Source organism: Camellia sinensis, chromosome 5 (genome assembly GCF_055761805.1).
Source record: "Camellia sinensis isolate YWXY chromosome 5, ASM5576180v1, whole genome shotgun sequence".
Lineage (NCBI taxonomy): Eukaryota > Viridiplantae > Streptophyta > Magnoliopsida > Ericales > Theaceae > Camellia > Camellia sinensis.
Genome location: NC_138965.1, coordinates 199,433,772 through 199,505,860, shown reverse-complemented (window position 1 = coordinate 199,505,860; position 72,089 = coordinate 199,433,772). Strand labels below are relative to the sequence as shown.

The 72,089-nt window shown below is 34.9% G+C and overlaps 4 protein-coding genes and 2 non-coding genes across 7 annotated transcripts in view; 3 read left to right on the top strand and 3 right to left on the bottom strand.

The window, feature by feature from the left end:
• The window catches only part of LOC114306469 (Asparagine synthase family protein), a 12,553-nt gene extending 7,502 nt beyond the window's left edge, over window positions 1-5,051 (bottom strand). Inside the window, exons 1-7 of the mRNA XM_082871112.1 lie at window positions 4,898-5,051; window positions 3,759-4,110; window positions 2,927-3,120; window positions 2,684-2,819; window positions 1,210-1,488; window positions 913-1,010; window positions 190-304 (exon numbers count right to left, since the gene is read on the bottom strand). Coding sequence (XP_082727238.1) covers window positions 190-304; window positions 913-1,010; window positions 1,210-1,488; window positions 2,684-2,819; window positions 2,927-3,120; window positions 3,759-4,110; window positions 4,898-4,993 — 1,270 coding nt within the window. The 5' untranslated portion in view covers window positions 4,994-5,051. The remainder of the gene's footprint in view (window positions 1-189; window positions 305-912; window positions 1,011-1,209; window positions 1,489-2,683; window positions 2,820-2,926; window positions 3,121-3,758; window positions 4,111-4,897) is intronic.
• A 68-nt stretch (window positions 5,052-5,119) lies between these two features.
• On the top strand, window positions 5,120-5,191 carry TRNAT-CGU (transfer RNA threonine (anticodon CGU)). The gene has a single exon. It is a non-coding gene; the product is annotated as a tRNA-Thr (tRNA).
• A 10,982-nt stretch (window positions 5,192-16,173) lies between these two features.
• On the bottom strand, window positions 16,174-18,312 carry LOC114275115 (protein FAR1-RELATED SEQUENCE 5-like). Its single transcript, XM_082872489.1, has one exon. It carries the CDS (start codon window positions 18,310-18,312, stop codon window positions 16,174-16,176), a length of 2,139 nt encoding a protein of 712 aa, XP_082728615.1.
• Window positions 18,313-31,079: 12,767 nt separating this feature from the next.
• On the top strand, window positions 31,080-37,511 carry LOC114273111 (nuclear transport factor 2-like). Of its 2 annotated transcripts, none has more exons than XM_082871111.1 (9): window positions 31,080-31,294; window positions 32,749-32,936; window positions 34,441-34,738; window positions 34,903-35,147; window positions 35,240-35,396; window positions 35,510-35,625; window positions 35,714-35,776; window positions 36,719-36,782; window positions 37,026-37,511. In XM_082871111.1, the coding sequence occupies exons 2-9, from the start codon at window positions 32,751-32,753 to the stop codon at window positions 37,268-37,270; spliced, it is 1,374 nt and encodes a 457-aa protein (XP_082727237.1). In that variant the 5' UTR covers window positions 31,080-31,294; window positions 32,749-32,750; the 3' UTR covers window positions 37,271-37,511. The 2 variants fall into 2 exon arrangements, with proteins under 2 accessions (XP_082727237.1, XP_082727236.1); XM_082871110.1 differs by lacking the exon at window positions 31,080-31,294 and adding an exon at window positions 31,429-32,389.
• Window positions 37,512-44,785: 7,274 nt separating this feature from the next.
• Window positions 44,786-51,856, top strand: LOC114273091 (ninja-family protein AFP3-like). Its single transcript, XM_028214855.2, has 2 exons — window positions 44,786-45,837; window positions 51,203-51,856. The coding sequence occupies exons 1-2, from the start codon at window positions 45,156-45,158 to the stop codon at window positions 51,610-51,612; spliced, it is 1,092 nt and encodes a 363-aa protein (XP_028070656.2). The 5' UTR covers window positions 44,786-45,155; the 3' UTR covers window positions 51,613-51,856.
• Window positions 51,857-52,475: 619 nt separating this feature from the next.
• TRNAC-GCA (transfer RNA cysteine (anticodon GCA)) lies at window positions 52,476-52,547 on the bottom strand. Its single transcript has one exon. It is a non-coding gene; the product is annotated as a tRNA-Cys (tRNA).
• Between the last annotated feature and the right edge of the window lie 19,542 nt (window positions 52,548-72,089).

Sequence of the window (72,089 nt, the reverse complement as noted above, 5' to 3'; positions counted from 1 at the left end):
AAGCCCTTAATAAAATATCAAAAGTGGCTCAGGCCCAATAACCATATTATTTGTCTGTACACAGTTCTGGACTTCAACAAGCAGTAAATCACAGAGAATATAAATGTAAAGGAATCTTTCAGGGCATTATAAAACTTATAATTCTAGAAAGGAAAGAAAACTGAACCAAGCTTACATAGCAATACTTACACTTGGAATCTAGGCACTCATCCAGTAATGCTGAAAGTATCATTGAATCCAATCCCCCAGAAAAAAGCACAGCCACAGGAGCATGTCCCTCTTGTATCTTACCACATTTAGCTGCCTACACAACCCATCCAAGAATATTACAATAAAATACACACACACAAAAAAAAAATACAAAAAAAAAAAATACAAGGAGGATGAGAAGAAGGTAACTTATGTATGGTAAATATGTGACAAAGCATTCCCTAATTTTCTGCCCCAATTGCAATGCATCATAGGATTCATAGCTAAAGACATGACAAGCATTCTATACAGGGGGTGCCACTCATATGCGTAGGGTATGCGAAAAGGGAACAAAACAACTATATTACGGTACCTATACATTAATGTACTCAAAATCTCAACAAAAATTGGTTCAAGGCCTAATGAAAGTCCAAACTAAAATCCAGAAATTTTAAAAATTATCTAGAAATGAAAGAAGATATTACAATGGAAAGATTAAATTAGTCAGCATTCCAATAACAAAATGGAGAATTTCAAATATTCTGATAAAACTTACAAACTTGACTAGAAAATAATATTCAGAAGAATTTTCATAAAAAAGCATAAGATATGCTCATATTACTTTCATCAAAGCAAACAAAATAATTAAGTGACTATTGAGGCTTGTGCTTCCATCAATATAGAAACCACAAGAAGTATGCTTCAAATTAATCATTTTTTTACCTTGAACATTGTACTTATTGCAGTGCGCCGCATCACAGCTTCTCTAAGAGCAAGCAGAACTGTCTCTGATGGCACCACAACTGATGCTTGTATAAGTCCTATAACAATCAAAACAAGCACTGCAGTCAGAGACCCCATCACATCCTTATGACATCCAAATCTGGAATTAAAAACTGCAGCGTATCTATATTCTTCATCTGCCCATGGCCTTGTGCAGTGGATACGGCCTTTTTTTCAACTAGAACTCAGCTTGTAGATATATATATATATATATATACAAAAGGGTATGATGTTAACCTGATTCGTACGGTACTTTAGTTGAATGAACTGAAAGCATGTCATGTTGCCAGCCAGGAAATTTCATTCGGGATACATTTAACTCCTCAGGTTTGGGTTGAACAGAAGTTCTGTCCCACTTGATCAGTTCATTTAGAATGGGATCCGTCCATTCATGTCTTTTAACTTCACCAACCATATTTGCATCCAATTTTGAAGCACCTACTCGCATACTATATACCCCGCATGGAAGCTCTTCCCAAAAATCCATTTCACTCGTTCCATATTCTTCTCCATGATCTGCAGGCAAATACAGAATCATGGACTGAGTACTAGGCAAAGGTTGCACAAGCTTAACAGTTCCAACCTGAAGGCCCTAGTAGCTAACTATAAAGTGAATAAGGAATACATTATACATCAATAGGAGAATATGCAAACAGTGAACAAATATGAAAATATTGGAAGGAAAAAAGGCAGAATATAGCATTGGGTAATGAAACCACTTTACAGAGTACATGCCATCAATATATTGAAATTGCTGTTAAGCATAGCAATTTCCATCTCACATTTGACAAGAATATGAGGAGGACAAAAAAAAGGGCATACAAAATAGAACAAAGCAATTTATTTGCACGTATGTTCAAAACTCAATCAGACAAAACGGATTGCTCTTTTCTAGTTAACAAAGTACAGAATCATTCCACACATAACTAACTAGATCAGTTAACTCCAAAAATGTATTCAATTAAGTCAAGCTCTTTCTAGCCAAAAGCCAAAGTGATGAAGCAATTCTATCAGCTAAAAACCATCATACTAATTCAGCAATAAAACTTCTGTTCCCCCGTCCTTAACTGTAACGGACACCATGGACTCCCAATCATAATAAAAAAGTCAACCAAGATCCAGGCTTGAGCAAAAACTTTGCTGAGACGAGGTATAGCCAGACACTTCTAAGCTTACATTAGCATCAAAATAGCAAAGTACATCATAATTCCCCTGGAAAGTTAGAAGGTCACCTGATTGATTCATAAGCTTGTACCCGTTCTAGATAGTATCACATCACATCCTTTTGGCATTGACAAATGGAAGGTTTTTGCACTATTTTACAGGGAAATTTTATCAAATTAATAGAGCTCATTTTATTATTTTGCACATATAACGAAAATGTCACATCGAGGACTGGTTTTATTTAACATTATTTATATACATATAAATATATATCTGGGTATGTGTATGTATGTGTCTGTTGTCTATCATTGATCTTACTAAAACTATAGACAAATGGACAAATGGACAAAGAAAAATTCTTATATCCAGTAAAACATTCATACACAAATGAGTATAACTCCTGTTCACTTTCAACCAATAATCTACATTTGTGCCAAACATATCAACGATCTTTTGCGCCATGCATTGCACCCTAGCCTATAAAAATAAAAATAACTAAAGAAAATAGAAAAATATAGAAAGGAAGAGATGACCGAGCACCATATACCAGAACTCTTATCAATGGAATGAGGTGGCGATACAGAAGTTAGAAGAAGCCTGGAGTCCTTGGAAGTTGGCCAGTGAACAAGAAGGCTCCGCCTTCCAAAAGCATCTCGACCAAACCATATGGTTCTTGAACTAGCCTATACATGACAATCCAAGTAAAACTTCACAAAACAGACTCGTAGAAAAAAACAAATCATTTGCCAAGTGGAGTCATTACAAATAGAAACTTACCACTTAAAGTTACCTGCCAATAGATTAAAGCCCATGGCCCATTAATTCTTGAAAGAAGATTAGGAACAGAATTTTGCCCCTTCTCGCTACCATGACATGCTTCCATTTGTCCATGAGAACTGCAGGAACAGCAATTTCCAAGAGATTCCATAAGAATTTCACCATCATTGCTATCATTGCTGAGATAAATTCCTCCAAATATTTCACCTAAAAGATACAGGGAAGGAATTAAAATACATTATATTCGGGACAAAAACTAAACAGAAGCAATGAAAAACATAATGTGACTAACCAAAAAAAAAAAAAAGTTAAATAGTTAAAAGAAGAAGAAGATAGGAAGCAAATGTGTCCATTAACTAATCGCATAAACAATTTCATCTAATTGATTAAATTGTATAGTCTTAACTTTCCATAAAATACGATCCAAATACAAACAACTTCCTGGTCATAGCAAGTCAAGGTGCCACCTTGAGACTTGAGAGTAGAGTTAACTCATACAAGCTACTACTGCAAGAATATCAAGAAAATAAATTTTCGAGAAATATCATTTGTGAATTAGTAATTGAGAAGTTGTACACAGATAATAATAAAAAGTCCCAAATCAACAAACAGCCCCAAAATTAACTTGCAAATTCAGTGACCTGAACTAAATTGTCGAAAATGCACATGGTAAAAGTAGTGCAGAGGCCATAGTGTTAACAAGTAACTCAATACATTTACAAGTAACATGAACTAAAAAATGGTGAACAAAGAAATGACATTTTCAGAAAACTGCATATGACATAAGGTCTCTTCTATCACAAACCATAAACCCGATATAACTCGTATAAGCGTCGAAAGCATACCATTATAAACAAGGATATTTCCAGCTGCATCCACCAGCGGCTGAATAATAGGATTTATACCCCTAAGTTGTAATGTGGCACCAAGAAAAAACAGTTCGGCAACACACTTAGGTTTATCAAAATCATTGTCTAGCATACAAGGTTCTTCACTTGCAAAAGTGATGCAATGGCATGAATTAGCGTTATAATGTAAATCACCCTTGATTGCCTCTTCTTCCACTGTAAGAGAGAAAATATCTTGTCCCTCAACAGAAGATGGAATCTTTGAATGAAGAAAAACTTTCTTGCTTCCCAAGCTATCCGGACCTCGTCTCCTTAAAGCTGCTTTGATATCATTTATAGAAAACAACGGCTGGTGTGCCAAAAAAAATTAAAATAAAGTCTCAATACCCAACAGAAATTAAAGCCTCGGAACAAATGACTTTTTAGGAAAGACAATATAAGTCATTTTGCAGATTGAATACAGGTCATTCCAAGTGAATTTGTGACGTGAAAAAGAAAAGTACGTGATCCAATACTAATGCAGTATGCCCATGCAGTTATACATGATGTAGTGGGATCAGAGCATGCTACAACAACTAAATTGAAACAATTTTATATCAACCGTACACAACAACTAAAAATGTGATTCCCATTTTTTGGTCCTTCATATTTTGATATACTCAAATGGGTGTGACGCGCCTAGTTGATGCGTAAATAGTCACCAAGCACGTCTCAATTTCCAACTCCTATTTCGCCGAACTTTGTTCGTCTCATTGACCTCTACATGTTGGTATTTAGTTTTGTATCCTTCCGCATTGCCAAAAATGGCATTTCTTGTCACTGTATGTTGAGTTCTACATTTATTTATTTTTTAAAATGCTCAATACAAGATAACTTTCAACTTCAAAATTAAGTAATAATATCTTAAAAGTTGGAGTTTTTTTTTTTTTTAATTGAAATACCCAATTGCTATAATATAATTCAGTGTTAAAAAAAAAAAAAAATTAGAATCCACAATTTTCAATTTACCAAAAAGTGTTCTCATACTAAGGCTAGATTACATTCAATACACAAATATGGTAGATTGCATTAATCAAGATCGACAAAACAACGAAATTGACAGAGAGAATATCATGAAAAGTTATAAGGTTGCTTACTTGTTCAGCTTGAGGAAGTGAACTAGTACTGAAAATGGGAAGCAAAGCTGATAAATCGATGCGAACACCACAGACAATGAGAGCGATTCCGCACATCTCTCTCTCTCCCTCCTCTCTCAACCCTACCTACGCAGTGGTTTTTAGGGTTTTCGATAATTTGATGAGACGACAGCATTTTGTTATATATATTATAAATTTTGTGTACATTGAACAGACAAGCAAGCCTCCGTAGCATAGTGGTAGTGCGTTCGCTTCGTAAGCGAAAGGTCGCGAGTTCGATCCTCGCCGGGGGCTGTATTTGGTTTTTTATTTTTTTATTTTAAACAAAATTACACAGGACTGATTCATGTTCTGCGATTGTCACTGTTTGTTTGCAAAGAACAAAAACAACTTTTATAAAAAGCTTTGCCCCTCCAATTCAACAGGTTATTAGAGCATTTGAATTATTTTTTTCTTAAAAATTTTGTTTGATATCAAGTTCTTCAACGAAGGGTTTTGGAGTTTCATAAAGTTACTGAACGATCAGCCGATATAATTTTTTTATAAATTTTTGCCTTAAGATGGTCATTCGGGAGAACATTCAAGAGAATATCTGGCAATGGCAATGAACAGTGATCTGATGAAATGCATATTAATCATCAGTTTGATACCTATTTGATTAAACCATTGAAGTAGGAAAATGAGCCATTTTTTATCAAATTCAAATTTGATGAAAAGTTTGAGTAAGCATTGAAGATGGTTTAGAGAAGCCGCTCTATTCCTTGACTTCTTTATTCTTTAGTGTAGTCTCGGTCTATAGTTTAACTGTAGTTTGGGATGTAAATTTTTTTAGTGTTTTGACTAAATTAGTTAAAAAAAATAAAATAAATTAAAAAATCAATAAGAAAAAAAACCACATTCAAATTACAATCATTTTATTTATTTTTCATAAAAATAAAAAAAGCCAACACAGACGAATTTTTTAGTTGCCGTTTGGTAATTGGTTTTTTTAGTTGGCATTTTGACTATTTTAGATTGGACTAAAAGTTGGTTTAGTTTGATTTTTTTGGCCTTTTCTATTTTGGTTAGAAAAAGAAAAAGGAAAAAAAAAAGTTAAATGATTATAGTTTGAATGTGACGTTTTGTCTTATTAACTCATTTAATCTATTTTATCTTTTTTGCTTTTTTAGCCAAAAAGTCAATGTCAAACGATGCCTTATGCCTTTTTTGGAAAGACCAAAAAAAGTCAAAAGTTAGCTTTTAATCTATTTTTGAGTCACATTATTCTTTTTACTTTTTTACATGTTTTTTCAAAAAAATTAAATAAAAAAAAACAACTTCCCAAAACAACACTTAGGCTTGTTTTGAGAATAAAGTTAAAAGCTGTTTTTTTTTTTTTTATATAACTTTTTTAGAAAAAAAAAATGTAAAAAGATAAAAAGATAATGTAACCTAAAAATGTCAAAAAGTCAAAAAAATGACTTTTAACCGAATTGCCAAATTAATTAAAAAGTTAAAAGGTCAATCTATGTTGCCCAACGAAGTTTAAGCATGCGTTTGGTTGTGTTTTGTAAATGTGATTTGAGAGTATGAATTGTATTTTGAGTTTGTGTGTTGTAGAATTGTGATTTGAGTATAGAAAATTTGTTTGGTAAAGAGTTTTGAAAATAGTTTTGGAAAAGAGGTTTGATCTGAGTAGAGAATTATTGATGTGACATTTGATATGTGATACAAAAATTTACAACTCATAACTAAACATACAACTCAAAATTATTTTAAAGCACATAAAAAAGTCTGGTAAGTTTCTGAGATACCTGGTTACCAGAAGAGGCATTGAAGCAAGCCTGGATCAAATCAAGGCCATTATTGACTTGAAAATCCCGACATCGGTAAAACAAGTGCAAATATTGACTAGAAGGGCTACAACCCTGAACAGGTTTATAAACAGAAGTTCAGATAAGTGTAAACCATTTTTTAATTTGTTAAAGAAGGCCATAGATTTTTTGTGGACATAAGTCGCCTTGGCCGACTTGAAAAAGTACCTGACAACAGCTCCAGTTTTTTTAAATCCAGTACTAGGAGAGGAACTGTTCTTATACTTGACTATTTCAAAGCACGCAGTGAGTGCAGTGGTAATCAGAGACGAGAAGAGAGAATAAATGGCAGTATACTATGTAATTAAAACCTTAACAAGCGCAGATGTAGACACCCCATTTTTGATCGTTCTCAAGACTTGAACGTCATCGTTTGAACACTCGATGATCATCCATGATTCGTGTTCGTTTTGAGTTCCCGGAGGTCTCGGCCGCGCGCCTTGCCTCAAGATCTCTCAACTTGTCTGTTTTGTGCTTGGTTGTGGACCAAGCACTTGTGTTTTTGCTTCTGAGGGAAAGGGGCGGCTTGTTTGCCATCCCCTGAACCCATCGGTCAAGGCTTGAAGCCGTCGGCCTTGTTTTCTTGCCATCGGCCAAAAGTTTTGGCCGATCGGCACTCCTTTTGGTCGATCGGCACTTATGTTGGTCGATCGGCCATGTTTTCTGGCCAAACCCTGTTCATCTGCTTTATGCAGATATTTTATGCCAGTTGTCACAGCTGGCATGCACAATTTACCCCCTCCATACACGTGTATGGAGGGATTTGCCCCTTTGCTTAGCTTCCTCAAGAAGCTTTGCTTTTGGTTCTCTATAAGAGAGAACCATCTCCTTCTTCCTCAAGGGTTCAAAAAATTGAGTCTTGAGGGATAGATATACTTTTGTATCTATTCTTCTTTGTTTTGCCTTGTTTGGTACTCAAAAGTGTAGTATTGTCTTACTATTGTACACAAACACACACTAAAACACTATCCTCTTGGAGCTGAGGTCCCTTGAGGTTTATTTCAGAGTTCTTGGGTTGGTTTGAGCTTGGAAAACCTACTGGAGCTTTGTTCTTAAAAGTGTTCTTCAAGGGTGAGCATTCTTGCTTTTAATACACCTTTCTTGCTTAAGCTTTTAGACCTTCTTGCTTATTGTTTTAAGCTTAACTCTAAACTACAATAAGTTCTGATTTTTGATGCTTTAGATCTTTGTTTAAGATCACTTTTTGGTTTGGGGTTGTTTCCCCCTTGTTAGGCCTTGTTTTAGGCCATCCCTTTTGGCCCTTGTTCTTGGCTTTGCATGACCTTCCTACCACTGAAATCTAGAGGATTTTCCGTAGTGGGAAGGTGGTTTTGGAGTCCTAAATAGAAGAGGGTCATCCCCTCTCCTTATTGTCTTGAATGCTGGTATAAATGGCTTATATTGGTAGCATGTTTGTTTGGCTTGTTTTAGCTTCATTTTAGTATGTATTAGGCTTTATTTTGCCATGATATAACACTGTTTTGACTTGGTTTGGACATACTATGTATGCTTTATGTACTTGCCTTGTAATCCTTTCATTTGCCTTAACATGCATCATGCTTTAAGCCATGTTTCTAGCATGATTTTGGCTCGACTCCATGAAGCTTTTAGCCTTGTTGTAACATGCTTAAGCTCTGATTTGAGTTGTTTTGACCATATATGCCATGCTTTGTATAGCCATAGGCATTCTAGCTTGTTAGCCTTAAGTGTCCAAGTCACTAGCATGCTTTACTTGGACCATTTCAATGATTTGGCATCATTTGTTATACTATTTCAGTCCATGTTTTATGCTCAAACACTTACACATGTCACTCATTTAATGCTTTAAAGAGTTGATGTTTTATGCCTCATGAATGGGTCATTGTGTGTGCCATCATGTTTAGGTCTTTGGGATACCATCTAAGTGGGTTTTTGGTCTTGTTTTACCATGCCATAACTCTGTTTTTCATTGCTTAAGTCATGCCATGTTTGGTTTTGATATGTGTAGTGTAACACCTCTTTTGTAGCCTTGCATGCCTCATGCTTTCGGCCCTTTGTTCTAGCTTATTTTGGCTTTGGTCCTTGCATGTTTTAGGCTCATTTTGGCATGATCTAGGACTGTTTTGGATTATACTTGTCATTTGCTTCAGATTTTGCATAGCCTTCATTTGAGTCCCTTGGCTAGTTTCAAGCTTTAAGCCTTTTTGCATGACTTGCTTGCTTTGTTTGGTTGGTTTGGCACCTTTCCTAACATGATTTCAGAGCTTATAATATCTGTCACATGTCCATATTTGTCCCCTTTTAAGTGTTCATGAAAGTTGCTCTCCTATGCTTAGGTGATAGGCCAATTGGCATGCATGTTTGTATGTACCTTTGTTTTCATTTCTATAGCATTTCGGCCACTGATTTGGGCATGTTTAAGAGCTGTCCACTTTAGTTTAAGTCCATCCTTTCGCATGTTGTTACATGTTTACCTCGCATGTTGTCGCATGCTTATTGCATGCTTGGTACATTATATGTTGTTGCATATTAGTTCCTTTGCATGTTGTGGCATGCTAGTCCTATTACATTACGCTTACATGCTTGTTGCATGCTTGCTAATTGACATGTTGTTGCATGCTCATCCATCTTGCATACTTGTTAGATTACATGTTGTTACATGTTTGTTATTGGTATTGTTGTTACATGCCTGTTACATTGCATGCATGCATGTTTACATGCTCAGGTTGCATATCGCTTGCTTGCATGCTCATGTTGCATTAGCTTGCTTGCATACTTATGTTGCATTGCATTGGGTGTGTATTCCCTTGCCTTTTGATCAAGCTTGGGGCCCCTTATGTGTTTTTTTTGTGCATTTTATTTGATATTGAATTGCACACTTGGCTCATTTGGCCATCATGCATTGAAATGCGTGATTAGTGGTCCGAGGGTCAAGAACTGCACACCTTTGAGTCTTAAACATGATAATGGGTGTAGTTGTACAGACATTGTCTCGTAAATGTATTGTCGTGCTCTGTTTGTCCTCTGCTGCAGCAACAGGAGCTTTTCACAGGAAGAGATGGTCGATCGACCATATTCAGTGCCGATCGGCAACAAACATTTGGCCGAGAGCCTTATATTTGGTCAATAACCTTCCTATCTTGGTTGATGGCATCATCTCTTGGTCGATGACCTCCCACAGTGTACACAAGATGGTTCAGAAGTGCCACAGAAGTTGACACAATTTTCAGAGGTACAGAGCAGTGCAAACAGAGGCAACATGAAGCATGGCGATAGATTTTCGAGCAAAGCCATCCGAGCATGCATTCATCCCTCGTCTCGAGGCCATTTCAGTGTTTTAATAACTTAGAATAGTTATTTATTTCGATTTGGTTGTGTAATTAATTAATTAGCTTGTTAGTTAGTTAATTAGATGATTTGTATTATTCTTTTGGTCCCTCCGTCGAGAGGGCACAATTATGTAATAAGCGTGTGTGTGTGTGATGCATGTCTTCTAACTCCCACTTCTTTCTCCCTTTTACTTACCTGCTTTCAGTGGTTAGTTCTAGGGCATATTTCAATTAGCATCCTTATGCTATGCATTCATCTGTATTGCATGCACCGGGCTCGGCGCATCATACTAGCTGCATTGTATTTAAATTCCAAGTTGAATACATGTATTGAATTGGCGCATCTCATATGCCATTTTAGATACTGAACTGAAAAGAAGAGTTCTGCAAGAAGGCCACAATTCGAAATTGTCTATCCATCCGGGGAATACGAAAATGTACCAAGATCTGAAACAGAATTTCTGGTGGCCGGGAATGAAGAAAGAAATTGCTGATTTTGTATCCAAATGTCTTCATTGCCAACAGGTCAAAGCTGAACATCAACGACCTGCCGGACTATTGCAACCCCTATCCATACCAGAGTGGAAATTGGAGCATATCACGATGGATTTTATTGTGGGATTACCTCGCTCCAGAAAAGGTATGGATTCAATTTGGGTTATTGTTGATAGATTAACCAAATCTGCTCACTTCTTACCTGTCAAGACAATCTATAATGCAGACAAATTGGCTGTTATCTATATTGATGAAATTGTGAGACTGCATGGAGTGCCTGTGTCTATTGTTTCTGACAGGGATTCGAAGTTTACATCGAGGTTTTGGCAAAGCCTACAGACTGCATTGGGTACTGAATTGAGGCTGAGTAGTGCCTATCATCCTCAGACAGATGGCCAATCAGAAAGGACCATCCAAACTCTGGAGGATTTACTGAGAATGTGTGTCCTTGATTTTCAGGGAAATTGGGAAAGCCATTTACCTTTGGCTGAATTCGCCTACAACAACAGCTACCATTCGAGTATAGGTATGGCGCCTTTCGAGGCATTGTATGGCAAGAAATGTAGATCTCCGATTTGCTGGGCAGAAGTTGGAGATGGGCCTTTGCTTGGGCCCGAGATTGTGTATGAAACAACTGAAAAAGTGAAACTGATACAGCAAAGACTGAAAACTGCACAGAGTAGACAGAAAAGTTATGCAGATGTCAGAAGACGGGACAGAGAGTATGAAGCGGGTGATCACGTTTTTGTGAAAGTGACACCAATGAAGGGCCAGACTCGTTTTGGAGTCAAAGGCAAGTTAGCACCAAGATACGTCGGACCGTATGAGATTATTGAGAAAATCAATCCGGTGGCGTATCAAGTTGCGCTCCCTCCTGAAATGGAACACATGCATAATGTTTTCCACATTTCTATGTTAAGAGATTATCTCCGGGATCCGTTCCATGTAATAGAGCCTACCCACGTAGTGTTGAGTGATGACTACACTTACGAAGAACGGCCTATACAGATTGTAAACCGACGGATCAAGAAACTGAGGAACAAAGAGATCCCGCTAGTAAAAGTTGACTGGCAGAACCATGGTGGCGTGTATGCCACATGGGAAAGGGAAGATGACATGGCCAAACGATATCCTGAACTGTTTCCACTGAATCCTGTTTTCTTCCAGAATGAAGGTAACTCGAGTTTAGAGGACTAAACTCTTTATAAGGAGGGGAGACTGTAACAACCCTCATACTGTTTACTGATTAATGACCGATTGATTACCGATAATCACCGATTACTGTTAAACGAAACTGATAATGACTGATAACTGACTGATAATTGAACTGATTAAAAGTACTGAACTGACTGACTGAAATTGGAAACCGAATTGATTGAGTATATGTTAGTTAAATTGCATTCTATCTGTTTGACTGTATGATTATCTGTTCATGCTTATATGTTTAAACTGCTAATGGAAGGCCTTATCGGCGGCCGAATCCAAAATTGATTGATGTTTAATGATCAACATAATTTATGTGATTTTATAGTATAATTATCTGAAAACTGATTAGGCATGATTAAATTAGATTAAAATAAGCTAATTAAAGAGTTTGGTTTATTTACCATATTGCCACCCTTAGTGGCACACTACCTAGTGATGCTAGAGCCTTGCATCCTTGACTCAAAACATTTCCATCAGCCATTTCTCCTGAGCTTAGCCGACCATGAGAGGAGAGTTAGAGAGAGAGAGAATTGTTCTTGTTGATTTGGCTTGAATTGCTTGGAATTGAAGTGTAGATTGCTATATTGAACCTCTAGACTTGCATTCGAGGAACCTAGGTATGAATTTCATCTTTTGATTTTGTCTTTAAGTTGATTCATGCATGGTTCATGTTAATTTGTAGAGCTAAGTCATGATTTGGTTCATTAATGGTGGATTGAAGCTCATCTCTTGCATGCATGTTAGTATTGTTGCATTTTGAGGTTGATTATATGGACATTAGTACATGCATGCTCACATTGTTGTTATAGACCATGTTTTCATCTGGTTTTGAAAAGAAATGAGCTCATTTGAGCAAGCTTTGGAGCTTTAATTTGGTTTAAAACTCATCCTTGCATGTTTGAATGTTGTTCTTGAAAATGGGTTTGAATATGGTTTTAATTGACTCACCTTTGGGACTTGAATTCATAAATTGAGCTTTGAAACTTGTTATACATTGAATTTAGTTATGTTTTCCAGAATTTGGGCCCAAGAGGTCGAGTTTGGAGTGGTAGAATGCTTGGTTTGAGCTTGGGAGGCAAATCTGGAAATTCCAGATTTGGCTTCCTTGCTCGAGCGAAGGGTTCCCCGCTCGAGCGAACACCTTTGTCCAGGGCTCCGCTCGAGCGACCATCGAGCGACCATCGCGCGTAAAATCTCAACATCCAGTATTTTTTTACTGTTTTGCAGACCGCTCGAGCGAAGGATTCCTCGCTCGAGCGAAGCCTTTGATTGTGGACTTCCGCTCGAGCGGAGAAAGTCTCGCTCGAGCGAGGTTCCTATTTTCAGCAAACTGTGCAAAATGTTTTCTAAGTGTATTTTTGCATCCTCATCCCATCCGGCATTTTTAGGCCTAGTTTAAGACATTTAGATGAGGATATCGTTGTAGAACACACCAAGGCAAATTAGGGATTAAGTTATGATATTTCCCAACTGTGTAGCTTAGTGTGTGTTCAACCTGTGAACTGTGTAGGGTTGGCAACTGGGGAGACACGCTCTAGCATACTGTAGCCCAGAACTCTGTGAGTAACAATTGTGTAAAGATATGTTCAACTGATATCTTTTGAATACTGAACTGAACTGTTTACTGAACTGGTATTATTTACTGAATGAATGTATGTCCTTTATTTCTGAACTGTACTGTGGCATCCTTAGTACTTACTGTTTACTGTTACTGTTACTGTGACAGAATTCTCTGTCGGTTCCCTCGTGGAACCACTACTGTTTACTGACTGATGGCCATCATTACTGTTCGGTCTTTCAAGACCTACTGTTACTGTTATGCTAATGGATGTACCACATATGACTGTTTACTGTACTGAACAACTGAAGTACTGATTGAATTGAACTGTTTTCATTACCGTAAGGACATTCATTCTAAACCTCTTTACGCATTATGTTATTCACTGGGCTTTAGCTCACTGCTCATATATATATGTAGGTGTACAGGCACCAGACCGCGGCTAGGAGCGTCAGGGTTACTCCAGTTTTGTCAAGCCAGCCTATGTGCCTCACTGCGAGGTTCCGAGCCTATCTGTTAAGGCTTAGGGGTCTTTTACAATTCCCCCTCCTGTACTGTTTTACTGTTCTGTATAGACTGAATGTTTACCGTACTGTTATCAAGGGATTAGGTCCCTGTACTGTGTGACTGTAAATTTTGTATAGACTGTACTGTTTGTGTATGTATGAATGCATGAAAAATCTTTTTGGCATACAGACTGTCACAGCTCAATGGACACTATTTACTTACTGTATTGGCTTCCGCCAGGCCCTGTACTCTGTTTTACTGTATTACTGTTAAGCAGGCCTTCGGTAATCTCGGATTATTGGCCGGTTACGGTGCTAAACCCATAGGGCCGGGTTTGGGTCGTGACAATATTGAAGGCAATGACTTATGTCATTGTATTTTGTGTATTTTTGTACTTTATCATGTAAATGACTCAGTTCTTAGGTTTTGGAGCATGCTATGAATGTAATCTACTTTTGTACTTGTTTTGTAATTTTTTTTTGGTGTTTAAAAATCTGAAGGTTTGCAAAAACAAGTGTGTAATAGCTTTGTTTGAGATGAAATGTTGAATGAACAGTTTATGAAATCTATTGAATTATGTTGGTTGCTTAACAATGTGTATTATATGTGATGGTTTGAAAATGTTGAATGTTGTATACCAGGTTTTTGAAATGTTGAATAATGTTGAATGTTGTATACCAGGTTTCTGAAATATTGAATAATGTTGAATGTTGAAATGTTGAAAATGTTGAATGTTGTATAATAGGTTTCTGAAATGTTGAATAATATTGAATGTTGAAATGTTGAAATGTTGAAAATGTTGAATGTTGTATAACAGGTTTCTGAAATCTATTGAAAATGTTTAAATGTTGAATGTTGTATAACAGGTTGCTGTATTATATGAAATGTTCAATGTTCTATAACAGGTTTCTGAAATTCAAGTTGTTCATTGAAGTACCTTTCTCACATTCAACATTTTCAATAGATTTCAGAAACATGTTATACAACATTCTTTAACTTCCTTTCCAAAGCACAATTTTAAAATCTGCAACAGTTATAAAAGCTTATTCTAAGTCTTGCCTTGCATCATCCAGACAAAATTTAAGCAAGAATTTAAGCATTATAAAAGCATAATTTAAATACAGACAGTTTAACTCTATTTCATTAAGCAACATCTAGACAGAATTTAAGCATCATCCAGACAAAATTTAAGCAACATTTGAGCTTATTCAAGCAAAAAATCTGCAACAGTTTAACTCTATTTCAGCAACATTTCAACTCTATTTCAGCAAATTTTGAGCAACAAATCCAGCAACATTTTAACTCCATTTCAGCAAATTTTCAGTAACATTTCATCAACTCTATTTCAGTAACATTTGAGCATTATTGAAGCAAAAAATCTGCAACAGTTTAACTCTATTTCCACAACATTTGAACTCTATTTCAGCAAATTTTCAGCAACAAATTCAGCAACATTTTAACTCAATTTCAGCAAATTTTCAGCAACAATTTCAGCAACATTTCATCAACTCTATTTCAACAGCATTTGAGCATTATTTAAGCAAAAAATCTGCAACATTTTAACTCTAGTTCAGCAACATTTGAACTCTATGTCAGTAAATTTTCAGCAACAAATTCAGCAACATTTTAGCTCCATTTCAGCAAATTTTCAGCAACAATTTCAATAACATTTCATCAACTCTATTTCAGCAACAGTTTCATGAAAGGTTTTCAATATTACATATCCAACAAAAAATTCACAAAAATTCCCAAAACAACATAACGCTAAGATGTTGATGTGTGATCCATATGCCCACGCCCACGCCCACGCCCACGCCCACGACCACGACCACGACCATATAGTACCTACAAAGAAAATAAAATAATGTTGCATCAAAGGAATGATAAAATAAATTGAAACTTTAAATGAATGAATGACAAAATAAAAGAGGAAAGGTGAAAAATAAATTACTTCACTACATGTGGGACTATTTGAGGCTTGCGAGTGATAACTACTTGCATTGTTAAGCAATGCTTGATAGGTTCCATGGACGGAATACATCGATGGCATGGAAAAATGCATATTGTGATGAAGAAAACTTGGCTGCAACAATAACAAACATATATCAATTTAAAATGATAATAGTCACCTACAAATCTCTACTAAAACTTCTTATTAAACTAACTTACATCATAGGCAGGGTATATAAATTGAGACGAAGAAGCTCTAACTTCAGGAACACTCGGCGACAATGGTGGAAGTTGAGGAGCACTTGAAAATAAAGGAGCCGACTGAGGAAATAAGGGAGGTGCTTCACGAGCACTTGCCGAAAATAAGGGAGTAGTTTGAGGAGTAACAGACATGGAAGTTTAAGAAGCATTATGTGAACTTGTTTTATTTTTCTTTGCTAACGCAAGCTCCAAACCACCTTTTATCTGCCTTCGTCCCTTGCTAGTGCACTCTCTTCTCTTGAGTCCTTTTGCTTGAACTACTTTTTTATCCGCTACACCATCCACTTCAAAGCTTTCGGGGGGGCTTTCTTCTTGAATAGTATCTGAACAAGGCATATTGAATTTTGTGCTTAACATGGTTTCAATGTCTGCAATTAATTCATCCGCTTTCTCTACCGTCAAATTATATGTTTCCTCACTTTCAGAAGCTCTACACGCTACTGATCTGAACATTGCCATCAATGATCTATAACGTGAAGTTTGATGCAATCTTACATCAACCTGAATATCATGCCCACACCTATCTTTCACATTTTCAGATCTTGCTTTTTTAGTCCATCTTTTCAGAATATATTGTGAAGGAATCTCTTTGAATTTGAGTCTTTCTCTAAGGATCTTCAAACAATGACTACACAAAATGCCCTTCATTTCAAACTTCCTACAACTGCAAGTGACTGAATCATCACACTCTTGCCTCACCTTCCTCACCTTTATACCATCACTATCAAGAACCGTATAAACGGTACTCTCACCATCATTTTCAATTTCTTCAATGTTTACTTCAAGGGACTTGACATACTCATCCTGAAATTCTTCAAAAATTTTATTTGTGTAAACATCTGCAGCTTGCTCCATAATCTTCACTTTAATATTCACCCTTGGCAACTTTTGGCATAGAGCATATTCGGCTTGTAACTCTTTGTACCTCTTCTCAGACAGAACTCGATCAAAATGCATGAAAAATTGCATTAAGTTATGATCAGACTGAATGAAATCCTTCAAGAAAGCATTAAAGGATTCACTAAGTTGGGTGCTACTCATGCCCGCACCCCATGCATTTCTAACATATGGCCAACCCCATTTTTCCTTCACCCCAAATGTTAACTTCAACCAATGATTATCTCTTACTTCATACTTGTCAAGCATTTCCTCCCATTTTAACGTAAACTCTTCCTCATCCTCAATGTTGTACATAAACGTGGATAAAACACTCTTCATCTCCTTATCCTTCACTGCCTTATCCTTGAAGATAGAATTTGCATGCCTTAATGCATTTTGCATCAAATGCCAAGTGCAAAGGCGGTGGGTTGTGTTAGGCATGACAATAGGTATGGCCTTAGCCATTGCAGCATCCTGATCCATGAAAATTGTTTTTGGAGCCTTACTTGACATTGCCTCCAAGAATCTTCTAAAAAGCCATACAAAAGAATCGGCGGTCTCATCATACATCAAAGCTGCACCGAATATCACAGTTTCCCTATGATGGTTAAATCCAACAAAAGACGCAAATGGTCTATGTGCACTATTTAACTTGTAAGTAGTGTCGAAAGTCACAACATCACCAAATTGCCCATAATCCATGATCATCTGAGCATCGGCCCAAAATGTGTTTGTAATCTGCTCCTCGTTATCTAATTGGACCGAGTAAAAAAAAGATGGATTCTCCAATGATTTGTCACGAAAATATTGCAAAATGCTACCTGCCTCCCCATATGCTAAACTGTTTTGCCTCTTCGTTCTCAAATAATTTTTTTGGTCCAGTTTTGTGAACCCAAGTGACTCCCTTCCACCAACTTTATTACCCATGAGCTCAAATGCAGCATTAAGACGGATTTCAGATTTTTCAACTAAATCTATTTCGGTTGCCTGTGATGCAGATATCTTCCTTTGGGATGGTAACATATGCGTACATTCTGTTGGTACAAAGATATGATTATGTTGTTCAACAAAATCACTAACAAAAAATTTCTGCATATTCTTATCCCACTTAATGACAAGTCGGGCTTGACAACCAGTCCTTACTTCCTGCCTAGGATTTTTTGTTAATGGATCTCGCTTGTCGACAACCCGAAATCCCTCCTTATTACAAACAAATTGCCTTGAAGTGATTTGCCCATCTTTGCCCTTGTTTACATAACCCCTTCTAATACTAGACCCCAACCTTCCTCCATAAGTATTATAGAAATCATATGCTTCTTGTTCTGTATCAAATGTCATGCAAACTCTAGGCTTCCAATCACCCTCACCTTCGTCATTCTCATGATTGTTAGGTTCCATATCGATGTGCCAAGTCACTTAAAAAATAAAGAAGTGCTCAATATTAGCATAAAAACTGAATAAGATAATTAATGAATAACAAACGTACCACCTGAATATATATAAAGAAACAAGGAACAATTCTACTAATTAATAATTTTTACTCTCTTATGATCAATAATTACTAGACCATATCAGGCCAAATAAGAAATGAAGCAGATAAATTCACTAGTAAAGCATCAGCTACCTTTCCATATTTCTAACTAGTCATTTTCTATAATCTAAAATCCCATGTTTGCTAACTAAGAGTTGAAAGGAAAATAAGTGCAACAAAACTAAAAAGACTGATCATATGCTTAGTTTTATTTGTATTTCCTTGGGCCTTAAATAGAAAATACTCTAATAATAAACCAAATTATAAACCAAATTGACAAAAGGAAAAACAAGCACAATAGACACTTCCTAAATTAATAATTGATTTTCAACTGTGAGGTTACTTCTCATCAACTATACATCACCAAAGCTTTAATTTAAGGGTAATCCTTTTCAATTTAGACAGATCAAGAAACTTCCAGTAATTGCAAACAAAAAATAAAAATAAAAATAAAAATTAATCAAATCAAATCTGCAGATAAACTAAAAAACACTTGACATTTTGGAATGAGATAAACTAAAAGTAAACTAAAATGAAATTTGGAAGATAAACAAATCTGGAAGTTTGTTAGGTGCAAGGTTGAAGTCCCACAATGCAGACCAAACATCTTATAGTAATGATACGGGCATAAAATACAATTTGAAAAAACAATATATGACATATATACATATCTGAGCTATTTTTTTACAAATCTTGACAAGGGTCCTACTGTCTTGTACTGGTTTTGCAGGTTGCAGTTGATGATAACAACACAAATAGCTCAGGTACATTCTACATCATTCACCACTGTTGACATATATACATATATACATACATACATTTATGGAAAGAGAAGATCTTTGTACCTGTTCTGTTCTATGGAGTTCAACGGGATGCACTGTTCTATGGAGTTCAATGGGATGCATGACGGCGGCGACAGCGGGGCGACTGCGACGGTGAGGCGACGGGATGCACGGCGGGGCGACCTGTTCTCTAACTCTTCTTCCCTCTCTCCTTCTTTCACGAGTCTGCTTCTTTCTGCTCGAATGATATTCTTCAGCCTGGGGGGATTTTGAAATCGGAAAAATGTGTTTTTTTTTTTTTTTTTTTGAAAATCCTCACCAAAACGACATCGTTTTGGTGAAGATTAAGCACAGTCGTCCGATCATCCACTTTAGGAGATCACTCTAGAGAGTTACTCTAGAGGATCCTTATACTTTAAAAAAAGTTACTCTTTTATTTTCTCTCACCTAAATCAACACTTGTCCAACATGAATTTTTTAAAAATATATATATATTTTTTTGCCAATTTAAATTGTCAAAAGTGACTTCTTTAGTGGTAACCAAATAGAACCTTAACCTTCACAAAGCTATTTTACAAGTAAACCAAAATGCATAACGTTATGAGTAAAAAAACAAAAAAACAAAAAGGTGAATTATATTAATGGTCTTTATAATTTGAAATTTGTGTTATTTTGGTTCTTAACTTTTCAATTATAATACATTTGACATTGAATTTTGAATCTTATTTCAAATAAAGACAATTGAATATACCATTACTCAATTTTAAGGGCAAAGTCGTTAATTTTATAAAATATAAACTAATTTGACAAAAATAAATGTCAAAAAAATATTTTAAAATTTATTTCTATCCAACGATAAAATTATATAAAATTGATAAATTTTTTACACATTTGTTTATTTATTTATTTTACCAAATTAATTTTTATTATGTATTAGGATGATAATCATGTGTAATGGGTAGTTATTTTTATTTTCATTAAATTAATTTAGTTTTTTTCAAAAGTCAAATATAACGATAACTTTGATATTATTATTAAACTAATCCATTAAATCAAAAATCTAAAACTAAAAATATTTCATATATTAAATATATTGATTACACATTAAAAGTCTAATAACTACTCATTCCATGATCATCATCCAAACACATAATAAAAATTAATTTGATAAAAAATAAAAAATAAATATGTAAAAAATTTATCAATTTTACATAATTTTATCTTTGGTGTGTAGAAATAATTTTTAAATTTTTTTTTAAATTGACATTTATTTTTGTCAAATTAATTTATATTTCATCAAATTGACAATTTTGCCCTTGAAATTGAGTAAATAAAAATTTCAATTGTCCTTATTTAAAACAAAATTCAAAATTCAATGTCAAATGTGTCACAATTGAAAAATCAGGGACCAAAATAATACGAGTCACTAATTTTTACTTTGATTATAATTTGATCATTGTTTCTAATTACAATAATTAAGTACTCACTATACAATTAATGTGTTTTTTTTTTTTTTTTCCTTTTCAAAGATGGGAATTCAATTAATGTTATCCAATAGTTAAAATTCGAGCAAAAGTTGAAATAACCCTAGTAAAATTAGTGGATATATCTTATCTGTAACTTCATTAAAATATGATAATATGGCTCTCACTTGCCCACTTATGTCCAAATTTGTAATGACAAATTACAGGATGATCACATTAAAATACATGTTGAATTTAAAATTTAAATTATTAAAATTAAAAGACGGAGGAATCAAAAATAAAAATTTGGTCATATTTCAAGATAGAAAGGTATGGCAATCTACACACACACACACACAAAAAAAAAAAAAAAAAAAGGAAAACTAATAATTGGTATAAAACTTATAAAAGGATGGAGACTATTTTTAATTACTCTATGAATGGAAAATGCAGAGTTAATTGCAACTCATTTATTTCAATTTTTGCCCTTTATCCTCTCCCTTCGTTATTCTTTTTTCCTCAAAAAAATAAAATAAAAAAGTCTTTCTCCATTACTGCCATCAATGGCCACCCTTTCCCCACCCCTCTACGGTTGTCAATAAACCCTTCACATGTCATGTCCCATTGTATTTTGTCATTTTTACCCTTTATTCACTCTCTCCATCACCACCCTACCCTCCACACCTCTCTTTACCGTTGTTACCCATCAAAAGCCGACTGTCCTACTATCATTGCTTAACATTTTTTCCATTGTCATTACTCATCTAAAGTCCCCTTTCCCCTATGTTGATTAGTATCTCCTTGGTCGTGACACTATTATTTGTGAATACGAGGTTAGCAATGACAAATAAGGTTAGATGAATATATGGAAAAAGAGTTGGAGATCGGTGACAACAATGGAAAATGAAGGTTGGTAACAGTGAGGAAAAGTATGAGAACTCACGTGAATGGTGGTAAAGGGATGGTGGAGTCAAATGGGGAAAATAGGAAAATAGAAAAGGGAGGAGAAGAAACGGCAAAACAAAGGCCAAGTTTGGGATGTTCCAAAAAAGTCAAAAAGTCAAAAAGTTACTTAAAAAGTTAAAAAGTTAACACTATTCACCAAAAGTCAACAATTACGGCTGCACAACTCCTAATTCAAATTTTTCCCTACAAATCAATTTTTACAATTTTTTATTACACATTTTTCAATAAAAAGTCAAAAAGTTAACCCAAACATCCATATTTCCAACCTCAATTTTTTAGTCCAAAAAGACAAAAAGTACACTTATTTAGTCTTCCCAAACTTGGCCAAAGATATGCAAAATTAAGGTAAAGTTTGACATCTTAAAAATAATCTAAAAAATTATATAAAAAGTAAAAAAAATATTACTATTCATAAATAAAAAATATTAAAAATATATTTTATATATTACAATACTACAAATAGACTGAGCAGCTGTTCTCAGCCGTCTTGTGATAGAGACAGGCATTACACACTTTGTTTGGGGCAAAAAAAAAATTCTATATGTAAAGTCACAAAAATGTTGGGCCTATGGGGGCCCACCAAAGACACACTAAGGGCTCCTTTGGGAACATGCTAATTTAGTAACTTTTTGACTAATTGGCTAAAAAGGTAGATAAAAAAAACTTGTATGTTTGAAATGACTTTTTGACTAATTACGAAAAGCTGTGCAAAAAGTAGAGAGAAGCCGTAATTGTTGATTTTTTGGTATGACTAATTGGCTAATTGGCTAATTTAGTAACTTTTTGGCTAATTGACTAAAAATGCAACATCCCAAACGAGGCCTAAGTCTTGTTTGAGAACAAACTATTTTAATAATTTTTTGACTTAATATTCATTTTACAGTTAATTTTCACTTACCAATTAGGAAAATATGCTCCAACTTTTTATTTTTTTTTAATTTTTTTAGAAAAGCATAAGATGCATCATAATATTAACAAAAGTAGGAGCAAGTACATCATCACCTTACAACGAAAGATTAAAATAAATATTACACAACCCACGTACTGTGACCATAAATAGCGGAGAAAACTTATATCAGCAACATCTACGAGACTTGTACATTGGTTAGAAAAAAACAAAAGAACTTATCATACATCGCAAATCAAGTCGCCAATGAAGAGCGGTCTTCTTGACTATCTTCTATGCAATGCGACCTTTTTCACTTTTAGGGGGGTGTTTAGGCCCATTCTAGGTTAAAATGTTTAATAAAATAAAATATCTCATCACATTATTTTTTTAAAAGTATTTTTGTAAAAAAATTAAATAATTATAGTATATTCTCAAATAGAGCCTTAGTAAGTTTTTCCAACAAAAAATATAAGACCCCAACAAAAAAAGGAAAAGAAAAAAAGGAGATTTACCAGTAAATCCTAAAATGTAAACTTATGAATCAATTGGTCTCATTTTTATTCTAATAAACCGTTTAGTCCTGGGAAATTTTGAGGGACGTAATTAACCTCATTTAGACATTATTAGTCAGATGCGGCTGCTAGGCGTGTTTTGGGTGTGGCGCGTGTGTGTTTCACGTGCGTAATTAGTGAATGGATGTGTGGTGTGTTGCATGTGATACATTGTGAGGGTGTCACAGAATGTCAAACCGTATAAGGGGTTTTTTTGGATGGGTTGGTGTGTTTGGGGTTTAACACAAGGCCCACAACACAATTTGGAAGGGATTCCAATTGTGATTGATTAGACACCTACATACCTACAACCCGTTCAAGGTTAACCCATTATGCAACACACTCACTCATCTCTCTCAGCATTCTCTCTCTCACATAGAGACCCAGCCACACACATATCTCCACTCTCTAGCAGATACAAGACACCATGCACACAAGATACCATTATACACACACACTCACCAGCCACTCATACACACCATACACACAACACACACACAGAGCACACACCAAACCCAACTCTCTCTTCTCTCTCTCAGACACACCTAGCGCATAACACACACACGGCACAGAGGAGACTCACACACACAACCCACACACACAGACAGCACAGTAGACACCACCGCTGCCATTACCCATCACCACCACCGAGTTCTCCCTTACTATGGTGTGTTTGGGGTTTAACTGTCACGACCCAAACTCGCCCCTATAGGTTTAGCGCCATAACCGGCCAGTAATCCGAGATTACCGAAGGCCTGTTTAACAATAAAACACTAATACAGAGTACAGGGGCTGGCGGAAGCCAAAACAGTAATTAAAAGATGTCCAATGAGCTGTGACAGTCTGTATGCAAAAAAACTTTTCATATCATGTTCACATTCGAAACAAAATAGTATGTACATATATCATACACATATATTCAGGTTAGGGACCAAATTCCTACCATAACAGTACAGTACAAGTACACATATCATTCAGTCTATACAGTGTTACAAAACCAAATACAAAGGGAGAAAACTAAAACTCCCCAAAAAGCCCTAGCTTGAAGGACTTGAAACCTCGCAGTGAGGCACGTTGGTTGGCTTGACAAAAAGGGAGTTTAAACCCCACGCCCCTAACTCCGATCCGGTGCCTGGACACCTACATATATATATAAACAGTAAGCTAAAGCCCAGTGAATAACATATGCGTAAAGAGGTTAAGAATGAATGTCCTTTCAGTATTGAAAACAGTCATTTATCAGTATATCAGTCGTTCAGTTTGTGGCTTATATTTCATGCCATAACAGTCATTCAGAAACTATAATAGTCATATGTAGTACATCCAATAGCAAAACAGTACAGTAGGTCTTAACAGACCGAGTAGTCAATGATGGCCATCATTCCAAACATGGGAATCGAAAGAGATCTCTGTAACAATTCAGTAACAGTAAATTGCTATGGATGCCATGAATACAGTTCACAAATAGAAGAAATATTGATTCAGTAAACAGTGTCATTTTATAAAGCAGTACAGTCATTTGTTCAGAAAATAATCTCAATTGAACGTATTTTTACAACATTGTTACTCACAGAGCACTGGGTTATAAGCAGCTAGAGCGTTTTCGGATGCCAACCTTACACAGTTACAGAACGAACACACACTAAGCTACACAGTTGGAAAATAATAACTTAATCCCTAATTTGTCTCGGTGTGGTTCTACATCAATATCCTCATTAAGATGCCTTAAACTAGGCCTAGGAGTGCCTAGGATAAAATGAGGATGCAAAGATGCACTTTAAAACACTTTTCAGAATTTTCAGAAAACAAGAGTCTCGCTCGAGCGTGTCTTTCTACGCTCGAGTGGACATGCAGACAAATGAGCTCCACTCGAGTGTGACTTCCATCGCTCGAGCGGACTGTAAGCTACAGTAAAAGTACTGGATACACAAAAATCACGCTCAACGGGCGCTCGATCCACGCTCGAGCGTGAGACACAAGTCCTCGCTCGAGCGTGAACTCTCTCGCTAGAGCAGACTGTAAACACATGCAAAGTACTGGATACACGCATTTCACACTCGAGTGCCACTTTCCTCGCTTGAGTGGACTGCATGAACACAAGGCGTACGCTCGAGCGTGGAGTTTCTCGCTCGAGCGTGAGTCCAAAATCTGGAATTTCCAGATTTGAACCTCAAGCTCAAAACTCAACTTTAATGCATCAAAACTCAACCTCTTGGGCCCATTTTCTGGAAAAACACTTTAAACCCAAAATATAACATGTTTTGAAGATCAATTTGTAAAATCAAAACCCAAGGGTGAGTCAATTAAACACCATTTTCAAATAAACTTCAAGAACATGAAGAACAATGCAAATTCAACACATGCATGGGTTCCTTGAAACTCCAATGTTCTAAAACAAGATCAAATGCAAGATTTAACTTCAAAACATGGTGAGTTCATGGACTATAACAAAAATATAGACATGCATGCAATAATTCCCATGAAAACAACTCTAAACTTCAAGAAATGCACATGCATGCATGATTCAAGCTTCAATTCAACCATCTTAAACCAATTTATGACCTTAGGCTCCTATCTACCATGAATCATGCAAGAACCAACTTGATTTCACAATTAAAATGATGAAATCCTTACCTAGGCTCCTTAATTACAAGAATGGAAGCTCAAAAATGCAATTTGCCTTCAAATCTCTTAATCTCCAAGCCAAAACAAGATGAAATCACTCTGTCTCCTATCTCTCTCTCTCTAGTCGGCTAGCTCTAGATAGAAAAGGGTGAGATGGTGTTTGTAATGCAACAATTTAGTCCAAGTCAAAGTTGTAGGAAATGGCCACTTAATGGCAAAAAGGTAAATAAGCCAACTAATGTAATTTATCAATAATTAATCTAATTTACCCAAACCAAATCACATTTCAATTAAAATATCATAAAATCACATAAATTCCAATTAGCATAAAACATTAATCAATTTCAAATTCGGTTGCCGATAAGGCCTTCAATTTGTAGTTTAAAACATAACATATAAACAGATCATTTAACAGTCAAACAGATAGACATGCATTTAAACTAACACACTCAATCAATTAGCTCAGAATTTCAATCAATTCAATTACTTATCATGATCAGTCTCAGTTTAGTAGTAATCAGTTGTGTTATCAGTAAACAGTAGTAAGGGTTGTCACATTAACACAAGGCACACATAACTCGAGCGATACGGTTGCTTAAAGACAAGTATCCTGATCTTGTTATCTACACTGCTGTCACCGAGTTCTCTCTTACTATGGTGTGGTTAGGGATGATTATGTGATGATCATGGAACGTTGTGTTGGCCCAAAGAAGAGGGTTGTTACGCTTCATCAGACTCTGCTTGCACAGACGTCCCGTTTGGCCCTCGCGGAGATACCAAGTAGAGAGTGGCATATATACGGCAGTTTTTCGAATCTCTGGGGGTGTGTCACACAGCCGTCAGCAACGAAGAAACACATTCAAATTCGAAAACCCTACCTCACAATGGCTGAAATGTATTTGAATGTATCATCAAAATTAGCCAAACCGGAATGAGCAACGTTTCCAAAAAGAGAACTGACCCCGCAAAACAATACTACATTAACCCAAGGGCACGCTCGTCCACACAGTGATACCAAAACTAGAAAAAAAAAACAAAAAGGACCAAATCAACCCATCAGCAGTACTAACGAGTACAAAAGAATAAAAAGGGGACTATTTGGTATAATAGTTTGTGAAGTCGGATTTATTGGTAAATAATTCAAGAAAGAATAACATTACAAATCAGTTGTAGTGTTAAAAAAGAATTATTAACACATGAAAAAATTTATACTTTCAATAATTAAAATTTATGAAATTTATCATTAATTAACTCTTTTTTTTTCTTCAAAATATACACTGTTATGTTATTTCCAAATAAATAAAATAAAATAAAATAGTGGCCCCAAACGGGGAGGTTTTTTTTTTTTTAATATTCTAAAAAAAAACAATTTAGAGAGTTGACCCTTTTTTAAAATTATTTGGGGAACTAACCTGTTTTTTAAAATCGCATTTTCAACTTTAAATTGCATATTCCAAATGAAATTTTATGATGACATAGACTGCTATAATGGAAAATTAAAATTGTATATTGTAAATGCGATTTCAATTGTTAGGCTTGTTACAGTGATTCCAATGTAATATTATCAATCTTAAGTTATGTTGTATGTCGTATCATATTTCTTAATATAAAAATGTATGATAAGATTTATATTTTTATGAGTAAAATGAAGTAAATGATAAACATTACTAATGTAGCTCTTTTTCTGACAAGAGATGGATCGAGCTGAGCTAAGCTCCCAACAAGTCTACTGGTCCTGAAGTTTATGGAGCACCCTTGCAAAAAGGTCCAATGGGGGAGATAATCCCCTGATAGACACTCCGACGATCAAGTTAGAATATGAGAGATTGACTGTGTAGAGAGAGGGAAGAGGAAAAATGAAAAACTTAACCTTTGATGTGTCTTGAAAATTTCCTTATATCATTTGTTCATCATTTCCTTGTCCATTTCAACCTATCGTGTTGGCCAAAAGTCTATGTTCTAGCTTGCATTGTTCATAGTGAGTCTGTATATTCCGACGTAAGGAGGTTGTTGCATTTAATGCTGTGAAAGCCTCATTAATGACTAATGTGTGGTGCAAAAATTTTGCAGGATCTTTATTTACTTATGTGTCTAGGCCCCTGTTTGGCAAGTGTTAATGTTATTGGTCTTGGCCTAATATTGATATTGTTGGGCTTAGACCGCAAGAATGTGGACTGAGCCCTGATTCGTGGGTTGGGCCCTCGTGGTTGTCCATTGGACCCTCATGGTTGGGCCCTCTTGGGTGCCCATTGATATCAATTACAATTGACATAATTGTAGTTTTATGTAAATAATTGATTTAGAGAGTTGTCAATTGACATAGTTGTCACCAAGGATATGAAATTTAAAAACAAATATATTAAGTCTCACATTTTTCATATAATTACGCTAATCTCCCTTTTAGTAAAGTTAAATGGATGGAAATTAATGCAGATATTGTATAAGCACAAAATAAATAAAGTACAATATACAATTTTGTTTAAAAAGTATGACAATGTTATTTTTTCATCTATATAACTAAAAAAATTATTGATGAAAATTAAGTATGATACAAATTAAAATAAGGGAACTCAATATAATTGTGTTAAAATCATAGCGTTCACTATTACATTAAGGGTGTGTTTGATTGGGGGGATTAGGAGGGGGGACTATCCACTATTTGGATTGTAATCCAAATAGTGCTCCTTATCCGTCGTTTGATTTTTTTTTAGTCCGGCGGACTCCATGTCCGGCCGGACTCCATGTCCCCCATATGGGGGACTATCCTATCTTGGGGGGGGTGGGATTGTTTTGGGGGGACTAATCACTGTTTGGATTAGATGCGAAAATGACAATTTTGACCCTCTACTATTTAATTATGTATTATATTTAATAAAATTTAATAAAATTTAAATGTCTCAATTTAAAAATAAAATAATTTTATTTAACTTTTTATTAATGTTTTATTTATTTAATTTTTTTAAATAATTTTTTATAGATATTTTATTGATGTTTTATTTTAAAATTTTGTTTATGTTTTATTTAATTTCATTATTTAAATTTAATACATGTTTTAATAGATGTTTTATTTAAACAATTAAATGTTTAATTTCAACAATAAATAATTTCATTTATTTAAATTATGTTTTATCTAAACATTTGTACATCAACATGTTTATTAAATTATTTCAACATCTGTACATCAACATGTATATTTATTTAACATCTATTAAATTATGTTTTAATACGTCAACATTTGATTACATCTACATTTGATTACATCTACATTTGTTAATTGTTAATTACATCAACATTTGTTAATTGTTTAAACATAATCTGTACATCAACATTTATTTAATTGTTAATTGTTAATTGTTTAAACATAATCTGTACATCAAAATAATTTCAATGTTAATTGTTTAAAAAAAAATTTAAACATTTAACCATTAGTATGTTTAATTTCAATAATAAATTTTTATTTGTTTAAATAAAAATAATCTGTACCAGTCAAATTTTTTTTATCAATATTAGTATGTTTAAATATCTTTAAACAAAATTTAACCATTAGTATGTTTAATGTTGAATTGTGTAAATAAACAAACACAGTAAAGTTTTGCATGTAAAAAAAATAATGATTTGTTATACAGTAATGATTTAAAACAAATTTTATTGATATTTTATTTATTTATTTATTTAATTTAAAAAAAAACGAATTTATTTAATTAAAAATAATTAAAATATTAAAGATATGTTTAATATTACTATTACTTAGTAAACAATTGAAAAGGGTAAAATAGTCTTTTGTTCATTTATCTTATCCAGTCCGTCCAACCAAACGTTGGATTCACTGAAAATAGTCCTATCCAGATATCTAATCCCATGAAAAAACAAACACAGGATACATATCCAATCCAACCAAATAGTCCGGGGGATTCACAGTCCCAGGACTCTAGTCCGATGGATTCTAATCCCCCTTTTCCAGTCCGTCCAATCAAACACACCCTAAGAGTGTTCTTATCTTTTCTCAAATTTACTTCAATATATAAGAAGGGGAAATAAATAAATAAAAAAAAATGACACACAAGGAGTGATGATTTGACTTTAATAAGAATTTATATGTATTAAAATAATATGAATAATTTGGCTATGTATGTTAAAAAATGTTAAAACGAAAGGACTTTCAATCTACAAATCAATTGCTTAAGTTCAATTTCAAATGTTATTTTCAGGAAGAGTTTTATAATTGCATAACTTAAAATTGCATTTCAAAATGCGAGTTTATATCGAAATTGCATGTTGAAATGTAATTTCAACTTGCCACGTCAGCGCAACAGAAGCCATGTTAACTTGAAATCGGATTTTCAACATGCGATTTTAACTTGGCACATCAGTGCGCCGTAATCTATGCTAAGTTAAAATTGTATGTTTAAAATGTGATTTAAAAAATAGATTAGTTTTTCAAATAATTTGAAAAGTAAATTAATTCTCTAAATTATTTTTTTTAAGAATATAAAAAAAAAAAAAAAAAAACTCCCCAAAGGAGCCCTCAATGACAAGTTGGTGTGGCGTCCTGTAATTTGCCGTTACAAATTTCACCGGTTTCGTTTAACATTTTTATTAAATGACAATAAATTATTCAATACTTTTGAAATAATATTTTATTTTATTTATAAATTAACGTTTAATACTTTATCTCTTAAAATTTTAACACAAAATAATAAATCTCATAATTGAAACCAATAACTTTTCATTCAGAGTACCCTCCATGAACATTGAATAATTTCTCAATTAATGACACAGCTTGCGCTCCAAGCAATTCACGAAAAAGAAATTCCCGTGTTACGCCAGCACAGAGCATCTAACGCACCTCATTCAATCACATCCGTCAAACCCCAACCCCTGATTAGTTTTCACGCAGTGACAGGAACTGGGTCCTTGAAACATCTTTGAAAAAGGACCACAAAAACGAGAAATTCCCTCCAAACATGGTCCAATTTCGAAGAAAGAAGAATTTATTGATCAATGCCACTATAAGTATGGTTAATATGTCAATTAATATATTAATATATATTATAATATCATTATTTTAAAAAATAAAAATTTATTAACTAATGATATGATAGGCATAATTGATATATTAATTAATATATAATATTATCATTTTAAAATTATAAATCTCACTCTTTATATAAATTATAAATATTTAAAAATTTAAAAATTATACTATATCATCTGTTATATATTAATTAATATATTCAATATATCAATTAATATACTAAAATATATTATAATTTTAAAATTATAAATTTCACTTATTATATAAACTATAAAAATTTAAAATTTATAAAATTATAACATGTTACCTATTAATACAGTAATTGATATTCGTAGGTATATTTTTTTTGTATCGGTGAAACCAAATCTCATTTTGATTTGCCTGAGATTCTCTCTCTCTCTCTCTCTCTCTCTCTCTCTTCGTGCGCTACCTACCTACTCGATTACTACTACTATTTATTTATTATATAAATTCATAACATTCTCTTCGCTTCACTCTCTCTCTCTCTCTCTCTCTCTGGTTCGATTCGTCAGTAGAGGTATGATTCTATTCTATTCTATTATATTCTATTATATCAATCGAATGTTTGTATATACAGAAATGTGTGTATATATGTATGTGATTATTGTGTTCTTCGTCGATCACTCACTGTTGTATTTGGTAGATTCGTCTGTGTACGTGTATATCGATTCTGTGATCGTTTTGATTGCATTCTTAGTTGGGTTGAGTTAGATTTTAATCGGGAAATGACTCGTCTTTTATTTTCTAGATTGGTTGTCTCGGGTTGATTTGTTTAATTGAAAATAGGGTTTAAAGGAATTTTTTTTTTCTTCCGATTTTTGGGTCGTGTTGGATTTTGAATAACCAGGGTTTAAGGTATTGGCTTTTTGCGTTTTGTGTTATACAAATGTTTTGTTCATTGTGCTTGTCGACATTCATTGTTTCTGTGTATGTATATCGATTTCGTGATCATTTTGATTGCATGCTTAGTTGCATCTGATTTTGTTTTGTTTTTGCCATTTTTTTGTTATTTATTAGATTTAATATGTAAAAGACTTGGTTTTGATCTTGTTGATTGGTCGATTGGTTATCTCAAATTAGTTTGGTTAATTGAAAATTGGGTTTAAGAGAGCCTCAGTTTTTATCTTTTACATTGTTCGATTGATTAGGTTAATAAAAAATAGGTTTTAAGATGGTTTTTTTTAATCTTTTTTGAAATAATGTTGCTCTGTTTTTATCTTTTAGATTAGTCTATTGATTCTCACAGATTGGTTTGTTTAATTTAAAACGGAGGTTAAGAGGTAGCTTTTTCAATTTTTTGGTGTTTGGTTAAGTTTGATTTTAATAAGGAAAAGGCTTAAATTCTAGTGAAACCATATTTTTATTCTTTTTTAAAAAAATTAGTATTTAATGTATACATTTTTGGGTTTTCTTCTATTTGATCTGGGAGTTCGATTTTATTTTCTTTTCACAAATTGATTCTATGGTGTTATTTCATAGTGATCTGTTTTCTGTACTAGGATATACACACAGGTTTTTATATTATAAGTGGGATTGTGGAGGGGGGGTGAGGATGTAGGAGATTGGGTTTGTTGCATAGTTCAGTTTGTCCAATCACACTGAGCATATATGCGTAAGTTTGAATTTTTTATTGAATTTCAAGACTTATTTTCATTTTGTATTGATTTCCTTTTTTTTTTCTCTTCCTGGTTAGCAATTTCGTCAAAACTCAACTTTCCCCAATTTATATGTATGTATGTATATGTACATCTGTGTACAATAATTTCTACTCGTATTTCCTTAATCTTACATTGTATTGTATCAATAATAATTTGTATCTTTATGTTTTTCTTGTTTTTGAGAGTGAAGTGAATAGTGCTGTTAATGTTTAGTTTTTGGAAAAAGAAAAAAAAAATGAAATCAGTTTTTTTTCTTTTTTTATTGGAAAAATTGTCATTATGATAATGATGTTTCAATGTTATATTTCAACAGAGATGGCAATACAGACAGCAGGTTCTCCTCCTGCTCACATGGCACAAGTTGTAGCAAATGCCTTTGTGGAGCGGTATTACAAAGTGCTTCTTACTGAACCTGAATCTTTTTACAAATTTTATGAGGATTCAAGTATGCTAAGCTGGCCAGGCCCCGATGGAGAAATGACATCAGTGAAAACCATAGAAGTAAGTTTTTTGGGACAAAGGCCGTAATGGATTCTTAATGTACTACTTGGGTTTGTATAATAGTAGAAACCCAACTTGATAAGTGACTTGCATGCACTCTTGTGTTTAGCCACTTCACATATTAATGTTAGCCATTTGCGGTTCGGTGTTTGCTTGCGTCTTTCTTGGGACTTAAGATTGTCCTATTTTGCATCTATCTCTACTCCCTAGTGGGTATACTCATTCTGGATTTGTTCTAATTATTAAACCTCTGTGTATGGTGAAAATATATGGTTACCAGGGAGAAGTATTCATGTGGATGGCTTTGAAATGTTAAAACAGGACAATCTGTTGGTTTTGTTATAGGTGGTGTGTGTGGTTTGGATCATTTGTCTCTTAGGAGTGTTAACTTGACTCTTTCTTTACCATTAATTTGTTTGGACACTACCTGAAGACAGAATTGAGGAACATAGAATGTAACTTAACGAAGGTTTGCTGGGCAACCAATAGAAGGAAAGACAATGATCTGGGCAACACAAGATAACTCTTTTGAATGGATTTAACATTTTCAGGATACATCCAGTCAGTAATCAGTATAGTGCAATTTCAGTGGCTTAACTCACCTAGGCAATGCACTAATTCACCATTTCTTAAAATTAATTTTGTGGTGTTGAAAATTTGCATTATAATGCAATTCTCAATTCTTGACATGAATTTCTTTCATTTTTTTTCCTTGCTGTTTCGTTGTTGGTTATATGTAATTCTTAGTTTTGTTGTCCTGTTGCTTTGTTTTTTTAATTTTCGTTTTTTGTAATGCAATTCTTATAAACAATATTATTGTCCTTTTCTCTTTCACATTTATGAGCTTTTTTCTATAAAAAACTTGTGGCTATACTTAGGCTCCGTTTATTTCGATGTAAACTATTTTGCATAGAAGAAATGTTTTTGTTTTTTGTTTTTCGGCGTTTGGTTGACACTTGAAACAAAAATATTTTATTGCCGAAAAGAGAAATTTTGATTCAATAATGTGTCATTTATGATTTTTTAGAAAAGGCTAAGTGCTTGTTTGGCATGCACTAAAAAAGTGCACTTTTTTTGCATACATGCACTTATTTGGGTCACATCAATCAACATTTCCTCTCTACTTTTCTATACACTTTTTCTAATCCACTTTCTCTACTATTCGACACATCTTTTTATAAAACGTTCAAAAGTACACTTATTTAGAACATTCCAAATCACAAATGTGTTGAAAAGGTAGTGAGTGATTCAACTTTGTAAAAATTGGCTTACCTAATTTTTTAAGGTAAGTCATTTTTGGGAAAATGATGCAAAAATGTTTTCCTTAAAAAATGTTTTCCTGACTTTTGTTCAACCAAACAACGGAAAATGAGTAAAATATTTTTGACAAAAATATTTTACGTCAAAATAAACGGAGCCTTAATGATTAAATAAGTGCCTAATTGCTGATCTTGCTGCTCTTTTATGATGATTGTAACTTTTGTTTCTATATATCTTGGAACAGGGTATTAAAGAGAAGATCTTTTCCTTGGACTACAATGGCTATACAGCGGAGATAACCACTGTAGATGCTCAAGATTCTTATAAGGAAGGGGTGATAGTTTTAGTAACAGGTTGCTTGTTTGGGAAGGACAATGCGAAAAAAAGCTTCACGCAAACATTCTTTCTGGCTCGACATTCAAAAGGCTACTATGTCTTGAATGATGTTCTTAGGTTCTTGGATGTACTCGAGGCAGTAACCTCTTCAGCTGTTAATGATGCCAATGAGAATGTTGCAAGTCCTCCTCTAACACCAAATCAAGGTAGGCTTTTTGTGTGTTTCCCTTTCTTCTAGTTGCCTTTTTTTTTTTTTTTCCCAATATATTTTCTTGGTTGGGCACAAGAAGGGAATTTTGTTTGTTCTCTCTCTCTCTCTCTCTCTCTCTCTCTGTGTTATTTACATGATCTGGTTTTACACTGTCTTTAGAGTCTGCTCGTGTTCCTGATCATCCCAGACAAAATGATGGATCTTCCACCATGAAGGTCACAAGTAATGGTGGTGAGGTCTGTGATTCATCAGACACAGAGGGTTTGGTTGACAGCAAAGTTTCAGTTAAAGAAGTGGTTTCTAGTGAACAATCACTTAGTTCAAGCAAGAAGGAGGATGGAGACACAATTGCTGATTCGGCTTCAAATAAGCAGGAGGATCAAAAGATGTCTTATGCTTCAGTAGTGAGTACATGCACATTATGTATACAAGTAACTCAGATGTGGTTTTTTACTTACATTGAACTTAAATAAATATTTTGAGTCGTGGTGTATAGGTGGCAAAGGAGACTACAGTGACTTCTCCAGTCCAGTCATCTCCTGCAATCATTGGATCTTCAAGCGCTCATCAACAGCAACGGGCCTCAGCAGCACCAAAATCACCAGCTCTTCGTGGTAACAGTGCCCCACGAAATAGTAGCACTCATACAGAAGGTACTTAATGTTGTTTACTGTATAGATTGATACTTGGAGTTTTGTGATATCTATTATGTTCTTTCATAATGCTGAATTTACTCCTGGAATATCTTCATTTTTTTTGGTCACAGGTAAAGGCATATTTATTGGGAATTTGCCTGCAGATGTGTCAGTTGAACAACTTGATTCAATTTTCAAGAAATTTGGACCTATTAAAAGGGGAGGCATTCATACCATAATTTGCGAGGTATGCTTCACAGTTGACTTTCGTATATTACCTTTCAACCCATTTTTCCCTTGCACTAACATGTTTACTGTGAAATTCTTCTGACCAGGATAAATTCTGTTACGGATTTGTGGAATTTGAATCCTCAAATTCTGCGCGTAATGCAATTGAGGTACTTGTTTGAAATTTTTTGACTTGTGTTCTTTCAGCACTATTGATCGATGCCAGAATCAAAAGCATCACACTTTTTATTCACTAGACTGCTGTCTGTGTGAGCTGATAGTAGTATTGTCAATCTATCCTTGCTTTTTATTCCACTTGTTCCTGTTCCAAAGGACGCCAAAATTCAAATGGATGCTTTATATATCTTAAATTTGTACAAAATAACCTTATTCTTTATATATTGCTTGAGCAAGAGAAACCAGATTTTGTGTTTGAATGTTAATCCAAATTCTTGGGTTTTTTGGGTTGTGAGCCTTAAGTTATATCTGAATCTGCAGAATGAAAATTTTGGGCTGTGTTTGGTGGAGATTTCAAAACTCAATTTCACCCCTTGGTTTGAGTGGGGTGTTTGGTTAGAGTTTTTAAAATTTGATTCCACACTCACTTTTGAAAACACGTCTACCCGGTCATTCCTCAGACGTTCGGCCGGTTGACCGGAATAGTATTCGTGTTTTTTTTTTTTTATATATTTTAAATAAAAAAAAAATTTGAATTTTTTTTAAATTTTTTATGAGCTTTGAATAGAATTTTGAGCTGTGTGTTTGGTTATGAGTTGTAAGTTTTTTAATCAAATAACTTTTTTAATTTCAAAAATTCAAAACTCCCTTCAAAACTCAATTTCAAAACCCTTTTTAAAACTCATAACCAAACAAATTTTCTCTTTTCAAATCATAATTCTAAAACTCACAGACTCAAAATATAATTCTATTATCAAATCATAATTCTAAAACTCTATCAAACACTACCTTGGTATTTCTAATGTTCTTTTTAAAAAATAAAATGTTGACAAACTTTTCTTGAAATTGTCAACAAATACATATGCTGTTTATTTCATGTGCTTCTCCAATATCTTAACTTCTTTGCTTTCTAATGTAGTTATGTGTTATTTCAGGCTCATTTTGTCATGGTTGGGTCAAAAGAAGCCTACATCACCGAAAAAAGATCTCCCAATCAAGGCAAGTGGAACTATATACTTCTTTATATTATTAATTTTATAATTTAATCAGTGCAACAACTAATTTTATGACTGTTACTTCATGCTTTGGATGCTGTAGTTCGGCATTCAGAAGAAAAAAACATTTAATAGTTGCATAGTTTAAATATAATGTTTCAAATTTGGTTGGACAAAAAGCTTCAGCTGATTGTAATTTAACAAGGCAAACCTTGTTAGAGACTAATTGTGTTATTGGTTCTTGCAGCTGGCAATGGCAGAGGGAGGTCCTCATCAGGAAAGGGTGAGTTCCGCAACGACAAAAATCGCAATGACAATTACCGGAACAGGGAAAATTTTGTTGAAGGTCGTAGCTATGGCCGATATCAGCATGGGAACCGTGGTGAAGCTTCAGGACAAACTCGAGGCCCACCAGGAGGCAATGGAGAAGCTCATCAGAGGGGGGTCTACCAGAACGGGGGTGGAAAAACAGCTGCTCATGTGGTGGCGTGAAATAGACTGTAATGCATACACCTACCAAAAAAAAGTAAGACGACTTCATGCTAGAAATATGTTCCATCTTTTAAAATGTAGCAGAATTTCTTAGCTATGTGAGGTTTGGGATAGAGCTTATGCTGAAGTGAAAGGCGTTTTTATTAGATTAGCACAGTGGGGGAAAAAAAAATCCCATTTGTCTTTGTAGTTAAAACATCTTTCTAGTATTATGAAGGGCATTTTCAGGTTTCTCTTTAAATCAGCTTCAATGATTAATTTAGATTGAACTAGTTAAAAGTCTGCATTGTATTCTGCTTCCTCTCCTTTAGAATTCTACTTTGAATAAAGATTGAGGGCTGTAATTTTAGAGCTCTGAAGAGAGCTCTAGTGATGTGGCAAAGAGTGGAGTTCACATGTAATGTGATGTGTGCGCCTATGTGTGTGTGTGTGTGTGTTTTTTTTTTTTTTTTGTTGCCACATCATTATAGCTCTCTTTAAAGCTTCAAAATTAGAACTCTTTATCATTATTGTTCTACTTTTCATGTTCATGTCAACATGGCTAAATTAACTGTTTTGCAATAATTCTTGTTTCTTTGTAGATTTCAACCTATTTTAAAAATCTTGTCTATGAGATCAACTCTGTGTGTACGAAATGCCACACAACTTGAGTGAGCTTATGGGATAGTTAATAGCTCGGTGGTGTAGAACTCGAGTTTATGGGGATAGCCCAACTCGGTGGTTTTTTTTTTTGAACTCGGTGGTTGTGTGAGTATTTTACTGGGGTAGCGTGGTGGTGTGGACCTTGAACTTGCGGGTGTAGTTATTCTTGTGTTCGAGTTTTGATTGGGATAGCTCGGTGGTGTGAACCTTGAGCTTGTGGGTATAGTCACTCTTTTGTTCGAACTATAAGTAGTAAATAAATAGATAGGTAAAGATAGTAATATGTTATTTCAAAATATTATTGTACAGGTGCCAAAAAAAAAAAAAAATATTACTGTTCAAAAGTTTTGTATTTGAACGGTTGGTCTGAGTGTCTTAAGGGATGTTTTGAAAAGATAGTTAAAAGTTAATTTTTTAATTTTTTAAATTTTTTTCACTATTTCATATGGGAGACTCAAAATAAATTAAAAATTGACTTTTGACTTTTTGGACATGTTGCCAAAACAACCCTCAGTATATTATTAAGTAAAAAGATTATCATTTAATCACATTATTAGGTGCCATTTTAGAGCAAAAGAAAAAAAGTTGCGTTTTGCAACTATGGCTAAAAAAGTCAAAATGAAAAGGTAGTTAAAAGTTACTTGTGACATTATAGTTATACCCTATATGTTGTTTAAATAAGCCACGTAAGTAAAAGTGGTTATTTTTTAAAATGAGTGGGATTATTTTGATAATAAATTAAGTTAAACACTAAAAAGTAATTTTTATTAAGGGTTGTTTTGGAAAGTTGGTAAAAAGTTGATTTTTGGCTTTTTATTAAGCTTTTTGGCTTTTTTGGAAGTGATTTGGGAAGTTGGTAAAAAGTTGACTTTTTATTTTTTAGTTTAATATTTATTTATGTTGTCAAATCAAATTAAAATAACCAAAATACCCTTACCCAACATAAGAGATTTATTTTTTTATTTTTTTTTCATAGGTCCTAATTTGTAATTTTAGGGCTTCGTTTTTGACACTTCCCAAAGAGATTTTATTGCGTTTTTGGCAGCCACGTTTTTAGACAACTAACTTGCCAAATAACCTTTTAAAAAAGTCAAAAAAACTTGATTAAAAGTCAAAACTAATTTTTAACTTAATTAAAGCCAAAACTAATTTTTAACTATTTTTCCAAAATATCCCTTAAATCAACCATGATAGACTTGTGGGGAACCTCTCGCCAAACCATAATAGACTCGTGGGAACCTCTCGCCCATCAAAGGTATATATATAATGAATTGACAAGTGGCAACTCGACCAAATAATTCCACAGCGAAAAAAATAATAAATCATAAATATACTATCTGAAATTTAATTAAAATACAAATCGTCTTTTGTGATTTTAGAAATTACATTCTATTCTTTGAGATTTTTAATTTCTTAACAAATCGCTCATTTTATTAATAAATCATCAAGTCAATTAACAGTTTTTAATGATATTATAAATATGTTTCAATTAATAATTTAAGTCATTTTATTATTGTATAAGAGAGTAATTATGAATTTTCTTTTTTTAATTAATTCTATTAAATAAAAAAATTTACGAGGGGGTATTTGTAATTTTTCAAATTATAGAAAATAATCTGTATTTTAAACAAATCTTGGAGAGTGTATTTGTAATTTATCTTTTTTTAATTTTGGAATATTGCAACTTAGTTGACTGGGCCTCACTTCAGCCTCAACAATGATAGAGAGTTTTAATTTTAAAATTTAAAAAAAAGCTTTACTGAGGTGAAAAGAAAAAAAATAAAAAAATAAAAATATAGACATATATATCACATCACAAATGAACCATACTCTTTACCACATCACTAGAACTCTTTTTAAAACTCCTTCTTATCACTAAAACTCTCCTTAAAATTCAAAAAATTACAACTCTTACTCTTTATTCCTTCAGCCCCACATGTCTACGTTGTTGGCTTCACTTGCGAAGTGTTACAACATTATTGGCTGTATATAGCTTAAGACATATAAAAATAAAACTATTTATGTAATTGAAAGAATGTGAACCATTGAGTAGAGGAAAGGGTTTGTTTGGTGAGTTAACTATTTTAATTGGTTATTAAATATTTTTATTGTTTTAGTTTGATTAAAAAAATTATATTTGAAAAATTAGATTTTTTCATAATTAATTTGATAATTATAAAATAAATAAATAAAATAATTATAAATAAAATAAAATAAAATATTTTATTTTATTAATTATTTTCTCAATTCCTTTCCAAACTAGGCCTGAGTGTGTGGTTGGAGCCCGGAGGGTAGGAAAAGAGTCAGAGAGGCTGGAGAAGGGTAGGAGAGGAACTGACATTGGCAAGAAATGTGAGGGGACTTTTGAAGTCAAGAAAAAGGAGTTGGTTGACGAGGATAGAGGTTTGCAATGGAAAGAGAGAGGAGAAAGAGAAAGGGTAAATTTGTCATTTTACAAAATATTTACAACCATTTGTATTTGTTTAGTAATTTCCATATTTAATGTAACTGTTTGTAAGGTTTCCAACCAAGTGTTTTTTTGGGGGGATAAGAAAAAAAAAAAATAGAAGAAATAAACAACACGTTAAAATATGTCTTAAATTTATTCTTTTCTCGGTTCCAAAATAATAGTCCATTTTAGAGAATTTAATTATTATATTTTAAAAATAGCAATTTTTCAAAATTACCTTTGATAGTATAATTTTTTTTGAGGATATCAAAAGTCATAGTTGTACTTTTTGTATTGTTAATGAATTTTAAAAAAGGATAAAATATGAAATTTATATTATTTTAGTAATTAATTTTTGAAAATAAACTAATATTTTGGAACAATAAAAAATAAAATAAGATATTAATATTTTGGAACGGATAAAGTATTAATAATATGAATAACTACATACAAGTTATTGATATATTTAAAAATTAATCGATTAAAACTCAATCCACTCTCACATCACTGTAAGTAAATTTGAAAGTGTTATTTTAGATCTAGCTTGAGATTTAGCCTTTTTAATTTTTTTATATATATGTATTTATGATTTGCCTATTGTAGAAGAATTTAAAAAGTAAAAGAATTTGAAAAATAAATAAATAAATCCCAATTTAAAAAAAATACACATTTTTTTTTTGTGGCTCTTAGTAGATTTTTTTTTTTAATTTTAATTTTAGAACTTGTTTGGTATGATCTATATTAGCACATTTTTATTTTTATTTTTTATTTTTTTAAATCTTTTTTAGATCACATCACTTTTCTATTTTTTACACATTCTTTGGTAAAAAATTAAAAACTACACTTATTTAAAACATCACTTTTCTTATCTGTCTAGTTAGAATAATGCTATATGCACTAATTAGTATATTAATTAGTGTATTAATAGATAATATTGCATAATTTTAGAAATTTTGGATATTTATAAATCAGTAATAATATCATAATATATATCAATATACTAATTGATATATCAATTGATGCGTGTAACACTATCAGTCTAGTTAAATAGAACTTAAAAAAATAAAAGGTGTGTTTGGTTTGTGTTTTAAAACATGTTTTTAGAAAAAAAAAAATTTCAAAAACATGTTTGGTTACAAATTTTCTCAAAAAAATTCTAAAATTACTTTTTCTCTATTACACATCAATCAATCACTTTTTCTTTCATGTATATCTACTCAACTATAATAAAATATCAAATGATTCCAAACTCTCAAACTCCAAAACTATTTTCAAAATATACAACCAAGCAATTTAAAAAAAATTCTAAACTCTTTTCTCAATTTTGTTTTTTTTTTTAAAATTTATCTCAAAACATAAAACAAACACATCCAAAATTTTTAATTAAAAAAAAAAAAAGACACTAACGAAAAAATCAATAAAAAAAGGGGGATGCACCAATAAATCCCAAATTAATAACTTATACACTGTTTAGTCCTAAAAGTTTTCTTATAGACTGAAAGGTCCCATTACAATGTTTCAAACATCAGATTAATGTTTCGAACATTAGATTTCAAACATCAGATTAATGTTTCGAACATTAGATTTCGAACATCAGATTAATGTTTCGAACATTAGATTTCGAACATCAGATTAATGTTTCAAACATTAGATTGATGTGCAAATGGGACTAAATGGAGCATAAGAAAACTTTTAGGACTAAATGGTTCAACTTTTCAGAAACTAGGACTTATGGATAAATTTTCCATAAAAAAAAGTTAAAAAAAAAAGGAAAATGATTGGTGGCCCTAAAAAATTTGCCCCTAATGCCCCTAATTTCCATTTTTGGAAACTGTTTTCTTTTTCTCTTTCTTTTTTCCTTTTTTTTTTTTTTTTTATTACCAAAAGTGGAATTTCGGGGCATTCGAGCCCCGAAATTTAGGGCCCTCAAGCAGCGCTGAAAAAAAAAATCTCAAAGCACTGTTTTCAATGGTAAGCCTCCACGTGTCAAAAACCCAACACCCGTGAGTCACACATTTTTAAAAAAAATTTGGGACAATACAACAGCGAGTGCTGAGTGCGAGACATGATTGAAACACAAACACAAACACACCCCACACCATATACATAAACAAAAAGCAAACGACAATGTTGCAGCTTTACGAGAGGCCGATGATTTAACGGACATGTGGCGAATCCGAAGCGACACTGACACGTGCCATTGCGTCCTCTTTAGGACACTGACACGCGTCCTCACCTAATTAAAAGAGCAGGTTGCCTTTTGTTGACTTACAGCTCTTTCTTTCCTAACAAAAAATTAAATAAAAAACAAAAGGAATCTAGTTTCACCACGTGTCTTCCCACGCCCCCCTCCCCAAAACCGCCACTTGTCCTTTCCTTGTAGCTTCCTCCTCCTCCTCCTCAGTCATAAGGGTATTTTTGTCACATTCTACTATAAAAAAATATTTGGACAAATTATATCAGTAATTTTTATATTTTACTTCTTATTTCATTTTAATTCTTACACTCTTAATCGGTAAGTTTTGACAATTAATTTTAAAATTTATATTAATTTAATCTAATTAACAACGTCATTAATCATATTTATAAAAAATATTCACTGAGTTAATTGATATTAGCTCACTAAATTGTTAAATTCATAATTTTGTTCTTAAAAAATGACACAAGTCATTCATGTGCATATTTTTCATAAAATAATGCTACTAATTATTATTAATTAGATTAAATTGAGATAAAATAAAAAAAAATTAAAGATAAAATCAAGCAAATTAAAATTATAGAGTAACCCAGATAATTTCAGTAGTTCCTTTTTTACTCAAATAGTAAGATGATAGCTTTATGCAACTTTTTAGATTTACAAAAATAAATAAACGTAATTTGATCTCAAAAGTAATTTGGGCTATAATAGTTATATATGACAAAATTAGCTATTTTAATTAAATGGGACAAAATGTCACATCTAAATCATAATTATTTTATTTTTTCTCTCATAAAAGTTAAAAAAGTCAAAAAATCTATTCTAAATGAGACTTTTTAGTCCCAAAATAAAATAATTAAAAAAAATAAAAAGTCAAAACATATTTCAAACAAAAGCTGAGTGTTTGATTTTTTTTTAAGTGAATTTTAAAATATTTTTAGTAAATTTTGTTAGACTTTTGATTTCTACTCGATTAGACATGCTAAATTTTTTTAAAAAAATCTAATAAAAAAGTCTGTTTTTTAGCCTCCTTTTGTCTTTAATGAACTTAATTGGATTTTAATTTTAATTTTTTTTTTTTTTTTTTTTTTTTAACTTTCGGATTCTTCTATGCTGGAAGAATAAAAAAAAATGACATAAATTTTAAAAAATTACTAAAGACAATTTTTTTTTATATAAAAAAATGTCTTTTTTTAATTGGATGCCGAACAAGGTCTAAGTTAAACATATCTTTTAATCTCATTTTAAATATGGTTTTATGTGCCATTTTGGGAACAAAATAAAAAGTCAAGTTTTTTGACAAAATGTCCAAAAACGCAAGTGTCAAAAACGCAACAAAATTGGTTTGGAAAGTGCCAAAAACACAAGTGTAAAATTATAAATTAGGGCTTATGACAAAAAAATAAAAAAACAAATTTCTTATGTTGGGTAAGGGTATTTTGGTCATTTTAATTTGATTTAACACTATAAATAAATATTAAACTAAAAAGCAAAAAGTTAACTTTTTACCAATTTCTCAAATCACTTTTCAAAAAACTAAAAAATTTGATAAAAAGTCAAAAACTAATTTTTTACCAATTTTTCAAAACACTCCTATGTACCATAATTATGATCATTGAGTATTAAAGTAGTTGATACGAGATCTATTGTATTCATGATTGTAATTATGTAATAACATTTTAAAATGTTCAAAATAGATGATAATTAACATTATTTTACAAAATTAGATACAGTCCTCTTATATTGGAATGAAACTCTTTAAATATGTGAGTCTGATCTATATGAAATGGTTTTATTTGGTTTGTTAAATTTTTTTAATTTTAAGATAAATACTAGCAAGCAAGTGTTCCTGAGCATTATTTAATATTGACATAAAAATTAAAGATTTTTTTAAAATATGCAAAAAGATTTAAAAATATTTTGAAATTTGTGATTTATATATATATATATATTTGGATTTTTGGGAGGCACTTATTAGCAAAACTGTATTTTTAATGTAACATATATTAAACTTACAAAATTTTAGCTGTCGAATTTTCATGTTTTTTCATTCATTGTCTCGTGTAAATTTATATTTATGAATGAAAAAATTACAAAATCTAAGAAATAATTATTGATTTTATTATTTTATTAAGTAAATAGATGTATTCAAATGTCTCACTCTCATGCTTTTTGTTGTCCTTCTTCTTTTGAATTTAAAACTTTCGTTTTTTTTATTTCAGATTTTTTAAAAAAAGAAAACTAGTAAAAATAAAATTTAAAATCCCACAAAAGTTGAATCCAGTCTCTCTCTCTCCATATGTGTCAAATAATGAAAACACTATGTTGTCTCCTACTTTTCCAAGTTTTTTTCTCTTCTTTCAGCCCAAAAAAATTTCTTTTTGATTCTTTCAAAACTCTCTCATCCTATTTTGTATACCCTTTCAAGCCTTGAATTGTTAATAAAACTTTAATCTTGAGGATTCCTGAGTAAATATGGTGTTAATCTTGAAGTTTTGGCATCTGGGTATGTCTGAATCAGAGCACAGAGTGTTCAAATCTGCAAACACATAGCATATTCAAGTTGTATAATTAATTATATTGGTGGATTTGGTGAGATGAGTGAAGCAAAAAATAATCTTAGTGGGATGGAAAAACTCTCTCTGGAAACAAACAGATTTCCGAGAGATTTATTACAGAGATTCATGGCTAGTAATCCGACCCAATTGACAAATATGGGCGACGAAGATGAAGAGATTGAATTGAATCTTGGGTTGTCACTGGGTGGAAGATTTGGGGTAGACAAGAGTGGTAATAGCAAGTTGATTCGGTCTTCGTCGATTGCTAGTTCGATTCCGATTGTTAGAGACGGCGGCGATGCGATAGCGCCGCCGCCGCCGCCGGTTTCGCATCCGACACTGTTGAGGTCGGCTTCGCTTCCGGCGGAGACAGGAGGGGAGGAGTGGAGGAAGAGGAAGGAGTTGCAGACGTTGAGAAGGATGGAGGCGAAGCGGCGGCGGTCGGAGAAACAGAAGAATTTGAAGGGTGAGAGAGATGGCGGCGGCGGCGGTGGAGGGGGTATGGGGCGGAGTTCGGTAGCTCCGTCGCTTGGGTTGCCTACTTGGGCTGCTGCTAGACAGGCTAAAGGGAACTATATTGGTGTTGGTGGTGGTGGTGGTGGTGGTGGTGGAGGAGGAGGAGAAGGTGGTGCTGGTGGGTTTGTGCAACCATCAGGATCTGTGGAATCACATGGTGGAAGTTCTTCAGGGATGTCAGAATCAGAGAGTAGGCTATTTCAAGGTAATCACATTTATTTTTTATTTTTTGCTAACTTGTTTTGTTTGAAATTTGGGAAATGATTTATTGTTTAGAATTGTGTTAATTTTTTTTGCAATAGGATTATATTTGAGTACCATTCATGTTTTAATTTTTAAAATTTTCATTTTTGAGTTTCCAATTGGGTTTTTCATAATCTTTCAGTTTTGAATTGGGATTTTCATAATCTTTGTACCATTTATGTTTTAACCGAAGGGTGGTCGGCAACTTGGCAAAAGCTTGTTAGAGTTTAAGCCCTAGGTCCTAAGTTCAAAGATTCTTGAGCCAATTTCCTGAGTGTAACACAGTTGATTAGGAAGTTAGTCTCAAGCAGTTTCATCGTACTTGGTGTGGGTTTAATGTTCTCGTTATACGATTCTTGACTTAAGCAGAGCTTGTCTTGAGAGATCGGGATAAGTTTTCAAGTTATAGTCTTTGTGCGAGTCCTGACTTAAGCGGAGTTTGTCTTGAAAAGAGTCAGGACAAGTTCTTAAGTTATAGTCTCCTTACTCAGACTGAATAATAGGACACTTTGATAATCTCTGTAAGGAGCGCTACCTTAGATAACCAAAAAAAAAAAATTGCAACATATTCTTGCTGTGTTTTTCTAAGATTATCAATCTATTTATTTTTAATTTATTTAATTAACTTCTGGGTGAATTCACGTTGGAATATAACCAAGGATTCGGTTTAAAATTTACTGTATTTAACTTTTGCTGATTGTCAATATCTCCCATTCCCTCGTCCTTTAGTATTCGTTTGGAAAGAATTAAAGTAGTTTGATTTTTTATTTTTTATTTTTTACTATTTTAGTCTGAATTTTTTAGCCTCATTTGATTTTTTTTTTAAATTTTTTTTTTTGACTTTTGTAAGAGAAAAGTATAATAATTATAGTTTAAATGTGACATTTTATCTTATTGACTTATGTAGTTAATTTTTTTTTTTTTAATACTTTTTTAGCCAAAAAGTTAAAATCAAACATAGCTTTAATACAATGCCTATCTTAGATACACTTCTTATTGGACTTGTTTAGACTCATACATTTGGGGATTGTTTGAGATGTTCTAAATAAGTATACTTTTTGACTTTTTATAAAATATGAATTGCGTTTGAAGTGATATGATGGAGAAGTGATGTGACTTAAATCAGATGATGTGACTTTAATAAAACAGTGATTTTTTGATTTTTTTAAAGAATGACAAACAAGGCCTTGGTATAGAAGGGATAAAGTATGTCTTGTGAAGTTTTGAAGCCCTGGTGTGATTTTGTGAGGAAGTCCCTATTCCCTAAACTCTGTTAAAAAATTGGTTATGTTTTCTTTGGATAAGATTGTCATTGATGAAACTATCAAGAGAAAAAAGGGGTGGAGGGAGGGAATGGGTGTGTTATGAGGATGGATGAAGGTGGGTCCGTTCAAAGAATTGACTATCAAACATGGTGAAATTTTGAGCTAGAAATTCGAGGGACTGATAATAATGTTTATTGACAGTGTATAGCTTTTAAGATTGGGTGGGTAAGGAGGTGGTGCATTACTTAAACTTGTTGAATTGTGATAATCTAAGTTTATGGAATTAAATGAGTATTTATCTCATCATTTTTCGAGCACTCATCCCAAACCGATTCTTCCACGTTAGGGTGTTGTTTGGGATGTGAGTTTTTTTGATTTTTTTAATTAAATTAGTTATAAAAAGATAAAATAGATTAAAAAGTTAATAAGATAAAAGGGTGTTTGGGAAGAAACTTTTTTAGCTTTTTTTGGTTAAAATAGAACTAAAAGACAAAATAGACTAAAATAGCTAATAAGATAAAATGTCACATCAAACTTATAATTATTTCAATTTTTTTCTTATAAACATCATGTCCAATTACAAAAAAATTCAACTATTTTCTCAAAAATAAAAATTTTATTCTCCTAAAACAGTCAAAAACTAAAATAGCTTACTAAAATAGCAATTTTCCAAACACTCAGGGAAATTGCTATCTTAGTAGGCTATTAAAATTTTTGTGCTTGGAAGATGATTTAATTTTTTTATATTTGGATGTGATATTGTGAGAGAAAAAGTGAAATGATTATGGATTTGATGTGACATTTTATCTTATTAATTATTTTAGTCTATTTTATTTTTTTTGTGAATTTTAGCAAAAAAATAATCCAAAACCCACTTGCCAAACAGTCCCAAAGTGTCACATCTAAATCATAATCATTTTAATTTTTCTATCACAAAAATTAAAAAGTCAATCTAAATAAACTTTTTAGTAGAGGTTGAAAAAATCAAAAAATTAAAAAGCGAACTCAACTTTCCAAATGAAATTGAGCTATCCATGCTTTAGATGAGGTGTAAAGAGGAAGTTGGTAACTCAACATAATATATCTGTTCAAAAAAAAAAAAAAAAAACATAATGTAAGAATGCGAAAACCATTACATTTTGTGTTGACGAAATTTTTTTCATACTAGATTATATTAAAACATTTTTCATGTAAATTAATTAGCACAAAAAAATGATTTTATATTTATTATATTATTGTTTGATTGACATTTGAAATAAAAATACTAGTGACAATTATTGAAGCAAAATTTTGGTACAATGAAGCCTCCATTACGGCTTTGTATCACCATTGCCCTGGTAGTCCTTCATTTTCTTGTATGCCCCTATTTTTGATTTTTTTTTTCTTTTCTTTCTTTCTTATATATATATAGATATTGTGCGGGGGTGATTTCCGCACTATGAAAAAGGGTTGAACTTCATGGATGAACAACGTACTCTAGGAATTGAAGATCTGCACAGAGTAACAAACGGTGAGGCTGACCGACCGGGGTTTAGTCGGAAACCCCTCCGATGGTAAAGTCAGGGACTCAGGGAGAGGAAGAAGAGAGAATACAAAGAGTGTATATATGTTAAGTGTGTAGATTTCGGATCCCTTGAGAGTGAATAGTGTTCACATTTTATAGGAGAAGGTTGTTTGTCGTTCAAGTCCTTCTCTCTCCGCCATCTGTCCAATGTGTCTTATTCGTGGTCGTCTCCCATTGGAGGAGGACGACCACTCCGCCTGACACTTGGGTGCAGGTCTGTTTTGTTTGTCTCATTAGCGGACATCTCTCATTGGAGGAGGACGACCACTCCGTCTGTCATTCAGATGCAAGTTTGTCATATATGTACCTTGTCCCTCTGCACCTCCATGTCTCCACGTTCTGTTCATACAGAGGAAGAGGAGCAGAGTTGTTTGTCTCTTGTGGGTTCAAGAAAGATCTTTAGTGAATTGGCCTTCTTTGAGTTGACCTACTCTAGAATGGTTGTCCAACCAAGAGGTCCAACATGTAGCTCAGCCCACTTCGGAGTGGTTGTCTGTCCATCCAGGAGGTTCAACATGTTACTCAACCTACTTCGGAGTGGTTGGCTGCCCGTCCAGGAGGTCCACCATGTTGCTTGGCCCACTTTGGAGTGACATTCGTACATTGAGCCGAGCTCCTATGATTGTCATGCTTCGGAGCAAGTGTTGGCCATAGGACCGAGGTCCAACCTAGCTCAACCTCAGAGTGAGCATCGCATTGGGCCTAGCACCAAGACTTGATTAATTTTTACCCACTGCAGATATATTTAATGATAAACATTAGCATTGTAATTTTTCTTGTGAGGGTAGGAGTGGAATATTGGCGGCAGATTGAACTACTATTGATGTATGAAATGCGAGACAAACTCTTTCGAGACTTTCTGCATCTTGGAGATACGGTTTGATGAACCTCTTTAATAAGATACCATCATAAAATTTTGATTGTCTTTAATTATTAAGTAATCTTCTCCTTGTAACTACGTGTTTAAAATTATATCACCATTTAGCGCACTTACTTGAGACGGGGCAGGAGGAATTGAAATTGATTTACGTTGTGTTTGGTTGAGAAATTTAAAAATAAATTTAGAAAGGAAAAGAGAAAAGATAGGTGAAACGTGAATAAAATATACCTATATTTCACCTAATTTCGCACACCTGTTTCATTTTTTTTTTTTTCTAAATCTCTTCTCAAATCTCCTAACCAAACACAGCATTATGATATCGGAATTTTAGGAGAGTCAATAATAATTATGTAAATTTATTTATTTTGCAGTTTTACGCTTGGTTTGGTTAGGGAATTTAGAAAGGGAAATGAAAAAAGCGTGTGAAACTATATGAAATGTAGGTATATTTTATTCACATTTCACTTATCTTTCCCCTTTTCTTTTCCAAATCCATTCACAAATCTCTCAACCATATATAATATTATTGTTTCTTTCTTTATTTAAACTTTATTTTAGTTGGTTACAAATATTAGGCTTATTGTTATGAGAAGACACCTTTAATATTAATAACAAAAATGAGTTGAGAATATTGTCATTGTTAGTGTTTTTTTACTCTTTTATTTCTTTTTTTTTTCATTGCTCTTCCACGCGGGCTCTCTGTCCTGCTGACATTAGTAATTGCTATTCAGAAATTCCTCATGGTAGATTTCCATGGATTGGAGAAGAAGGAAATTCACTTTCACACATTTATGAAATCATTTTAATTTCTTTTTATTAATGTACATATATAAGTAACATAAACCGGATCATAGAATAACAAACCACGGTTGTGGTCAACAACGATTGACAAAAGTAATTTAGCTTTTCTCTCTTTATCTAGTCGTGGGACGGAATTACTAATACAAGTTACTTATCATTGCTTTAGTTTTGTTTTTAAATATGCAAACAAGTTAATGACTATAACATAGTTAGTTTTGGAAATTGATAACATAGTTTTCTGGAATTCAAAAACTACCTTGTGAATGACTTGTCCTTGAACCTACACTTGGAACAATTTTACGCTGATGATGATCATGGGACAGGACTGTTCGACTTAATTGATCAGGCACGGCTGTTGTAAATGGATCCAATTCGGTTTATGTCTCAATATATGCCGTAGAGGGAACAATTAGTGTCCAAATATGTGTGAGGCGCTTAAGAGTATGCAAATTTCCATGAGAAAATGCGATTGGGTTACACGAACATTGTTTAATGATTTTAATGTAGTTTGGTGAAGTATCATCTTCCATCTGTTTTATGGGTTTGGAAAAGTGAGGATTTGCAAGAATGAGAATCGTGTGATATGCTGGGAATCTCTTATGCTAATCATCCTCGCTTGGAACGTACCTTAATGCCTGAAAGTTTAATAGGATAGCCATCATGTATTACATTTCCTGACTATAGCTTGCAATTTTAACCTTGATTTTGAGTTTATAATTAACTAGAATTTGTGCAAAATAGTACAAACTAATTGAAAAAAAAGAACCAAGTCAGTTTCTTTGATCCGAGCTCTCACATTTCTTTATTTGCATCACAGGATCCAGCAGCTGCGGTGAAGCAAGCCCTGTCAGTATTCGGTCATTGCAAGAGCAAGGCGAGCAAAGCAATCAAGAGGCTGTAGGTTCTTCTTCTGTAAAGGGAAAGGAAAATGCGTGTGAGTCCAATGCGGAGACTGAGAGTTCATCAAAGAGACCTGAGGCTGTAGAAAAACGAGGCGGGTCTATGGAAGATATGCCTTGCGTTTTCACACAAGGACACGGTCCTAACGGAAGAAGAATAGAGGGAATCCTATACAAGTATGGGAAGGGAGAGGACGTCAGGATAATGTGCATATGTCACGGAAGTTTTCTCTCTCCGGCCGAGTTTGTCAAACATGCCGGTGGGACTGATGTGGCAAATCCACTCAAGCATATAGTCGTTAACCCTTCCTCGACTCCCTTTTTGTAACGGTGTTGTGCGTATCGTTCACCTCTTTAAAAAAATTGAGGAGCAGAAATGAGGTGGGAAAATGTAACATTGGAAAGACTAATACAGCTTAGTTTTATTTAGTTTTTTTTTTTTTTTTGCTCCATTTTTTAAAGGGATCTTTTTATGTATTGAGTAACTAATTGTGTTTGGAAGCGAAATGGTTAAAAGAAACACCATAGCATTGTTTCCATTTTATTTTATTTTATTTTTTGATTTTTTCTAATTGTTGTTTTTGAGTATTAATGTTGGAGTGTGATTAGGTGATTGTTACTGTTAGTTGTTTCTGTTGTGCTTGGAAAGTTGGGATGACTCTCACCTTCACCAATTAAATAAGTTTTCGTCTTTGTTATATATATATTCTCTGTATATATGTATATTTTTCGAGCGTTTTATATATTCACTTGCAAAAATAAAGTAAAAACACAATTTTAAGAGGTATTTAAAATACAAACATCCCCAAATAATTTGCACTAACTAGTCAATGTAATTATCAATGTATCTTTTTTTGTGATTTCTTTTTTTGGCGCGTAGTGTTATTGTTAGGTGATTACATTGATGACAATGATGGTATGCCTATGCATGCATGGACAAGAATGCTGAAATTTACAAGCCAAAAATGAAAGTGATGAATCATGAAAGGTTTTCAATTGTTGTTAGGGGATGTGTACTTAAAACGGTTTTCAATTATTGTAATTGAAACATATAAATATATTTATGTATTCACAGCTTGGCTTCGTTGTTGACTTTGAAAGTGTCATTTTTACATCGAGGAGGGGAAAAAAAACAAACAAAAGAAAGAGGCAAAAACAAGCATGAGTGAAAAGTGAAACTTTCAAGCAAAAAGGGCCCAACCGGGTTCGAACCGGTGACCTCTTGATCTGCAGTCAAATGCTCTACCACTGAGCTATGGACCCTTTTGTTACTTAAATATTCAATTATTAAATAATTGTCATAAACCACAATGCTACACACCCCCACTGGGGTCGACCCTAGTGACATGGCGCAGCGCCATTCGCCATTTTTTTTTTTTCCTACTAATCACCCACAGCCACGTGGGCTGGGGGTTGCTGGGGGTCGCCAATTACTGGGGGTCGCCCGCATTTTCCTTGTCATAAAATATTATTCATCTGATAAGACCTCCTTCATCTTATTTGATAAATTAATCAGGGAGAAATTATATTTGCACATTATAAAAAATCTCAATACACATAATTTATTTTGTTTGAATATAAACTTTTGAGTAAAAATTAAATATTCAGATATAAATTTTTAAACAAAAATAATTGTTTGAATATAAACTATTTAATAAAAAATATATGTATATATGAATAATTCATTTTTGTTCGAAAGTTTGTTTTCAAATATCTGATTTTTATTTGAAAGATTATATTCAAACCACACAAATGACATGTATTAATATTTTGTGTGATGTACAAATCGAATTATGAAAGCTTCTATTTGCACACACCCATTCCTCTCTATGCATATCCTTCTTAGTTCACAGACCTAAAAGAAAAAAAAAACACTCACTCATTACACACACTTTTAGTCCAATTATACTCCCATATCTAAAGTACACACAAACAACTTTCCAACACTTTCAATCCACACACCTGGGAGAGAGAAAGTTCATTGCAGTCAATTAACGACCTCCATTGCAACTCACACCATTGCAGTCACACCAAATTTACATGATAATAAAAATTAATAAATACCACTGATTGCAGCTCCAACCTCCATTGCAACTCCAATCTCTATTGTCGTCGCACCAAATTTGAACCTCCATTGAAATTGTGTTTCAAATTTTAAAATTCCAGTAAACTTCCATTGAAATTTGAACCTCCATTGAAATTGTGTTTCAAATTTTAAAATTCCAGTAAACTTCCATTGAAGGATTTCCAGCTCAAATTTGTCATTGGTTTTTTTGTTTCTTGCAAAAAATTAATAAACATGGGTATGTTTGGTTTGTGTTTGAGAGATGTGTTTTAGAGATAAAAAGTACGAAAAGTTGTTTGGTTTGGTTTTTTTCAAAAGATGTTTTGAAAAATTATTTTGAGAGAGAGTTTTGAAAAAAGTGATTGATTTGATGTGTGTGAGAGAGAGATTTGTTTGGAAAACTTGTTTGGTTTACAAGTTTTGAGAAATTTTTTTGGAAAAATTTGTTTGGTTTGATTACTTTTAAAAACTTATTTGTAGAGAAAATTTCCCAAAAATTTTTCAGAGATACAAACCAAACGAACCCTTTTTTGTTTCATTCAAAAGTATAGTATCGAACTAATATGTAAGGTTCAAAAGTATAGTTTCAAACCAAACACATTGGTTCGGAAGTACACTATCGAACTAATGTGTTCGGATGTTGAAGGTCAAACCAATGTGTTTTGTTCGGATGTTGATGGTCGAACCAATGTGTTATTTTCGACCTTGGTTTAACGAGCAGCGCTGGAAAAAAAAAAAAACAATTTGAGGGAAAAGACGACGGGAAGACAATGTGTTCGCAGATGAAAGGGAGTTGTAGTGGTGGAGGAAGAGGTAACGACAGCGATGGAGGAAAAAAGAGGCGGCGGCTGTGACACTCCAAATGTTCAAATTAATTTAACACCACATTAATATTAAATTTTGGAAGCATGCGATTTAAGATGTTATTGAATTTTGATGTATTAAAAATTGAGAATTTTGAGACAACATTTGTTATAAAATTTCGCATTTTTTAAAATAAAATAGTATATTTTTCTGAATAATTATTCACATTTTAGTCTGTATATGTTTATACTAAAAAATTATTTAAACTCTATATTGTGATTCGATATTATTTTCTGAGTACTATGATATTTTTATTATATTTTTCTTTATATATTTCTTAAATCAAAATATACTAAAATATAACATTATATGTATAACAAACGATACGTGCCCCCAAGACTCCTTGCCGCCCACGCCTCTTTTACTATATAAATAGCTATCTATCAGCATCATCATCATCACCAAACTCTCTCTCTCTCTCTGCTCTCTTGTGTCCAAGTTTTATATATAAACTTTTGAGTTTAGTTTGGAGTATTTAGTGGATCGCAGTAAGTGAAAAGTAAAAATTAAAATTAATCTTAAGGTGAGTTATATTATACCTTAAGTCACCATAATATATTTTACATATATTTTGAGTTACCATAATTTATTTTACGAAATTTGTGATTTATAAATTATATTAATATTTCAATTACGTTGATTATTTTCTGACCCCTATTTGCTTAAATTGAAACTCATGGATATATTTATTTAAATTTTTAAAAGTATTTGACAATGATTTTGTAAATTATTATTTTCTGTAAGTACCACCACGAGAATCACATGCCTTGGGAGATTTAAATAACCATTGGCCCATGTTTGGCCACTTTATGGTCTTCTGTTTGTCATAGATCCATTGACCCCTGTTCTGATTGTCACTCTAGTGATTCATGTTCTGTTCCGTACCGTGGTTGTAGTTATTTACGTAATTTCTGTATTTCAGTTTCTGCCACTTAATTAATTTGTTTATTCAACTAAAATTATGTTAATGTTTTAGCTTAAATAATTATCCATGGCTATTTTGTGCCTCTATACTCACTGTATAATATTTCTCACTCTGCTATGTGCTTATAACTGTTACCCCTTTCAGGTGACGAGATTTAGTAGGATCAAGATGGGGGATAAATCACAATTTTTTTTTTTTTTTTTTTGGTACTATCTATATTTCTGATTGGATTCTTATAATAAAATAAAGCCCAGACGACTATTTTCCTTTTACTAAACTTTTTGGTACCCATTCATTTTTTTTTTAATTTATTTAATTTATCCGTTTACACTATTGCTACTACAGAAATTTAGAATTATTTTATTTATATTGTCTTGTTGCGATGCTGAATCTTTGGATACTGGGTTTGGGTCGTGGCAAAAGTAATATTAGAGCAATGGTTTTTGGATTTTTTTTTTTTAAAAAAAAAAAAAACACTTTAGTTTGTGTAACACGATTAAACTGTTTTATAAATATTTCTAGGCTAAGTCTTCCTACGTTGTAGGGAATGGAAAATTTGAGTCCAGATTGTATGGCATGGTTTTGGGAAAGAGCACAATGGTTAAGAGTTTGAGTCCCTCATGCAAAGTGAGTTTGTAGGGTTGTTCCATGGTCCAGTTTTTCAAAGCCAGTTCTCGTAGTGGCGTAATGATCCATTATAGATATTCGACCAGGAGATTTTTGTGACCTGACCATGATTAGTCTGATCCTTATGTTTTTATATTAGTAGGATTAGACACTAGCTCTTGACTGCTATATAATTATGTTGTACTAACACCTTATGAATAAGTAAGACAGGTGTCCTTCTGTATAAGTAAGACATATGTCATATATGTGTTGTTATAGTATTTTTGTGCATCATAGATGCCATATTGCGATGACTAAAATACAGAAATATTTGGACTAGCCCACTAACTGTTTTTACCTTGTAGTAATGGCTAATGATGGAAATGGAACCGGATCGTCGGTCAACGGTACCGACCCAATGGAGCAAATTATGGAAAGAGCAGTTACCAGTTTTCTGTGAGCCTTACAAACCAACATAAGTAACGGAATGCCTGAACAACGAGAAGAGCCAATTACAATAAAGCAGTTCCAGGACTTAAAACCTACCATATTTACCGGCAGTACAAATCCACTGGCAGCAGAAGCTTGGGTCAGAGATATGGAGAAAATTTTCCGCATGCTACCTTGTATAGAAAGACAGAAGGTGACTTTCGCCACATTCACCTTTATAGATGATGCACAAGAATGATGGCTTCTTACCTTGAGAAAGAAGATATTGTGACTTAGGTAAGATTCTTGGAGGTATTCTATGAAAAATACTTTCCAGATTTGTTGCGGGAACAAAAGGCGGCAGAATTCATACATCTAAGGCAAGGAACCATGACGGTGTCCGAATACAAGAGTAAGTTCACGCAACTAGCTCGATTTGCGACATACGTCATCCCTACCAAAGCCCGAAAAACCAGGAAATTCAAGGCAGGATTGGATGCTGAAATCAAGGATAGACTTGAGGTTTTGAAGCTAACAACCTATACGAAGGTGGTGGATCAGGCATACATCGCAGAAAAAGGGATTAAAGCCTCGCGCTTCGGGGAACCAAGCCAAATGAAGCGATTTTGGGAAAGAGATAACAGAAGACCCGGTGTTATGCCTCCCAGGAGGGTAAATACGGGCATAACTAGTTCAACCAGTTCAAGCAATCAGTGTCCTACTAATCCCAAAGGTGGAACCATTCCAATTTGCCCTACTTGTGGAAAGACTCATTGGGGACAATGTTGTCGAGACACGGGAGCATGCTTTAGATGCGACCAAGTTGGCCACTTGCTGAGAAATTGTCCAAAGCTTGCCAATCCTACAGCCGGACCCTTTAAACCAGTCTAAAAACTCGCGGTACCTGGAGGAGTGAGGAAGGACCAACAACGCCAAGGGAGAGCTTTTGCCCTGGTACCTGGAAACCCAGAAGTTACCGAGAATGTTGTGCCAGGTACACTTTCTGTTTGTGGTCATTTAGCTCATGCTCTCTTTGACTCTGGTTCCACTCATTCTTTTGTTGCACCACACTTTGCCTCAAAGTTCACACCAACACCTAAACCCTTAGGATATGTATTGTCTGTGTCTTTTCCTTTTGGTAATTCCGTCCTTAGTACTAATTTGTACAAATCTTGTACTATATCCTTAAAAGGTGAAACCTTACTCGTAGACTTGATTCCCCTCTACATTAGTACATTTGATGTGATTTTAAGAATGGGTTGATTGGCTGCTAACCATGCCTTTATTGATTGCAAAGCCAAAAAGGTTTTCCTTCGGTTACCAAACCAACTTGAGCTTGTCCTTGATGGAACTAAAGTTTCTACCCCTCCATGTGTTTTATCCTTCATGACAGCCCAACGACTCCTAAGAGAGGGTTGTTGTAGTTGTATCTGTTATGTGATTGATACGTAACAATAAGCCCCCATACTTGATGCAATCCTTGTGGTTAGAGAATTTCCGGATATATTTCCTGAAGACCTACTTGGTATCCCAGTTGATCGAGAAATTGAATTCACCATTGAAATTCCATCTAGTACACAACTAATATCCAAAGCTCCTTATTGCATGTCAATGACGGAATTGAAAAAACTAAAAATCCAACTTCAGGAACTCTTGAACAAAGGCTTCATCCGACCAAGTACCTTATCATGGGGAGCTCCAGTACTATTCATAAAGAAAAAATATGGCACAATGAGGCTACGTATCGATTATTGGGAGCTGAACAAGGTCACCATCAAAAATCGATATCCTCTGCCACGAATCGATGACTTGTTTGATTAACTTCAAGGCACCCAAGTATTTTCAAAAATCGACTTGTGTTCCGGCTATCATCAACTAAAAGTCAAAACAGAAAGTATCAAAAAGACTGCATTCAGGAGACGTTACGGACACTACGAGTTTCTCGTCATGCCATTTGGTGTCACCAATGCTCCAGTGGCCTTCATGGATCTCATGAATCGAGTGTTCAAACCCTATCTTGACGAATTCGTCATTGTCTTCATTGATGACATTTTTATATACTCCAAATCGCTAGAAGATCATAAACACCACTTGCGAAGAGTTCTACAGACACTATGCGATCAGAAGCTCTATGCCAAGTTGAAGAAATGCGAATTCTAGATCCGTCATGACCCAAACCCGCCCCTATGGGTTTAGCACCGTAACCGGCCAGTAATCCGAGATTACCGAAGGCCTGCTTAACAGTAAAACAGTAATACAGAGTACAGGGGTTGGCGGAAGCCAAAATAGTAATTAAAAGATGTCCAATGAGCTGTGACAGTCTGTATGCAAAAAGATTTTTCATAACATATTCACGTTCAGAACAAAACGGTACTATACATACATATACAAACATTTGGGTTAGGGACCAAATCCCTACCATAACAGTACAGTACGAGTCTATACAGTCTATACAATACAGAGACAGAAAGGGGGAAATCTAAAACACCCCGAAGCAGCCTTAGCTTGGCAGCACTTGGAACCTCGCAGTGAGGCACGTTGGTTGGCTTGACAAAAAGGGAGTTTAAACCCCACGCCCCTAGCTCCGATCCGGTGCCTGGACACCTACATATATGTATAAACAGTGAGCTAAAGCCCAGTGAATAACATATGCGTAAAGAGGTTAAGAATGAATGTCCTTTCAGTATTGAAAATAGTCATTTATCAATATATCAGTCATTCAGTTTGTGGCTCATAATTCATGCCATAACAGTCATTCAGAAACTATAATAGTCATATGTGGTACATCCAATAGCAAAACAGTACAATAGGTCTTAACAGACCGTGCAGTCAATGATGGTCATCATATCAGTAAACAGTAGTGGTTCCAAACATGGGAACCGACAGAGATCTCTGTAATAGTAGCAGTAACAGTTCAGTAATAGTAAATTACTGTGGATGCCACGAATACAGTTCACAAATAGGATAAACATTCATTCAGTAAACAATGTCATTTCATAAAGCAGTACAGTCATTTGTTCAGAAAATAATCTCAATGGAACATATCTTTACAACATTGTTACTCACAGAGTTCTGGGCTACAGATAAGCTAGTACGCGTCCTCGGATGCCAACCCTACACAGTTACAGAACGAACACACACTAAGTTACACAGTTGGGAAATAATAACTTAATCCCTAATTTGCCTCGGTGTGGTTCTACATCAATATCCTCATTAAGATGCCTTAAACTAGGCCTAAGAGTGCCTAGGATGGAATGAGGATGCAAAGATGCACTTTAAAACACTTTTCAGAATTTTTAGAAAACAGGGGTCTCGCTCGAGCGTGGCTTTCTACGCTCGAGCGGACATGTAGACAAAGGATCTCCGCTTGAGCGTGACTTCCGTAGCTCGAGCGGACTGTAAGCTACAGTAAAAATACTGGATGCACAAAAATCACGCTTGACGGGCACTCGATACACACTCGAGCGTGAGACACAAGTTCTCGCTCGAGCGTGAACTATCTCGCTCGAGCGGACTGTAAACACATGCAAAGTACTGGATACACGCATTTCAAGCTCGAGTGCCACTTTCCTCGCTTGAGCGGACTACATGAACACAAGGCGTACGCTCGAGCGTGGAGTTCCTCACTCGAGCGTGAGTCCAAAATCTGGAATTTCCAAATTTGAACCTCAAGCTCAAAACTCAACTTTAATGCATCAAAACTCAACCTCTTGGGCCCATTTTCTGGAAAAACACTTTAAACCCATAATATGACATGTTTTGAAGATCAATTTGTAAAATCAAAGCCCAAGGGTGAGTCAATTAAACACCATTTCCAAATAAAACATCAAGAACATGATGAACATGCAACATGCATGAATTTAATCAACTTCAAAGCTTCCAAAGCATGATCAAATGAGTTAATTCACTCCCAAACATGATGAATTCATGGACTATAACCCAAATATGGACATGCATGCAATAATTTCCATGAAAACAACTCTAAACTTCAAGATATGCACATGTATGCATGAATTCCTACTCAATTCAACATATTAAGCCAATTCTTGGCTTTAAAACTCTAATCTTCCAAGAACCATGCAAAATACAACTTGAATTCACAAACTAAAGGATGAGTATCCTACCTTAGGTCCTCAATGTCAAGTATGGAAGTTCAAATATGCAATTAACCTTCAGTTCCTTTAATCTCCAAGCAAAACCTTCAAGTTGAACTCAATTTCTCTCTCTCTCTCTCTCTCTCTCTCTCTCTCTCTCTCTCTCTCTCTTAGTCAGTTGTGCTCAAGAAATGGGCTGATGAAATGATATAAAATCAAGTCTCAAAGTGTTGTAGAGATAGGCCACTAAGTGACAAAAGCGTAAATAAGTCTAACTTATGTGATTTAATACTATTTAATCTAATTTAATCATACCAAATCACATTTCAATTAAATATACCATAAAATCACATAAATTCCAATTAGCATAAAACATTAACCAATTTCGGATTCGGCCGCCGATAAGGCCTTCAATTTACAGTTTAAACATAAAACACGAACATATAATATAACAGTCCAATAGATAGGCATGCATTTAAACTAACACACTCAATCAATTAACTCAGAATTTCAATCAATTCAATTACTTATCATGGTCAATCTCAGTTTAGCAGTAATCAGTGGTGTTATCAGTAAACAGTAGTGAGGGTTGTTACAAGATCACTAGTGTACACTTCCTCGATCACATCTTTAACAAGGATGGCATCTCAGTCGACCCTCAAAAAGTTGTAGCAATCGTGGATTAGCCACGACCTACTAACGTGTCAGAAATTCGAAGTTTCCTGGGTTTGGCTGGCTACTACCGACGCTTTGTGCAAGATTTCTCAAAGATAGGATCACCGTTGGCCCAGTTAACTTAGAAGAACACACCCTTTGAATGGACGGACAAACAGGAACGTTGCTTTCAAGAATTAAAGAACAGACTCATGACGACTCCTATACTAGCATTCCCCATGGAAATAGAAAGGTTCGTAATTTATAGTGATGCCTCATACAATAGTTTAGGTTGCGCTCTTATGAAAAATGGGAAGGTCATTGCATATGCCTCACGTCAATTGAAAACTCACGAGAAGAACTACCTGACCCACGATCTGGAATTATCCGCAGTAATCTTTGCCCTCAAAATCTAGCGTCATTATCTCTACGGAGTAACTTGTGAAATTTACACGGATCACAAGAGTCTCAAATATTTGTTTACATAGAAGGAACTGAATATGAGGCAATGATGATGGCTAGAATTTACGAACGACTATGATGTGGAGATCCATCACCATCCAAGCAAAGTTAACGTGGTAGTAGACGCGTTGAGTCGAAAGATTACCAGAAGTTTGACATGTACCCTCGTTTCCCACAAGATCAATGGACTACTTACCAACATAATCGTGGAACCAACATTGATTGAAGAAATTAGAGCATGCCAATGCGAAGACAAACTTTTGAAGAAAAAGTACGAGGAGCAAAGAAGCATGCCCGATCCCGACTTTACGATGAGTAATGGGATGCTAAAACTTCGGAATCGAATTTGCATACCCAACCTTCCAGAACTCAAGAAGAAGATATTGATAGAATCTCATCGCTCGAGGTTTGCGATCCACCCTGGCAATACGAAGATGTATCACGATCTGAAGGAATGCTTCTGGTAGACAAGAATGAAGAAAGACATAGCAAGCCACGTCTCCAAATTCCTGCATTGTCAACGGGTCAAGGCCGAACATCAGAGACCTACGGGAATGTTGCAACCACTATTTATTCCTGAATAGAAATAAGAGCATATTACAATGGACTTCGTGGTTGGGCTACCGCAATCAGTCTCAAAGAATGATGCAATATGGGTTATCATAGATCGATTGACGAAGTCGGCGCATTTTCTACCAATCAAAATCACGTACTTCCTTACTAAGTTCGCCACTCTATACATTAAGGAAATCATTCGTTTACACGGTACTCCGGTTTCAATTGTATCTGACAGAGACCCCCATTTCGTGTCTCACTTCTAGAACAAATTGCAAGAAGCTTTGGGATCCACTTTGAAGTTTAGCACGACTTATCACTCGCAAACTGATGGGCATTCTGAAAGGACGATCCAGATCTTAGAAGATATGTTACGGGTGTGTATGCTAGACCTCAAAGGTAATTGGGATGATCACTTACCTTTGGTGGAGTTCGCCTACAATAATAGCTATCATGTAAGCATCGAAATGGCACCATACGTGGCACTGTATGTAAGACGATGTCGATCACCTCTATGTTGGACGGAAGTCGGAGACAAGAAACTGCTAGGACCTAAAATCGTGCAAATTATGAGAGATAAAATTCAACTCATCTAACAGCGAATTCGTACTATCCAAAGCCGCCAGAAAAGCTATGCAGATACATGAAGACGAGACTTAGAATTTCAAATATGAGATCATGTGTTCCTAAAGATCTTACCAACAAAAAGGGTTTTCCAATTTGGGAAGTGAAGAAAGTTAAACCAATGTTACATCCAGCCATTCGAGATACTAGAAAAGTTTGGTCTTGTGGCATATCATCTTGCGCTACCATCTGAACTATCCAATGTTCACAATGTGTTTCACATATCGATGCTCCGACGGTATCTTCGAGATCCAGAACATATTATTGATTATGAGGACTTGGAAGTTCAAGAGGATCTCTCTTATGAAGAACAACCAGTACAGATCCTCGACCGTCGTGATCAAATTCTCCGAAACAAGACTACCTCTTGTAAAAGTTTTATGGCGAAATCATCGTATCGAAGAAGCTACGTGGGAAGCGGAAAGTCAAATGCGGACCAAACCCACACCTTTTCGAAAGTTAAGGTATGTCAAGTTTGGGGACAAACTTCTAATTAGGAGGGGAGAGATGTGACACCCCAAATGTTCAAATTAATTTAACACCACGTTAATATTAAATTTTAAAAGCATGTTATTTAAGGTGTTATTGAATTTTGAAGTATTAAAAATTGAGAATTTTGAGGACAACATTTGTTATAAAATTTCGTATTTTTTAAAAATAAAATAATATATTTTTCTGAATAATTATTCACATTTTATTCTGTATATGTTTACACTAAAAAATTATTTAAACTCTATTTTATGATTCGATATTATTTTTTGAGTACTATGATATTTTTATTATACTTTTCTTTATATTTTTTCTAAATCAAAATATACTAAAACACAACATTTTCTGTACAACAAACGATACGTACCCCTAAAACAGCTTGCCGCCCACGCCTCATTTACTATATAAATAGCTATCTATCAGCAGCACCATCTTCACCAAACTCTTTTATTCTCTCTATTTCTTTGCTCCCTGGCATCCAAGTTTTATATATAAAATTTAAGTTTAGTTTGGAGTATTTAGTGGGTCATAGTAAGCAAAAAGTAAAAGTTAAAATTAATCTTAAGGTGAGTTATATTATACCTTGAGTCACCATAATATATTTTACATATGTTTTGAGTTACCATAATTTATTTTACAAAATTTGTGATTTATAAATTATATTAATATTTCAATTATGTGGTGTGTGAGTGATTTTCTGACCACACTGCCTGTCTAGTAATCAGCTGGAGAGCACGGGCAAAATAGATGGTTTCAGCTAACCTGCAACAGAAAGAAAAGGCTCCGGCGGTGGCTCTTCCACCCGGGGGCACTCCGACGATCAAGTCAGTATATCTCTCAAAGATAATCAAGTGCTAAACTCACTACTCAAAGCATAAAACTGCGTACCTTAGACCCTCGGGGTTGCCTATTTTTTATATCCAACATAAAACTAGTCCCACTAGAAGCCTAACTTCCATGGACTCCCATTCAAGGCTTACTTTGGATTTCTCAACAGATAAAGACAAACTCCCTAAGAGCTTTATCCTTATCTTGGCTAAGTCTCTTCTTTACTCTAGGACTCTTGTCCCTTATCTTTTATCCATTCATCTCAGATTTCGATATATTCGGAGATAACCTCGGCCTTTCCGAGATAATCTCGGCGTAACAACCAGGACACGTAGCACCTCGGCTGACACGTCGGCGTCACCTTGCCACGTGTTGGTATTCAGAAAATACATCCCCACAACTGCCCCCTAGGTTCTATTACCTCGGCATTTTGAGGTGATGGAACCTATATCTGTATTTTTTTTCAGTAAATTGGCTTAAAGTTTGATAGTCGAGATCATTCATTTCTGGCCGACATGCTTTCCCTAAAAAATCAAGATTTTTAAGGAACTTTTCACGCGCATGAGCTGTCATGCACTTCAACCCAACCGTTTTAGCCACGCGTTTCCCTCTTACTGGTCCGTACAGGTGACGCGCCTGTTAGCCGCCTCTTTCTTTATGTGCGTTGTCTGACGCCCTCGTTCTTCTAGGCGTATTGATTGTTTTTGCCGCCGTTTTTGTTTAATCAAAAATCTTTTCCCTTTTTTCCGTCTCTTCACTTTTTCATTATTCTTTCTCTAGCTTTCGTAATCCTCCATTACTCAAGCTTCCGAAGCTCTGCAACCTTCTTCGTTCACTCCTTCCGGCGAGATTTCCACCGGTCTTCTGCTCCTGCAACCGTCGTAGGACATCGGCAAATCCCTTTCCGGCTTCCCTTTTTCTGGTAAGCTACTGTTCTTTTCGTTTTCAATTCCCTGATGTTTCTTCTTGTTCGCTGTCGCCATTACTGTACTGTTTCAAGCTTTTTTAATTCATAAATCGTACATCTGAATGTATTCATCCATGATTTTGCCTTTGCCCACATTTTGAACACGCGCACTGTTTCACCACTTCTTTGCACTTTTGTCACTGTTTTTGGCCATATACTCTTGTATTCTTCATGTTTTTGATAGCCCATCCCAATTCTTGTTTCTGAAACTTCGTTTTTGTTTTCTGTTTTTTGCATATTTTCCAAATTTGTGCCTTTGATCTTCATCTTCATAGCTTTAGGTTTGGGATTTGTTTGTAGAACCCACGATTTAGGGCAAAACTGAAACACTCCTTACAAATTTCTGTACCAGCCTAAACCTAGGTTTTTGCCGAGGTCCCATTAATAAGAAACATCTTCCTTCTGAATTTCAACCCTTCTAAATTAGGTCGATATCATGGGTATGTGGAGACATAGGGTAGATACCCCAACAAAACTTGAGTACTTTAGGCAGGAGTTCTCCATCCCTGCTGATGTCCATCTGAGACTGGCTGGGGATGATGACTCCATCATGCCTACAGAAAACGCCATGCCCCTTCCCATTGTAGCTTTTACTGAGTGCAGACTCCGGCTCCCACTCAACATCCTTTTTCGCGAGATTCTTCATTATTATAAGTTGAACCCCATGCAACTGGCAATCAATTCTTATCGAGTGATTTTTGGTATTATCCCCTTAGCTAAACAGGAAAACGTTAGGATCACCCTAGCCGACATACAGTATTGTTACACCATGTGTGCCCTTAACTTGAAAGAAAAAGGCTTCATTTATTATCTTAAGCCGAGGTCTACAGAATTCAAAATCATAGCCGATCTCCCAGACTCTAACAAGGGGGCTGGAGATGACTATCTCATTACTTCGGGAAATTGGGAGTTTGCTCCAGACGAGGACATCCATCTCTACCCTCTCCCCCGATCAGTTTTAGAGGGAAAGGGTAAGAGCCCAGCATTTAGCTTTGCCTGTTTTCTTTTAAAGTCTTAAATATTTTGTCTGTTTCTGACGTCTGTTCTTTTTGCAGCTGTCCGTCAGCCACCAAAAGATTTTCGCCAATCCTTTGTCCCTAGCAAAGACTTGAAGAGACTTCTGGATTTGCCAATTCATAAGCGAAAGGCACCCCTACTTCTTAACTTCATCTCAACATACAAATCAGTTCTCCCCGACGTCCCCAGGAAGAAGAAGAAGAAGAGCTTATCTCCACCTTCTGCCACTACCCTACAGACTGTATCCACATCTCGGACAGATTAGGGGTCAACTTCTGATCCGGCCGAGCAACCGTCTACTTCAGTTCCATACTTGGTTCCAATTTCACAGCGCCGCCGCCGACGTTGAACGGTTTCTACTGCCGAGATGGGTCGCGCAAAACCAGTTGCGAAAGATCTTTTAGCCAACATTCCATCATCTATTGACGAACAACCAACACAAACCCAACCTCCAGCAAAACCAAAAAGAATAAAGAAGGCCCAACCAAAGGCTAAAGTTACTCAGACTGAGTCTGAGGATGCTTTGCCTATATCAAAGTTGGCTGAGAGCGACAAACCTCAACCCTCCGCTGGGAAGAGGCACTCTGAAACACAGCCATCAGAATCCCCAAAATCCAAAAAGTCGAGGTCCTCCTCCGCGACAACTTCGGGGTCCAAACAGAGCGGTATCCCTTGGACCCCTCAAATTACTCTGGAGGACAAGCCAGTCCTGACTACTGACAGTGCCGATGATATTAATGTCAGCGTAGCACTCAGTACCGCTCTGCTTCTACCAGGGGACTTGGAGCGAAACGCTGGCTTTAGCGAGTATGAGAATTACGCCCTAATGCTTCAACACTCTGTTCAGGTAAATGTCTTCTAATTGGTGAATTTTTCTTTTTCTTTATTTCACACTTTGAATATTCTTTAATACCTCTGTTTTCTTTCAGGCCATCCAGCATGCCCATTCTTTTTCAATGCAGTCTTTTGAGAATCGGCAAAAGCTAGCCGACATGAAGAAGGAGTTTTCTTCCATTCAAAAGATCAATAAGGGCCTTGAATAAAAAATGAAGAAGCTGGAGGATCAAGCCGAAGCTGCAATTAAAGCTCAGGATAATACTGAAGAGAAGGCTGAGGCTATCAAAAAGGTGGCTAAATCTCAAAGGAGAGAGGCCGAGGAAAAAATGGCCCAAGCTGAGAAAGAGCTTCAGGAGGCCCTAGCCACCAAAGAAGCTGAAATCAAAGACGCTGATGAAAAGACGTATAATCAAGGCATGACTGACGTTACTGCGGCCTATGAACTTCAAGTAAAGCAGGCATGCAACAAGGGTTTCACCCTTGGTTGGATATCTCTTCTGAAAAAACTTAATGTTCCTGATGACTCTCCTTTGCACAAGGCCGACGCCATTCCCTTGCCATTTCCTCCAGCCCCAACTCCAAGTGAAGATGTCAGCGAATCTGATGCTGAGGATGAGGCCAAGGAGGAAGAGGACGAGGCTTTGAGTAGGAAATCAAAAGATGCTGATGGGGCCAAGTCCCCTCTTCAGAATGATCAAGTCCTAGACTTGACTCAGGATAAGGAAGGTGATTTGGTTCCCATAGAAGCTGTTCGCGAGATTGCACCCGCCGACATCCCTTTTGAGGTCAAGACTGTCGAAGCAACTCTCCAAGAAATTGACGCCGAGATAGCGGCAGAGAAGGAAGCCGAGGTGGTATCTGACCTTCAACAATCTGGAGGAGAGGAGCTTTAGCTCTAAGTCTTGTACTTTCTTGTTTCTTAATCTTAGGGAACAATGTATGTTCTTTGTATGGCCGATGTGCCCCCATTTTTTCTTTGAATGTTAATGTAACATTTTTCTTTTATTGAATGCTTGTACTCCTGTCTTCTCTTCTTTATTTTTGCATGATTCTATACTTAGAATATTCTGCATATATCGTATGTACTCTTTCTTCTTTGTGCAATCTTCTCGGGGTAAAACACCTCAGTAATGCCACCCGATAATTTACCTCGGCAAGTACTTGTCCTGTAAATTACTTATAAGTTTCAACAAGGATAAACATGTAAAGGTTTAATTTTTGTAAACTTTTCTCAAGTTATAACAAGTGCTAAGCAATATATTGGCTTAATTTCAACTTGTAAATTGCTACAAATTTCAACAAGTGAAGATAAACAATTATCTCGGCTTAACTTCAACTTGTAAATTGCTACAAATTTCAACAAGTGAAGATAAAAAATTATCTCGGCTTAACTTCAACTTGTAAATTACTACAAATTTCAACAAGCGTTAAGCATTACTTTGGTTTAACTTCAACTTGTAAATTGCTACAAATTTCAACAAGTGAAGATAAACAATCATCTCAGCTTAACTTCAACTTGTAAATTACTACAAATTTCAACAAGCGTTAAGCATTACTTCGGTTTAACTTCAACTTGTAAATTGCTACAAATTTCAACAAGTGAAGATAAACAATTATCTCGGCTTAATTTCAACTTGTAAATTGCTGTAAATTTCAACAAGTGAAGATAAACAATTATCTCGTCTTAACTTCAACTTGTAAATTGCTACAAATTTCAACAAGTGAAGATAAACAATTATCTCGGCTTAACTTCAACTTGTAAATTGCTGCAAATTTCAACAAGTGAAGATAAATAATTATCTCGGCTTAACTTCAACTTGTAAATTGCTACAAATTTCAACAAGTGAAGATAAACAATTATCTCGGCTTAACTTCAACTTGTAAATTGTTACAAATTTCAACAAGCGTTAAGCATTACTTCGGTTTAACTTCAACTTGTAAATTACTACAAATTTTAATAAGTGAAGATAAAAAATTATATCGGCTTAACTTCAACTTGTAAATTGCTACAAATTTCAACAAGCGTTATTACTTCGGTTTAACTTCAACTTGTAAATTGCTACAAATTTCAACAAGTGAAGATAAACAATTATCTCGGCTTAACTTCAACTTGTAAATTGCTACAAACTTCAACAAGCGTTAAGCATTATTGTTTTCTCTCTGCCCCCAATGTGAACCTGAGTTCTACTTGGGTTCTCATTATTCAGAAACAATCATTATGTATCTTTTATCAATTCACAAGTCTTGGAAAATTCTGCTAAGATTTTATTGATGATGTTTGGCAAAAAAATAACAAGGAACATCTAATGATAGAAAAATTTCAAATTACAAGTGTTCCAAGGTCTTGGCAATGCTTTGCCCTCATTATCTTCAAGCCGGTATGCTCCATTGCCCAATACCGAAGTAATTCTGTAGGGCCCTTCCCAGTTTGGGCCAAGCTTACCCTCTCTTGGATCCTTCTTGTTGCCAACAACTTTTCTTAGGACTAGGTCGCCAACCTAAAAATCCCTTGGATTAACCTTCTTATTGTAAGCTCTAACAAGTTGCTGCTGGTATGTTGCGAGCTGAATTGCAGCTTTCTCCTTTCTTTCTTCTAAGAGATCCAAATCACGGGCTAGAAGTATATCATTTGTGCCATTTTCTACTCCATCGGTTCTGATTCCTGGGATGTCGATCTCCAGTGGGATGACTGCTTCTGTGCCATAAGCCATGGCAAAGGGGGTTTCCCCTGTTGATCTTCTCGGCGTAGTCCGTTATGCCCAGAGTACATTGGGCAATTCGTCTACCCACTTTCCTTTTGCTGTCTGCAGTCTTTTTTTTATCCCATCCAAAATTACTTTGTTGGATGTTTCTACTTGCCCATTGCTTTGGGGAAAACTTGGTGTTGAAAAGTAATTTTTTATCTTGAATTTCGCACAGAAGTTCTTGATGAGTTTGCTGTCAAACTGCGTTCCGTTGTCGGCAACTATTGCCCTTGGGATGCCAAATCTGGTGATGATGTTTCTCCATATGAAATTCTTGATGTCCACATCTCGGATTTTGACAAGAGGTTCTGCTTCTATCCACTTCGTGAAGTAATCTGTTGCTCCCAACAAGTACTTCCTTTGCCCAGTTGCTTAGGGCAACTGTCCAATGAGATCCATGCCCCATTGGGCAAATGGCCATAGACTGGATACAGGGTTTAGGTCAGCAGCTGGCTGGTGTATCAAAGGTGCGAACCTTTGGCATTGTTCACATTTCTTCACGTAGGCTTCTGCATCTTTTTGCATGTAGGGCCACCAGTACCCCTGGGTGATGGCTCTGTGAGCTAGTGATTTGCCCCCAGTGTGGCTTCCACAAATTCCTTCATGAATTTCGTATAGAAAGTCTTCAACCTGCGAAAGGTGTACGCACCTTAAAAGGAGTCCTGTGAAGGACCTTCTGTAGAAATGTCCGCCCACTGTCAGACTGAATCTTGCTGACTTCAATCTGATTTTGTGTGCCTCCTTATGGTCTTCTGGCAGCTTTCCCTCTTTCAGGAATGCAACAATTGCATCCATCCAGCTTGGTCCCAAGTCTACACACATTGCTTCTTGCTCTGTGATCGGCTGTTCTATGCTCGGGCTTGACAGATAGTCAATCATTATCGTTCTCGTTTTTCCAGTTTGCATTGAGCTTGCCAAGTTGGCCAACGCGTCGGCGTGGTTGTTATCATCTCAGCTGACTTGAAGAAGTCGGCAGTTGCGAAATAAGGCTACCAGTCTTATGACCTCTTTTGCGTATGCCGACATCCTCTCATCTCGGGTTGCAAACTCTCCTGTTGTTTGATTTACTATAAGTTGAGAATCACAAAAAATTATTACCTCATCTGCTTCTACTGCCACTGCTAGGTTCAGTCCTGCAATCAGTGTTTCGTATTCTGCCCATTGTTTGAGGCCTTGAACCCCAATCGAATAGACTGTTCCAATATCTTCCCATCATGAGATATTAACACTACTCCTGCCCCCGCTCCTTGCCGGTTTGAACTCCCATCGACAAACAGGCGAAAGAAGTCGCCGATGTAAATGCTGTAGGGTCTTAGTTTTTTTTTTCTTTGTTCTTTTGTCTTTGGCTGGGTTTCTCCTTGTTTGCTTGGACATCGTTCATCTTGGCTCAACGGAGCCTGATGTCCGATGGATTCCGATGTAAATTCGGCCATGAAGTCGGCCAAAACTTGGTCCTTAATTGCTATTCTCGGCCTGAACTCCAGGTCGTACTGGCCCAAGGCCACTGCCCATCTTGCTATTCTTCCAGTTAAGTCTCCTTATTGTAACAAAGACTTCAGTGGTGTTCTGTTAGCACTATAATCTTGTGCGCTTGAAAGTAATGGCTCAGCTTCTTTGAAGCCATTACTAAAGCTAGCGCTAATTTTTTCAAGGGTAGATACCTTGTTTCTACATCGGCTAAGGTTTTGCTTACATAGTAAACAGCTCTTTGCTCCCCTTTTTCTTCACGAATTAATACTGCACTTATTGCATGTTCTGAAACGGCTAAGCACAAAAACAGTTCTTCTCCAGGTTCAGGTGTTGAGAGGACTGGAGCCGTGGTCAGATACTTCTTTAGGTCGGCCAAGGAGGCCTCACATTCCTCAGTCCATAGAAAGTCTGTGGCCTTTTTTACCAGGTTGAAGAAAGGTTTACATTTGTCTGAGCTTCGGCTTATGAACCTGTTTAGGGCTGCGGCCCTTCCAGTAAGCATCTGAACCTGTTTTGCCGACGTTGGGCTTTTTAGCTCTAGGATGGCCTTGATTTGATCTGGGCTGGCCTCAATGCCTTTTCTTGTTACTAGGTACCCCAAAAATTTACCTGATCCAACTCCAAATGCGCATTTCGATGCGTTGAGTCGGAGCCGGTATGTTTTGAGTATCTCAAAGACTTCTTTTAGGTCGGCAAGATGGCCCATTGGTTCCTTGGTCTTCGTGACCATGTCGTCAATGTAGACTTCCACTGTTTTGCCAATCAGATTTTTAAACATCTTGGTTACCAACCTTTGGTAAGTTGCTCCTGCGTTTTTCAACCCAAAAGGCATTACCTTGTAACAATACAGTCCTTTCGGGGTGATAAACGCTGTCTTCTCTTCGTTTGGGGGGTATGTGGCTATCTGGTGGTATCCTCTGTAAGCGTCCAGGAAGCTCATCCTTCCATGTCCAGATGTGGCGTCTACCGACTGGTCAATCTTGGGTAGAGGAAAGCAGTCTTTGGGACAAGTTTTGTTCAGGCTTGTAAAATCTACGCAGACCCGCCATTTATCGTCTTCTTCTTTACCACTACTGTGTTGGATAGCCATGTCGGGTAATGAACTTCTTGGATGGCCCTAGCCTCCAGAAGTCTGTCCACTTCTTCTTCTACTGCTTCGATGTGCATCAACGTCA

Excerpts from the sequence above, each read along its gene's own strand:
- LOC114275115 (XM_082872489.1), bottom strand. The coding sequence starts at position 18,312 with ATGGAACCTAACAATCATGAGAATGACGAAGGTGAGGGTGATTGGAAG.
- LOC114273111 (XM_082871110.1), top strand. Across the intron at positions 34,739-34,902 it reads TCCTCTAACACCAAATCAAG|AGTCTGCTCGTGTTCCTGAT; the intron begins GTAGGCTTTTTG and ends CACTGTCTTTAG. Across the intron at positions 35,397-35,509 it reads TAGTAGCACTCATACAGAAG|GTAAAGGCATATTTATTGGG; the intron begins GTACTTAATGTT and ends TTTTGGTCACAG.
- LOC114273091 (XM_028214855.2), top strand. The coding sequence starts at position 45,156 with ATGAGTGAAGCAAAAAATAATCTTAGTGGGATGGAAAAACTCTCTCTG. Across the intron at positions 45,838-51,202 it reads AGAGAGTAGGCTATTTCAAG|GATCCAGCAGCTGCGGTGAA; the intron begins GTAATCACATTT and ends TTTGCATCACAG.